Genomic DNA, 72,089 nt, shown 5'->3' on the forward strand with positions numbered 1-72,089 from the left:
TCTTTGAGATAAAGACAAAAGGTGACTAGCCATGGGATGCGGGCATCTTTTGGAAGATGGTGAAGTTGGGTAAATGGACTCTTTCCTTGAGCACACAAAAAGGAACTCAGCCCTGCTGGCATATGGATTTTGTCCAGTGGGAATCATGCCAGACTGATACACAGAACTGTAAGATAATAAAAATGTGTTATTTTAAACCTCTAAGTTTGTGGTAATTTGTTACAGAAGCAGTAAAAAACTAAGACAACACTCCTAGCTGAACTATTTCCCAGGCAATGACAATGATATAAAATTATAACACCCCTATATAAGGGGAAATGAAATGATAGAACGTGCTATGACTGTGTGTAGCTTTTGCTCATGGCATTGCAGGCAAGTTCTCATTGAGAAATTGATTATGGTCTTTAAGCATAATCACCTTGAAAAGCATGATGGGGAACACAATGCTGTATATACCTTTTTATTTTCTGTGTGTACTCACTCAACATTAAATCTGTATTCCCAGTCTAAATACGAATCAAATTCAAACTTATCCTCAGCAATTTATAGAGTACTACAATTTAGGCATTTTAAACATGAGTTAGTATGACCCTACTTCAGCATTTATCTTACTTCTTTTTAAGCCTGTTACAATATTATTAAAAACTATTAGAAGAGGAGGTGCCAAATTTAAAGGATACATATTGTAGGGTACATTTCCAGATAATGTATTATTACAACCGAGTAAATCATACTAGTATGCTCGAATTTAAAAATGTTACTGAGCTCTTACTATTTGCTAACCTTGAGAGAACGAAGATGAATAAGATAAAGTCCTAGCCATTAGATAAATCTTAGTCTCTCCTAGCAGGTGAGAGAAATATAGTCTAAATGCAATGCATTATGATCGTGTGTATAAAGCACATGCACATAGGCTGGGAATAATAAAGGGGGAGTGTAAACGGCAAGATGAAAAATGATAGGAACTAAAACAGGCAAAGTAGTCAAGTTATGAGACAAGGTTATGAATGGCCTTACAACCTGTACCACTAGGCTTGGACTTCACCTCTAAACCATATTTTTCAAATGTTATTAATTTGTATGCTATTTTTAGGATGTGTTTTCCACACATCAACTGAGGAAAAAGCTCTTATTCCATGATCTTTCTGTAGGATATATATATATATATATATATATATATATATATATATATATATATATATATATATAAATGGATCCAGTTCTGTCTCATTATCTAAAACATAAAGTATAGGCTCAGGGACACCTGGGTGGCTCAGTCAGTTAAGTCACCAACTCTTGATTTCAACTCAGGTAATGCTCTCACCGTTCCTGAGATTGAGTCCCATGTTGGCCTCTGTGCTGAGCATAGAACCTATTCGGGATTTTCTCTCTCCCTCTCTCTCCGTCCCTCCCCTGCTTGTGTGTACTCGTGCACTCTCTTTCTCTAAAAAATAAAAGTAAAAATAAATAAATAAATAAATAAATAAACAAACAAATGAATAATAAATAGATTATAGCTTCATGTATCATATACATTTATATCACACATGTCACATGTGTATATACATAAAGTAGGACTCTTATTGAGTGAAAGTTTTTACATGCTTTTATGTGTATAAATGACAATATAGACATTATTACTCTGGTTCTGTTTTGCCATTTTTCTAGATTATCATATTTTAAAAATATTATTGTATACAATATATCTAATATCTCCAAAAGTATTTTATGAAGATGGAAAAAGTGTTAGACTTAAGCCCTACTTCTTATTCTTCCCACTTACTATACTGCTTCCTAAACCCTCTGGTGAAGTAGTGAGGACTATGTAGGGCCTGAGGGTTGGGGTAACTGAAAGCCTGGGGTTGACCTTTCCTGAGCAAAGATAGCAGACAAAGACTGCCCTGAGATTACAGCTGGATGAAGGAGACAGAGTGGCCTAGACACAGAAGGCTAATAACCTATCCAGACAGAGGAGGAAGCCAATCAAATGCCTGTGTATAAGGCACAGATTGGAAAGTCCATGGTCAGGAGGAACATTCCTTTTAGGTGAATGAGAGTTCCATCACCCATAAATCCCCTTGTTCTGGCCCCTGGGAATGTTTGTAAAATTGTCTCACTGGAGTTGAATACAAAAGGAGCCTAGTCAATATTCAGGATCATGGAAATAATTTACCAATGACCAGGTCCAAGTGGCCAATTGACCTGGAAATACTAGAGGACCATGGGAGAAACATCAGTGAGGGTGGTAAGGCTGGAAAACAGAGGCAGAAATAGGAAAGCTATCTGGGAAGATGTCGGGTAAGGACTTCTCAGGAGACTGAGAGCTGACCAAAGCACCAGACAATCAACAAAGTGGTACATGCTTAGCTTCAACAATGAACAGACATAACAACTTCATAAACATAACAGCTATAAATAGATCGGAGCACAGGGTAAATATAGATCCCATGGTAGAAAGCCCTGTAACTGGTTAAAAGTATGGATATAATCTGGATTCAAATTCTTATTTTTCCACTGTGGGATCACCCATCTTGCATTGTTTAACCTCTCAAATCTCAAAATCTCATGTATTAAACTAAACCAGCATGTTAATAACATAGGTTGCAAATACAGCTGTGCAGATTCAATGAATTCGTACACTCACAGCAATTAGCAGAATGTTTGTGACATGGCAAATCCTGGATAAATGTTAAGGATGACAACTGATGATGATGATTAGAAACAACAGTCACAATGACAGGGGAAGGGGTTAATTGACTTGGGGAAAGCATGAAATATCAGAGTAATAATTATATCTAGTATATAATGAGTGTCTTCTAGATCTCAGGTATCATTCTAAGTCCTTTATGTTTTTTAATTCATTTAATCCATACAACGCCTCTGTAGTAACTGCTACTGTCTTTTATATTTTACCAGTGACAGATGGAGGGTACAGGACAGTTGGAGTAGCCAAAACGAGAGAGCAAATAGTGGAGTTGGATTTCACATGCAAATGGCCTGTTTACTCTCCATGATGGTGAGTTGGCTTCATAGAAACCGTGTTGAGCAGAAACTTAAAGAAAAAATTCTAACAATTATCACTAAAGAAACTTGAGTATGATGAAACCTGAGGAAAACAGGGATTTGAAACAGTTTCTAAAGAGAAGAGTCACTGGGGAGCCTAGATGTCTCAGTCAGTTAAGCATCTAACTTTGACTCAGGTCATGAGCTCATGGTTTGTGAGTTCCAGCCCTGTGCTGACAGCTGGAGCCTGAAGCCTGCTTCAGATTCTGTGTCTCCCTTTCTCTCTGCCCCTCCCCAGCTCATGCTTTCTCTCTCTCTATCCCTCTCTCAATCTCTCTCTCTCTCTCTCTCTCAAATAAATAAATGTTTTAAAAAAACATTTAAAAAAAGAGAAGAGTCACTGTAGAAATCTGGGCAAAGTTTTCAAAATCCGAACTTTGCCAACAGCAAAAAAAGAAAACAAGAAAAAAAAACCCAAAGAAATCCCAGAAGTTTCAAAAATTTCTCAACAATACCCAAAGGATCCAGCTAACCACACTATACTGATTAAATAATTTATTATGCTGAAACACAGAAAATGACTGTACTAAAATGGAAATTAAATGAAAATTATTTTTTAAAAAATTCATTTTTAAGGAAATAAAATGAAGAAATCTTAGCTTTATCAAAAATCCAATATGTGTGTGCATTTTCATACATCGTTCTCAGAAAGCACAGCAATATCAAAATTACGGCAGAGGGTTAATTTTAGCAACAGCCTCTTCACAAAGGAAAACAAATGAATTGGATCTCCAGAGAACATTTCCTCTCACTTTCCATGAAGTGAATTTCAAGACTTGAAAAAACTTGTAAAAATTATGAGAGAGGCTTTAATTCGAACATTCATACCAAGAAATCTTAAATCACTGTATTTCTCTACATACCATCATTCTGAAAGTAATATTGCTTTAGTACTCTAGATTTACATTGGTTTTTAGAAATAAAACCCTATTGAAATAAAACTATATGAGAGTCTCCAGTGTAAAAAACAGCTCTAAGCAGGGCTCTCCTAGACAGTTAAAGTAGTGGTGTGGATCCCAAATCTGGCCCTCTTACATTTTCTTCTCAACCAGGAAGTCATAGAAAGGAAAAACATAGATGGATTTTCTGAAACAATCCAGCCCCAATTAAAATAAATACAGTGAATTTAGATATTCTAACATGGAAAACTGTCTCCAGCATATCAAGTCAAAATGCATTTTGCAGAGCAATATGTATAATATGATCTTTAAAAAAATAAAAATCGCAAATGGAAGGGTGTGTGTGTATGTGTGAGTGCGTCTAGAAAAATGTCTGATAGAACATTTATTACAATGTTAACAGTGGTTACCTCAGGGAAGTAAGCTACAGAATTTCAATGGCACACTTTTGTGTTGTTTCGACTGTTTACAATGGAAATGTATTATTTTATAATAAATACACAGTTTTAAAAGAAAACAGTGCTCCATGCTTTCACAGTGATGACTTAGACATAGAGATTTACTTGTACTCTTGTTTAATATAAGTCAAATTCAAATAACCCAGCAGCAAGCTCTTGAAGTCCAAGTGGGGAATGTTATGTAAATCTCAGGCATATTTTTCACCAGCCAAAATACCCTGCTCTTTTGAAAAAAAAAATTTTTTTAACGTTTATTTATTTTTGAGACAGAGAGAGACAGAGCATGAATGGGGGAGGGTCAGAGAGAGGGAGACACAGAATCTGAAACAGGCTCCAGGCTCTGAGCTGTCAGCACACAGCCCCACGCGGGGCTCGAACTCACAGACCCCAAGATCATGACCGGAGCCAAAGTCAGATGCTCAACTGACTGAGCCACCCAGGCGCCCCTATCCTGCTATTTTGAATGGTAGTGTTCAAAATCTAGGTTCAGCGCTCTTTGACCCCAAAGATGAGACGTTTAGTGAAGATAACAATTCTTGAGATCAATCATCATCTCTCTGCTCATGGTTAGAGTAGCATCCTCAAGAATTATATGAATTAATAGAGAACATATTCAAGTAAGGGTAGGAACATTCTTTAAACTGTGTTTTAAATGATAATTTCACTTTATAATTATCAGCTTATTAGAACTCAGGGTAAGAAATATAGGATCTGACAAAAAATTCCCTTTATTTCTGGAGGTTCACTCCTAGCTTCAAGCCACAAAATATAGTAGAGTAACTTAAAAAAGTGTTTGAGTACAGTCATCTTGCACTTAGAAAATCATGATATTTTACTTAGGTCACAGATAGAATGCTAAATTTTTCCTTGAAATATCTCTTAATTTACTTATGAACTTGCATCCCCTTTCTAGTCAGGTATAAATGATATCCTAGCAAAAGTAATAAAAAGTAGGATGGAGGTGTCACAGCTGAATATTAAGATAGCTTTGGTATGGGGCACCTGGGTGGCTCAGTCAGTTAGGGGTCTAACTTCGCCTCAGGTCATGATCTTCTGGTATATGAGTTGGAGCCCCACGTCAGGCTTTGTGCTGACAGCTCAGAGCCTGGAGCCTCGTTCGGATTCTGTGTCTCCCTCTCTCTCTACCCCTCCCTGTCTTGCACTCTGTCTCTCTCTGAAAAAACAAATAAACATTTTTTTAAAAAAACGACAGCTGTGATATAAATCTGTGAAGGTAAAACAAATGGGCTGATACTTATTCAGAAATTCAAGTATTCATTTCTCATTATTTACCAACTAGATGTAATACACTTTGCTAGTTATTGAATTTACCTATGGTTCATGTCCAAATCTAAAAATAACCTGCCTTTTACTTTTGTCTTTGGTATCTAAACTTGAGGCCTGACATTTAGTATCTGATACAATAGCTTTTATTTGTTGTTGTTATACATAATTAAATTCAATAAAATTTATTCGAGTTAAATGCATACATTGTGGCTACCGGCCTCCAGTATCCCAAAACATAAAGATTCAAAAATATATTTAAAGTACAAATGAGAAGTCCTAAATAAGCAAGTGTGGCCACCAGATCTCAGAAAATCAGACAATGATACTGATGATGCCTATGCTGGTTAACTCTCTCCTACTCAAAATTACCAGAAGTAATTAGTCACACCTTTAACAAGGCTTCTACTTTGTTTCCCAGTCTCTAAAATTAGGTAATTATTTGAAGCCCAGTAACTGGGCTTATGAATTCATGCTTATGAACTCATAAGACTTCCTCTGTATCCAAAACCAATTCAAATTCTGTTTGCATGGCTGTACCTACCATAATTCCACTTGAAAAATTCATAGATATCATGATAGATTTGGGATTTGGAGGATGAAGGGAGAAGTTGGTAACTTTTCCATCAACATAAGAAGAAAGAATGAAGAAGGCAAATGATGAGGTTACACATTCCCAGACTTAGCCTAAGGGACCAGCTCCAAAACACACTGAAAAGGAAGGTCATGACTGGAAAGGCTAACAAACCTGAATGAATAAAAAGGTTTTTGAGACTCACTACAAGTTATGCTACCAATTCCAAATGGCTTTACCCTACAGAGTTACATTTCTACCTGACAATTTAGAGCAGAGACAGCAGTCTTTGGCATGGCTGATGAGTGGACACGAGTGGGGAAATATGAGCTGATATTTTTCTTGGCCTGGGTGATTCTGACTTCATAGATCTTCCTGGCATAACCAAAAAAGACTAAGGATTTTGGGACGGTGGGAAGGCTGAGGCCCAGCCTGAGTGGCTGAGAGCCAAATGCTAATGTGCTCTAATCCTGACAACAGGTTGGAGATGCAGATCATGAACATTTACATTACCCACAAGCTCCTGCTTTCCCTGTAGACTAGTTACTCCCTACGTCTTAGCTCATCTATCACACAGTGTTCAATTCCTGCTCATGCCTTCTGCACATTTATTTTGAGCAAAAATATCCCTCAGGGAAAATGGAATTTAGAGAGATTATTGAAAAAAAGATAAGTAAATTTTATCCCTTAATAGGTTTGAGGGTTTTTTTTTTTTAATAATTTGGGCTTTGCAATAAGGGAAAATATAGTGTCCTTGGGGTCTAGACAGACACAACTGTTTAGACCATTCCTAATAAACATCATTCTGCAGAATTTTGCAGTTGTAATAGATTGTAGCCAGATAATATCCAAATATTACAAGGGAAAGGACCATAATGAACATACAAGTAGTCTCCCAGTCCATTTATTTAGAGATTCTGTTTATTTTTATTGAAAAAGATATGTAAGTAGTCAATGAAAACAATATGGGATAAAATATATACACAAAGAAATAAGAATAAATCTTATCCTGAGAATAAAAACAGATTATCTCACCATTCTGTGAATTTGCTACATTTGGAACACTCAGATCTGCTACTATGCAACCTCTCCTGATGATTCACTCATGTATTTAAAAAAGAAAGGAAAATTGGGTGGTTATATTTCAATCATGCACCACTGTAGGAAGAACGAACAGATATTCTCCTATATGTGTGGACTTTATAATCCAAAAACAGAGCTAAACTTAAAAATTTTTTTGAACATTTATTCATTTTAGAGAGACAGAGCATGAGTAGGGGAGGGGCAGAGAGAGACACACAGAACCCAAAGCAGGCTCCAGGTTCTGAGCTGTCAGCACAGAGCCCAACACGGTCAAGCTGTGAGATCAAGACCTGAGCTGAAGTCAGATGCTTAACCAACTGAGCCACCCAGGTGCCCCAGAAACTTTAAAGAAATAACCACCCTTGAATTGTAAAATTAGAACTGTATTTGAAAAAGGTAAAATGCATAGCTCTATATTATAGTAGGGAAATTTGATTTCTTTAAAGAAATAGAGAAAGGGAAATAGAAGGAATGTAATAGTTGAGCTGAAATATGAAGGTATTGATTACTAACAGCTGAAGAAGAGAAAAGGAAATCATGCCTGGCAGAGGATCTGAATATTCAATTCCCTTATAGGTGTAATGAGCAAAACACCTGTGGATGCAACCAAGACAGCTGACAAAGAGAAGATTAGGGTGTGTCAGTGGAGACAATGATTCTAGAATCATTCTCCAGCCACTGATTGAGACTCTGGTAGCTGGTCTTGCAAAGAAGTACAGAATATCAATATAGCTCTTTGAGTCTCCTGGACACATTGTGACTTTGACAGCTTCAGTAATGCTTTTATAAACTGTCTTAATTTTACTCACAGCAAAATCTGCTTTATATTACAAACAGCAAAATAATCCAAGGAAGGAAGATGTGAAAAACATTGCCAACTTTATAAGAACTATATAAACAATGGATCTTCATTAGATTTCAGGAATTTGAGGCCATCTTCCTATATTTTTACTAGAATGATGATTAATTTTCTTACTCAGCTTGTAAACTTGCAAGCAGTGTGAGAAAGGTGACAATCAGGGCTGGTGCATCACCCGCACTGATTACATGCCATGATGGTCACCTCCACAGTAAACTGGGAAACTTTGTTTGGTGGTTACTTTCAATGCCACCAAACATGCTGTCTTGGTGAACATCTTTATGATATTGAAGCCCATGTGGTACCCAGGCGAACTTTTGCTCAGAGCTTCATGCTGCATATTTCCAGATTTAACTTCAATCTGAACATATAATGGCATGGGTGACCTGGACTATTAGTCCCCTGGGAAGAAGGGCTTCCTCTGTTCATTCACTGCAGCATCCTTAGCCACTAGGACAAGGCCAGTACACAGTGGTTCTTAAATGACATTTGTGGGATGAATGACTAGCTTCCTTCAAAGAAACTTTGGTTATGTCAGTGCCATGGGAAACTGCCATATAGGAGAAGTGACATCTTTAGTGTAAATCTGCCTTTTATATGTTATTATATAAAAATGAATATAAATAGATGGGATGATATTGTGATCCTACACTCTACTTTGAAGACAAATTTTGTCTAAAGGGAAAACTAATTGAGGCTTCTCTTCCATTTACTTACTGATTTTACTCATAATTCTGTTTTTAACATTTCCCCCTACGTTGAAATTAGTTATGTCTATCCTTTCACAAATGTCCGTTATCACTGTAGAGTTTAGTTGATACGATTACCATATAAGAACTAACATAATACACCAACATAAATCATATACATAGAGCAAATGAGAGGTTTTATTCTTATATAAATGTCCCATGGTTTTTCCTACCATTGATGACCCTTACCTTTTTTATCACCTCTCTATAACATAAGCTGATTTGGAAATTTTTTTACCTAACTGTCAATGACTGATTTAGTTTTGTGTGCATGTAAGCAGATTTAAAGCCTCAAACTAAAGGCATGTGATTCCTAACTTTGAAAATGGATTTCAAGCTTCTTTCAATCAAAGAAAAGGTATGTACAGCTTAGAAACTGTTGGCATACAAGTATCTAGATCTTCATATCTCTACATAGACCTGGTCTTGAATTGGAAAAAAAAAGAAAGAAAAGAAAGGAAACAAAGAATAACAATCATCTTCTGTAGTTAGGACAATCCTTTATTATGTTGTATTAAAGGCACTCAACAGAGAATGGCAGAGATACATGGACCTTTATAATTCAAATGTGGAAACTGAGGGACAAAAAGAAGGGACTTAACATAAAGTTTCATATCTAATGAGTAACAGCAAACAAAAAAGACTAGAACAGTTGTCTCTGGTACAGAGCCCTTGGAATTTTTCAGTATTCTTACAAAATCGAGTCTTAAATCTCAGGCTATCTTAAAACATGAAATATGAATTCAGTGGCAAGAAATATGAATCTAAAAAATAATTCAGCACTACATGATCAGAGAGGCATGGAATAGATATAGATCCAAATAAAATAAAAATCAGTATTAATAAAAATTCACATTTTAAACCTTCTCTCTGTGAAGAAATAACCATGTTTCATTATAATTATTAGTATGTCATTGCAAAAAAGGTGTCATTTATGATTCTTATAATCATATCTGTAATTTTATATGGCTCATAAAAATGTGACATCCATGAAATGGAATATCAATTATAAGATGCCTTTTATTTGCTTTACATTTTTGGAGAATCAATTCAATTAGCTTTCATGATTAGATCCAAATATTGAACCTGCAAGTTATAGCTCAATGTGTAATGGGTGACTTAATGGATATCTTAATAACTTAAACAAAATATGCCATTGACATGAAATATATTAGTAAGTAAATAGGTGATTATTTAAGTGAGTAAAAACAATAACAGAAAAGAGAGAAGAAATTAGATTATCAAGCTAGGGAGGTTTATTTTCAATATCTCTGTTCCATCTATCCCAAATTTCAAAGACCATTTTATTATCCTTTCTAGCTCCCAAGCTACCCTGGGCTCGAATATCGTCCTTAAATTCATCCTATATGATATAGCAATGAACCAAACGCATTTAATGTATTTTTTATTAATTTACAAGAGTTTTAGCAACGTCCTGAAATATCCATATTGTGTGCTCAAATTTTTTAAGAGGATAATGTTTAATCAACACAAATATATATTGGTAGAATCTCAATTTTGTGCCAGGTTTTTGGAAGGGGGAAAGGAACTAAGAATTTTGAGCATTATAGTATATATGAATGACAATCTACAAGGTAATTTATGTCTAAAATTTTATTTAAATCTCAATTCTGTAATGTAGGTGTTAATTTTAATTTTAATAATTTTCAAACTGAAACTTTTTTCGAGATAAATAGAACTTAGTAAAATTTTCATGTTTATCTTACTAGGAAATGATTTTTTTTAATTTTTCAATGTTTATTTATTTTTGAGAGAGAGAAAGAGACAGAGTGTGAGTGCAGGAGGGACAGAGAGAGGGGGAGACACAGAATCCAAAGCAGGCTCCAGTCTCTGAGCTGTCTTCACAGAGTCCCACACGGGACATGAACTCACAAACCTAGAGACCATGACCTGAGCCGAAGTCGGACGCTTAACCAACTGAGTCACCCAGGTGCCCCGGCAGGGAAATGATTTTGGACTGCTTGCATTGTTAGCATTTTACTTAGGATTTGCACTTCTAAATTCTTAATGACAGAGTTCTTATTTTGTGATTTCGTTGTCAGATTTCATGCCAGTATTTGTGTCTCTCAATAAATTTACATCAGTTTTCATAACTTGCCTAGGCTAAAATTTAACTGAAACTTTAGGAAACAATTTTCTTTATTCATTACATAGGCAATTATGCCTTACCATGATGGAACCAAAAGGTACAACTTTGAGAATTCAAAGAGTAATAAATTTTGGAAAATACAAACTAATCTATAGTGACAGAAAGGAGATCAGTTGTTGCCTAGGACCAAGGTGAGGAGGCAGAGAGGGATAGGGAGTAGAGATTATAAAGGTATTTGAGAAGGGGTGCCTGGGTGGTTCAGTCCTTAAGCACCCCACTCTTGATTTCAGCTCAGGTCACGATGTCCAGGTTCGTGATTTCAAGCCCTGCGCCAGGCTCTGAGCTGACAGTGCGGGACCCTCTTGGGATTCTCTCTCCCATTATCTCTGCCCATCCCCTGTTCATTTTCTCTTTCTAAATGAATGAATGAATGAATGAATGAATGAATGAATAAACAGATAAATAAATAGATGTATATAGACACACACACACACACACACACACACACACACACACACTAAAAGGTATTTGAGGAAACTTGGGAATCTGGATTATGTTCATTATCTTGTTTGGCTTAATGGGTTCACTGGTAAATACATATGTCAAAATGTATCAGATTATGTACTTTAAATACTTGTAGTGTTTTTTTTTGTCAAGGACTCCTCAATAAAGGTGTTAAAAAGAGAGAATTCAAAGAGCACACATAAGGGAATTAGAGTTGTACTAATTCCATTTCTACTGCTTTGATGAGCTTTAAATTTTGTTTACCATAGCAATTAGCAATACAGTTGTAAAATTGATAAAAATGTGAGCAATGTTTAAAAAGGGTTACTCAACATAATACATATTGTAGTAGAAAACGAAAGTCCCATATTCTTGACTAAATGTGAAGAAATCAGATGTAGATATACTGAACGATGCTTTAATTTTATTGCTATGTACAGAAAACTATTACAAAAGCCAACTTATTAGTAAAGTTCATGTAGGAAAAATATTGCTCCTCTAGAAAAATATCTGAATTTTAAAGCCCAGAGCCCTCTCTTTTCTCATTGAAATAGTTGTATTTAACAGCATATTTTAAAAATAAAATTAGGTATCTTAGAGATAGAATTGTACCACTATAGCATATTGCTGTGATTTTTGCTTAGGTTTTGAATAGTTTATATACAGCATGTGAATTATATTCACTTTGAAAGTTTGACAGAAAACAGAATTAACATCTCCTGGGTTTATAATTGATCATTATTGGAGATAATACTTTGATAAAGTTTTCAAACAATTCCATATTGCTTTTCCTGCAAAGCATTTTATTTCTTCCTTTGGTGATTTTTTTTTCCAGAAAATTCTGAATATTATTTTGAATATTATTTCTACTTCCTCCTATTCAGATCAAGAATGAAGTCACCATTAACATCCTTACTTCTGTTAGTCTCATTGATGGGTTCCTTGTATCATACTCATATAGACATTTTCAGAATAGTAATAGTAAAAACACTATTTTTTGTTAAACAGTAAAATGCTTTTTATTTTTGACATGATTTTTAAAACTCTGAGCCTTGTTTCTTTTCAAATCTATTTTTATTTTCTATGTTATATTCTGACTCAGCATCCATATTTATTTAGTCTTCTTCCAGTCCAAAGATGGTGACATATTCAGGCTTATTATAGGTTCTTCAAGAGAATTTATAAATGGAATAATTTGTTATGTTTTTATTGTTTCTCAAGTTTCTACTTAAATTCCAGTTAGTTAGTATACAGTGTAATATTAGTTTCAAATGTAGAATTTAATGATTCATCACTTACATAACAACAGCTAGTGCTCATCACAAGTGCCCTCCTTAATACCCATCACCCATCTAAACCATTTCCCATCTATCTCTCTCCATTAACCCTCAGTTTGTCCTCTGTAGTTGTCTTTTATGATTTGCCTCCCTCTTTTCTTCCCTTTCTGCTATCTTCATGTTTTGTTTCTTAAATTGTATTTGTGAGTGAAAGTCATATGATATTTGTCTTTCTCTGACTTATTTTGCTTAGCATAAGATTCTCTAGCTCCATGCACATCATTACAAATGGCAAGATTTCATTCTTTTTATGGATGAGTAATTTCCATTATACACACACACACACACACACACTACATTTAATTTCACTGAGTCAAAACCATTCCCAGGAAATTCTTAGGATCTCACATGAATGCTCAAGCAAAATTGAAATAAACTTATGTGTTATGCCCTTTTCTAATTACAAATTTTTGAAATCGAAAAAATGCATTTTTCTATCCTTCCTCTACCCATTTCCTTTCAATGGATCCTCTTATTTTACAGAAAGTAAAATGATACATGGTATTATATTGTCCTAAACTCAAATGACTCCCCTTCTGCCAGTCAACTTCTTGACTGCTTCTTATCCATGAGCTGTTCATATATGCATGCTCATATCCATGAGAAATATGAATAGATTTTATATATTTTAAAAAATATTTATATATGATATTTTTAATCCAAATTACTCTGTCAACTTGGGTTATATATTATACACAGAGTATCCATTATATAAAAAAAAAATAAGCCTACGATATCTGAAATTTAAAAATTATATACAAATAGAAAAGAGGAAATATAGTTAAACATTTTTCAGACACATAGACCACAAGCAGTTATTAATATGATACAATTAGTTTTGGTAGAGTAAAAAGGGAACAAAATTCAGATATAAATGTAACTTACTGAAAAACCCACACACTCATACTGAAAAATCAATATGGAAGTTCTATTTGCATAATTTATTTTCCAATCATAAGACTTACTATATTGCTGAGAATATTGTTTTAAAAATAAAAATCATTTATGCCATATTTTTATATTATACAAATATAGACATTAAACTCAATTTGATAACAACATTGCCACCAAATCTGACATTTATTTGCTGACTTAGACTCAATATTAAATGGGAAAATAATGGTTTTATTGTTTATTGTCTTTGAGGTAACATGATTATCTTGAATTCTGAAGAAATCTAGTATTCCTAAGAAAAGTGCTGACCAGCTTTCAAGCTACTCAATAAGTACTTATTCTGTACTAAACAGTTTTCTAAGTGCTTGATAAATTCTTGCTTGGTAAATTATTTCAGTTATCATTCATATGAGAGATAGGTATTATCAATGTGTTTCATAGATATCAAAGATCATATCTTTCATATTTTAATATCTCTAAAATCAGGATTTATCTCACAAGTAATGATATCTTACAAGCAATGATAGCTTGAAATTAATGTTGGCTGGGGGTTAGCTGTGATATGGTTGTTGATACCTAAGCATTAATAACCATCAAGAGTAGCAATATCAAAATTTGTAGATAGGATGTCAAGAGTTTGGAAGAATATCCAAGAGCCACTACTGAACCATTATTTTAACCTTGAGGGACCAAACCATTGTGGAAAGGGGAGGTAGTGTACCAAACATATTTATAAACATTGCTAAAACTGAAGCAAAAAATAGGCTGGGTTTACCTAATTTCAAAGTCAGTTTAAGAGCTCAGTACCATTTTTTTAAAAAATATTTTATCAATTATCTTGAGATGCTATATCACCAATGCTATTTATGGCACAAAAGATGGCACTGTATGGAAAAACAAGGAGATTAATCACTCCGAGCTGAAAATTGAATTGGGATCATTAAAGTCTGAATGTGAAAATATTTAGAAAAGTCTTAATATTTTTCTTATGTTTTCCTTATTACATACAATAGTGTTATATTTATAAAATCTCTAATAAAGATTAAAAGAATTATTCTAATCAGTATAAAATAAAAATTACTAAAAATTAAGTTGAATTGGCAGATCTTTTTTTTTTTCTTAAAGGTATATCAAAGAATGAAGTACCTTTTATAATCAAAGTTATTTCAAAATAAATAAAATATTATAATCCTGTTTTATTGAGGGGAAGCTAATGTTTAGTGAAGCTAAAACCCCTTGGAAATTCTGAGATCCGAGCACGAATAGAGAATAATATAAACAATCTGTAAAAACCTAATTCTTGATCCATACCATAACATAATAAAGCTAACTTAGCATGAATATTTAGTTACCATAGCAGACAAATTAAAGCACCTGAGGTTTGCTCCTGGGGAAGGGATTTCTGATACAGTTACACTGAAGCAGGAGGTAAAAGAACAGATCAAAACCCTGGTGTAGAAGTGCTTGCCCTGACCTTTGACCTTGGACATTAATCTCAACCTATGGCTTTGGAAAAGTGCATGAAACCACCTCCAAATCATTTCCTTCCCTATGTTCCCCCATTCCTTGTCGGCTGAAAAATGCGTATTAGATAGCCTGTATAAATGAACAAACTGACTCCACTTTGAAATACAAAATCTCATATTTAAGAAAGTTTTCAATTCCAATTATTTTCAAAGCATGCAATTCATCTTCACTGAGCCTTCACATTTTATAATCTACCTGTCAAGAACCCCTTATCTCTGATTCTCTCCCTTTTGCTCAAGCCTCAGCTCAAAAAATGTTTCTTCTTTCTTGAAGCTTTCCTTGGCATGCCCCTACTCACCTTGATAGGGTTATGTTCTCCTCTGTGTGTTTATAGAATACTAATGTAATGGTCATACAAATGTTGTATTTAAGCATGCTTTGCCCCTATGCTAACCCTGTGTACCTAGCATTTAGGCCCTCTGTAAGTTAGCAGATAATGTTAACTGAAAAGGAAATATTAAAGATAATTTGATCTCATAAACTTACTCTGAATTATTTTCCATTGCTGATCAAATTATCTAATACAAAACATAATACAAATTTTGAAACAAATTAGGAAAAATAAATCCTTGATGAAGCACTACAGAAGAGATTTTGTCTTATCTTTCCTAAAGCAAACATGCAGGGATTTAGCAGGGAGATCTGGACATGGGTTCATCCACTGAAGCAATTCCTGGTCTAAAATGAAAAGGTTTTTCCTTTCTTTAAAAATATTAGACCAAGACTGCAACTCAGTCACCTTGGTTAACTTATCTTAGCAGAGGTGCCTGAGGGTCTACAATCCACTTGAGATTCTTACTGTAGCTTCATTAAAAATATACTAGAGAGCCAAGAGTGATAAAAATGTTTCATTTTCTTCATTTGCTATATAATAAATGTTTATTGGACAGATTGAGGTATTTCCTTCAGGAGAAAAGTGATGGAAGCAATCATTTGGCTTACTATAGTCCTTCCAATGGATTTCTGGTATTTGGCTCCATATTTTGTGTTGTTCTTTGTAAACAGTTTGTAAGAAATAGTGAGATGTTCCACTAAATAAATAAAAAAAAAAAATAGAGTTAACCTCTGAGATTTAAGCTAATCAAATCTGCAGACAATGGGATAAGATAGACAGTTTGCTAAAACCACTGGAACTACTGTCCAGATTGTAGGAATTGGATGGGAAATTGAAGGAAACATAGTATTGGAGCACCTGGGTGGCTCAGTTAAGCATCTGACTCTTGATTTCAGCTCAGGTCATGATGTCATAGTTAATGAGTTCCAGCCCCACATCGGATTCTGTGCTGAGAATGCAGAGCCTGCTTGGGAGTGTCTTTCCCTCTCTCTCCACCCCTCCCCTACTTGTGTGTTCTCTCTCTCTCAAATAAATAAATTAATTAAAAAAAAAAAAAAACATAGTCTCAGAAGAAGGAAGTGACCAACTTAGAAAATTAAGTTTAGACTATCCCTGATCCCTAAATCTTTTCTAATCATTTACTCAACACAGCTATATCTTGCTATTTTGGCTTCCCAAAGGCTCCAATAAAATGTATGTGAGTGTGTGGGTGGAGAGGAGCCTTGTCATCTTTCTCCAATACAAGAATAAAGATCATCAGAGCCTTGCTAAGTCCTTCAAGTTAAAGTCCAGTATGAGGACTCCTTGAGCTGACATTTTGTGGGTCCAAACACCTCCTCTAACTTAACCAGTGCTGTCCTGCTTTACCAACATCAGTTGTTTCTTTGCTTTTCATCCTAAAAATGTATGTGATTGCATCCTGTATATTTGCCTCTTTTTCTTTCAAGGTACAAAAATCAGTAACTATCTACACGCAGTGATTACAATGATCTTCCCTCCTAAAATCCATGGTAATCATGTGATATTACTAATGGGCTGAAATTTACCTTCCAACTGTGTTTCAAAGTATAATTTACCTCATTCCCCTTATGATCTGAGAGATTATATCTAACATGTTACAAATTGCCACATCATTCAATAAATTCACTTAACAGAACCATTGGGCGCCTAGGTGGCTCAGTCAGTTGAGTGTCCTGACTCCTGATTTCGGCTGTGGTCATGTCTCACGGTTCATGGGGCTCTGCACTAAGAGCACAGAGCCTGCTTGGGATTCCCTCTTTTCTCTCTCTCTCTGCCCCTCTCCTCACTCTCCCTCTTTCTCTCTCCCAGAATGAATAAATAAATAAACTTTAAGAAAAGTTAAACAGTTCACTGAACAGAATCATAGAACCAAGAGTCAAATGGGACAATATAGTTACCTAATTTAACCTTCTCCCTGAATATTTAATCTTGTATAAATTTCTTTAAACTGTAAAGTGAGGCCTGGATCTTGAGGCACTGGTTACTGAGACACTGATCTAACCTATTGCATCAAAACCTCTGGCTGTAAAAATGTGTATATCTAAAGCTTCCAACACCTGTTACCAGGTCATGGCATAAGTTATACAGAATGTTAAATGTTTTTCTGCAAATATACTTCCCCAGGCTGAACTTTATGCTAGTTTCTTAATTTGTTCCTTAAATAGTTTTGACACGTCTCCAGACTAGCCGATTTCTTTTGAATACATTTCATTTCATCTATATGGTTCTTATAAAGAGCAGTTCTCTAATGATTGTATTATCTCAAAGATATTCTGATAACAGGTACAAAGAAGAGTGGTATCTATTTTTTAAAAAATTGTTAATGAGGGGCGCCTGGGTGGCTCAGTCGGTTGGGCGGCCGACTTCGGCTCAGGTCATGATCTCGCGGTCCGTGAGTTCGAGCCCCGCGTCAGGCTCTGGGCTGATGGCTCGGAGCCTGGAGCCTGTTTCCGATTCTGTGTCTCCCTCTCTCTCTGCCCCTCCCCCGTTCATGCTCTGTCTCTCTCTGTCCCAAAAATAAATAAAAAACGTTGAAAAAAAAATTGTTAATGAAATAAGCTCTATGCCCAACATGGGGCTTGAACTCATGACCCTGAGATCAAGAGTAGCATGCTCTACCAACTGAGACAGCCAGGCACTACCTCCACCCCTCACCCTGAGTGGTACCTATTTTTATGTAATACTCCCACTATCTATGCTGGCCTGGTTAGGGTGAGTGAGCAAGACTGGCACACTGTATCATTGACATATATTGCATTTATAGCCAGTTGAAACCCCTGAACACGATTCCTACTGTGAATTATGTGATCCCTGTCTTCTGCATCCTATTGATACATGGCACTTAGATTGAGTGAGGGACCTTGTCTTTCCCCATCCAGTTTACTTAACCATAATGTGATAAGAGAAATTATATTTCTGACTATTCTGAAAATTACCCATAGTGTCTTTTGAGCTGTGTTAATTACCTTTGGTCTTAAGAGACCATCCAAATGTAATCCACTGAGACAATTCTAATTAAGGAGTATTTTTATGCTATTTGAGTTGTAGTCCTTGTGATCTCTGGGTTAGAGTACTACAATGACCAATTTTGGAATAATTCCTTGAAAAAGCTTAGTCTAGCAGTGGCCCTATTCTCAGGCTCTGCTCCTTAATGGAAATCTAACACTGGTGAAATCTTTCAGATCCTTGTTCCTGGTCACTGTGATCACCATGTTCTTCCCTTATGTCTAGAGGTTTAATTTCTCTGCAGAGGAAATTCAGTTCGGAGTCTATTTTTCAGGGGTTCCGCAATTTATCTTGACTTATTTGGCCTTCTAAGATAACTATGGACAATTAGAGTTGCATGATCATACGAATTCAAGGATCAGATGGATGACTTCTTGGTAGGTTTTGTGGTCTCTGCATGGTGCTTGTTATTTGGAGCAAAGAGAGGCAGTGTGACAGAAAGATTAAGTGCTCAGAGTCTGGAGGTAAACCGACCGGGATTTCAAATTCTAGTTGTGTCAGTTATTAACTTTCTGACCTTGGGGAATTTACTAAACTCACTGTGCCTTGGTATCTTTACCTTTGAAATGGTTTAGAAATCTCACTGTGTCCCAGTTTGCTCATCCACAATGCACAATGTGGCTAACATTCACATTGTAGACTACGGATAGGTTTGTTTGGCAAAATAAATGAAAAAACATCCAAAAAGTGCTTAAAATTGCTTGTCACATCGTGTGAATATATATATTTTTTTTGTTTTATCCCTGCTGTTCTATTTTTAGTATGGAGGCAAAACCTATCTTCTTTTAATTGTTCCATGTGTGACTGTGTATGCACAGACACACAAAAAGGAAGGTGTTAAGTTGTGAATGGAAGCAAAGATGTCACTTGTGCAAATCAACAGAATTTTACAGCATGTTTGGGGATCTGAAAACACATATATACATATGCACAATATCGTGTATGGCTTTGGATAAAAAAAAAGAGGAAAATATAACTCCGCAACTTATTCTAAAACATTTTTGGATGTTTATCTTTAAAACAATGAGATATATATACATTTTTTTTTCCAGAAAGCAAGATCATTGTTCCTGTAATATAATCATACTGGGAAGAAAGTGTGGGCTTCATGATTTAAAAACTGAGGCAAGAATTCACTAGACAAATGTGAACAGGTAAGGAAGTCTCTGTTCAAGGGTGTTACATTGGAGGAGACAGACCAGACATGCTGACCTCATCTTCCCTGAAACAAAGAGTAGAAGTATTTCTAAGAGTTGGGGTATGAGCATTGCAGGCCATGTATGTTCACAAATTGACTTTAACCAAAGGAAAATTAAACTCTCTAGTATCTTCATGACAGGTGGTATAGTCTCACAACTTGGAGCAAGGCACCCACCCAAATTGGGCTCCTACCCTTCCATAGAGACTGGGAGATAGGGAGGAAACACTATCTTCCTGGATGATTACATTTCATTGTGATAACTTCCAGGGCCTTGAGAAAAATAGACCTGGGTTGTAAATGACAAAAGACCATAAAACAAAAATTTATATATCAAAGGCGCAAAGAAAGAATTTACAATGAAAGGTTTTTCTGAAGTAAATGCTTCAAGAAAAGGGAAATTAGAGGCCTAGAGACAGGAAGAAGCCTGCCCAAAGTTTCATCATGCTGAGGGAAATATTAAGGCACTCTTTTTCAACATTTAACTTGTAAATTGGATATAAATACACCAACAACAGGATCATCTTGGGAAAATTACTTAACCTTACTTACCTCAGCACTCTCATCTCTGAAATGGAGATTTTACTACCTGATGCACTGGATTAATTGTGAAGGTTTAAGGAAACACTGTAGGTAAAACACATAATGCATTGCCTAGAAGATTGTTACTCAACATAGCAGTTGCTATTTTATTACTGTCATTGTTTTTATTACAGAATACAATTGTATTTGCTCCATACAACATCGACCTATCACTCTGAAATGTAACACTACAGGTATTTTTAAACAAAATTAAAAAAAATTTCAACCTAGTGTTTTGGCATTAAAAGCAACACAGCTATTATCGTCTTGCTAGTTAATTGCTGACACAGTTGAGGTTCCGTTCTGAAAAAACTTTTGAACTGCTTCAATAACATTAAAATCTGACATTATAAACATACTTCTCGCATTTAAATATGCTTTTTCATTCTAATGAATAATTTTATGTTTTAATACATCATTGCTATTTTCCCTATAATTATATGTTTTAGCACTGGGAAACATAGAATATCAAATCATAAAAATGTTAAGGAAAACTAGAAGTTTCTATATCACCATCTGCTGCTTGCAAGGTTCATAGTTCCAAAGTTAATAGTCAAATTCATTAAACAAAAAACAATTCATGAAAATGTGATGTTAAATTAATGGTCCCCATCTTATGAGGTAACTAGATGAGTAAAATATGTTCTCTTTTTTAAGAATAGTTAGTACTAGCTTTTTGCTGTAAGTAACCTCTTTCAAGAAGCCAGCTGGTTAAGTGGGAAAAGTAATTGAATTATAAAAGTATAAAATTTAAACACAGAATTGGATCCAATGTGTGTGGCCCCAACGTACATATGATTGCACAATAAGGAGCTTTTACAATATTTTTAAGTGAACAATTCATTGGAAGGAATCAATCAGGAAATATAATAGGAATCATCCAAACTATATAGATCTGCCTGTTTCCCAAGTCTAGAACTAGGACCAATTTTTCCCAGAGTATAGATCTATATGGACAAGCAAAAAAATCTTACTATGTCCAATTAGAAATCTTTATTCTTTGAAAATATTTTATATGCTCATTTTTACAGACCCTTCAGGAGATATCATTTCTCAGTATGTCAAATAGGATCAAAATATTCTCCTATTGAATAGGTCATTGATGCCTACTCGTTTGATTCAAGGATTTGGTACTTAAGATTTGTCAAACATCAGTCCACTTGAGTGAATATTTTCTAAGTAGTTTCCAAGTACCCACTAGACTTTAAAGATGATCCCAATGAGCCAACAAATATATTCTGAGCACCTTATTTTCATTTAGAAGAATTTATTAATTGATTTAGGAGGAGTATGAAAGAAATTGTATACTTAGTGTGGTAGGTAGATCAACAGCCTTCAAGTATGTCCATACCCTAATCTCCTGAACATGTGAATACAGTACTGTAAATTAAAAAAGGAATTTTCCAGATGTAATTAAGGATCTTGAAATGGGAAGATAATTCTTATCTGAGTGAGCTTAGTGTAATCATAAGGGTCCTTATAATGGGGAAGTCATGTAAGTCAGAATCAGAGAAAGACATGACAATGGAAGCAGAAGACAGAGTGATACAGAGAGTCGTGAGCCAAGGAATGAAGCTGGCCTCTAGAAGGTGGAAAAGACAAGGAAAGACATTTCCATTTAGAGCATCCAGAAGGAATAAAGTCCTGCTGACACCTTGACTTTAACCCAGTGACACTTTGACAGTTTTATAACTGAAAGATAATAAATTTTCATTGTTTCAAGCTGATAAGTTTGTGGTAATTTGCTACAGCAACAATAGGATGATAATACACGTTGTATTATCACCTATGTTTATATTTAATCATATAGATAGAAATCACAACCTAAAAGAATGTATAAAATTAATTTTAATGTAAAGGGAAAAAGAAAAGAATGTGTGTGATCAGAGGTCAGCAAGGTCTTTTGTAACATACAGCATAAATGAGACAGATTTTGAGTTGGAATTTCAAAAATTAAAATTAAAAATATATAAACATAATACCTCTTCATTTCACTGAATTTCACTAAACCATTCTACCTTCCATGCTATTTCATTTCCTACTAGACTGCTGGCATCCCAGATTGCATCTTTCAGGTACTAATCAACATTCTTATCATACATTTGTTCTCAGCATCCTCTTGGGTGCCTTCTGTCCAAAAAGCCACTGGAATTCTGAGTTATATTGCTACCATAGCTGCTGATACACTGCAGGACAACCCTGATGCCATTGCTAAGTATGTTGGTTCCCAGGACTACCTAAACTAAAGCAAGCAAACAAACAAGACTCAAGTAGTAAAAGTGAAATTGTCTTCTACTGAGACCTCATCATCCCAGGGCCATATAGATACTACAAAACATCTGTTTCCTAACTTCTGAACATTGCCAGTTGTCAAAAACTGAGTGAAAATATCTCATTCAACTTTTGGCCTTGATCTATATCTGTGCATGGTTAGGTTGGGAGTTTTTGGAGCCAGAAAGAGGAGGACCTATCTAACTCAGATACTATGTTGTTCAGCCCATTCTAACACAGCTCAAAATTCAACCCCCAAAATCAAGAAAAACTCAATTCATTTTTGAACCAATATTTTTCATGTACATTAAATCCTTGAGTCTCCCATTTCTAATTATGTTAGATATCCTTGCAGAAAATCAATATTTTCTGAGAAGAAAAAAAAATGCTGAATGCAAAAGAAAGCAATACAAAAGTATTGTGGCAGCAGGGACTCTTTAAAGGAAACAGGGACTTTTGAGACCATCAGAACTTGAGCCTAGAAGATCATAGAGATTATGGAGAAAAGGAAACTGGGAGAATGGATAATGAAATTCTGAAAGTTCAGGATTTGGCTGTTCTTAGGAAGAGGAGAGATAATAAAATTTCAGTGGGTGGATTTCAGGTAAGAAGCAGAGAAGTTAGCACAGCTTTGGGTTGTCTCACAGGCTGAAGAAGGACAAATTAGAGTGTGAAGCTATCAAGAGAGCAAATCTGAAGGGCCAAGATTCCCAAGAGAGTAGTGCAAGTAAATAGGCTGAACACTGTATTATCTTCCATTTGGGCATTTGCTGATGTGTTACGCTGCATCCGGGCAAGGGGCCAAGACATTCTACAAAAGGCCACTAAAAACCAGAGGAAACTTCAATATTAGAGATGGAAGAAGTGAGATGGAGTATCCATCAAGAAAGAAAGTCCCTAGTAAATAAAATGAGTTCTAAGCTGGAGAGGGCAAAAGGAGACAATCACTGACTTTATAATAACTGTGGCCAAAAACAGCTTGTTTTGGTTTTGTTTCTTAATTGGAGTAAAGTGACTTGACTTCACTTATGTAGATGACCAGAGAACAGAATATACCTGAAAGAATAAAGTATCATACAGACCACCACAATTTTTATGAACATTTTCCATGCATAACAAGTTGAACCAAGAGAGAAAAACAAAAACAATACACACCCAGATGAAGTAGCTATCAGTTTTCAAAAATAAACATTAAAACATCTATCGTTACATGTTGCAAGAAAATAGATGACACAGATGAGGATATTTCCAAAGAAGAGCAGTTATGGTTTTGAATAATTGAAATTTTTAAAAACTGAATATCATAGTTGAAATAAAAGACTTAAAATGGGTGAGTTTAACATAAACTAGATGCAGCAGAGGAAAGGATCAGAAAACCATGGCCAGGCAAATACACAAAATGAGAAATGGGAAAAATTCAAACAGGTCTATGATCTTGTGGCAAAAGGTTTGACCAAGTGGAATTATAGTGCCATAGAGGAATGGAAAATTGAAGAAGCAACATTTGAAAAGATATTGAACAGTTTTCCCAAGAATATGTAATAATTTAAGCTAGGTATTTATAAAGCCACAACAAGCTCAAACAATGTAAAATAAACTAAATAAGTACTTAGATCCATTATAATAACTCTGCTAAAGTTAAAACCATAAAGATAAAATTTTGAATGCAGTTAAAAAAAAGACACATTACCTTCAAAGAGCAACAGAAGATTGATAAGTGACTGATGAAATGGTGGAAAACAGAAGGCATTTTCCAAATGATAAAAGCACAAACTTCTAATATATAATCTTATAATCTTCAAAACTAACCTTCAAAATAGAAATGATACTGATCTCTTTAATTCACTTTGAAATCTACTTTAATTTCCTTTGAAATACATCAAAATAAATAGGATACATTAATGACTGTGTTGTAGTTAAATGAACAGCAAGATAATGTGATACAGCCAATATAGTAAAGCATTAATGGTTATCTAGGTAGTGGTTATACTTATTTTCACCATGAAATCTGTCAACATTCATCTGTGTTTGAAAATATTCATAATAAAATACTGAGAAAAATGAAAGCATAAGTCTCTTCCAATGGATAAAAACATCAGAATAAGAAAGCATCTGAGAGGTTCCGGAAGATGGCGGCATAGGAGGACACGGGGCTCACAGCGCGTCCTGCCGATCACTTAGATTCCACCTACACCTGCCTAAAGAACCCAGAAAACCGCCAGAGGATTAGCAGAAGGGAGTCTCCGGAGTCAAGCGCAGACTAGAGGCCCACGGAAGAGGGTAGGAAGGGCGGCGAGGCGGTGCGCGCTCCACGGACTGGCGGGAGGGAGCCGGGGCGGAGGGGCGGCTCGCCGGCCAAGCAGAGCCCCCGAGTCTGGCTGGCAAAAGCGGAGGGGCCGGACGGACTGTGTTCCGACAGCAAGCGCGACTTAGCGTCTGGGAGGTCATAAGTTAACAGCTCTGCTCAGAAAGCGGGAAGGCTGGAGGACAAAGGGAGGGAGAGCTGCTGAGCCACCTGACGGCAGAGCTCAGCTTGGCGGGGAACAAAGGCGCCAGCGCCATCTCCCCCGCCCATCCCCCAGCCAAAATCCCAAAGGGAACCAGTTCCTGCCAGGGAACTTGCTCGCTCCGCGCAAACACCCAACTCTGTGCTTCTGCGGAGCCAAACCTCCGGCAGCGGATCTGACTCCCTCCCGCTGCCACAGGGCTCCTCCTGAAGTGGATCACCTAAGGAGAAGCGAGCTAAGCCTGCCCCTCCAGCCCCCGTGCACCTTGCCTACCCACCCCAGATAATACGCCAGATCCCCAGCAACACGAGCCTGGCAGTGTGCAAGTAGCCCAGACGGGACACACCACCCCACAGTGAATCCCGCCCCTAGGAGAGGGGAAGAGAAGGCACACACCAGTCTGACTGTGGCCCCAGCAGTGGGCTGGGGGCAGACATCAGGTCGGACTGCGGCCCCGCCCACTAACTCCAGTTATACACCACAGCACAGGGGAAGTGCACTGCAGGTCCTCACCACGCCAGGGACTCTCCAAAATGACCAAACGGAAGAATTCCCCTCAGAAGAATCTCCAGGAAATAACAACAGCTAATGAACTGATCAAAAAGGATTTAAATAATATAACAGAAAGTGAATTTAGAATAATAGTCATAAAATTAATCGCTGGGCTTGAAAACAGTATACAGGACAGCAGAGAATCTCTTGCCACAAAGATCGAGGGACTAAGGAACAGTCACGAGGAGTTGAAAAACGCTTTAAACGAAATGCAAAACAAAATGGAATCCACGATGGCTCGGCTTGAAGAGGCAGAGGAGAGAATAGGTGAACTAGAAGATAAAGTTATGGAGAAAGAGGAAGCTGAAAGAAAGAGAGATAAAAAAATCCAGGAGTATGAGGGGAAAATTAGAGAACTAAGTGATACACTAAAAAAAAATAATATACGCATAATTGGTATCCCAGAGGAGGAAGAGAGAGGGAAAGGTGCTGAAGGGGTACTTGAACAAATTATAGCTGAGAACTTCCCTGAACTGGGGAAGGAAAAAGGCATTGAAATCCAAGAGGCACAGAGAACTCCCTTCAGACGTAACTTGAATCGATCTTCTGCACGACATATCATAGTGAAACTGGCAAAATACAAGGATAAAGAGAAAATTCTGAAAGCAGCAAGGGATAAACGTGCCCTCACATATAAAGGGAGACCTATAAGACTCGTGACTGATCTCTCCTTTGAAACTTGGCAGGCCAGAAAGGCTTGGCACGATATCTACAGTGTGCTAAACAGAAAAAATATGCAGCCGAGAATCCTTTATCCAGCAAGTCTGTCATTTAGAATAGAAGGAGAGATAAAGGTCTTCCCAAACAAACAAAAACTGAAGGAATTTGTCACCACGAAACCAGCCCTACAAGAGATCCTAAGGGGGATCCTGTGAGACAAAGTACCAGAGACATCACTACAAGCATAAAACATACAGACATCACAATGACTCTAAACCCATATCTTTCTATAATAACACTGAATGTAAATGGATTAAATGCGCCAACTAAAAGACATAGGGTATCAGAATGGATAAAAAAACAAGACCCATCTATTTGCTGTCTACAAGAGACTCATTTTAGATCTGAGGACACCTTTAGATTGAGAGTGAGGGGATGGAGAACTATTTATCATGCTCCTGGAAGCCAAAAGAAAGCTGGAGTAGCCATACTTATATCAGACAAACTAGACTTTAAATTAAAGGCTGTAACAAGAGATGAAGAAGGGCATTATATAATAATCACAGGGTCTATCCACCAGGAAGAGCTAACTATTATAAATGTCTATGCGCCAAATACCCGAGCCCCCAGATATATAAAACAATTACTCATAAACATAAGCAACCTTATTGATAAGAATGTGGTCATTGTAGGGGACTTTAACACCCCACTTACAGAAATGGATAGATCATCTAGACACACAGTCAATAAAGAAACAAGGGCCCTGAATGATACATTGGATCAGATGGACTTGACAGATATATTTAGAACTCTGCATCCCAAAGCAACAGAATATACTTTCTTCTCGAGTGCACATGGAACATTCTCCAAGATAGATCATATACTGGGTCACAAAACAGCCCTTCATAAGTTTACAAGAATTGAAATTATACCATGCATACTTTCAGACCACAATGCTATGAAGCTTGAAATCAACCACAGGAAAAAGTCTGGAAAACCTCCAAAAGCATGGAGGTTAAAGAACACCCTACTAACGAATGAGTGGGTCAACCAGGCAATTAGAGAAGAAATTAAAATATACATGGAAACAAACGAAAATGAAAATACAACAATCCAAACGCTTTGGGATGCAGCGAAGGCAGTCCGGAGAGGAAAATACATTGCAATCCAGGCCTATCTCAAGAATCAAGAAAAATCCCAAATACAAAATCTAACAGCACACCTAAAGGAAATAGAAGCAGAACAGCAAAGGCAGCCTAAACCCAGCAGAAGAAGAGAAATAATAAAGATCAGAGCAGAAATAAACAATATAGAATCTAAAAAAACTGTAGAGCAGATCAACGAAACCAAGAGTTGGTTTTTTGAAAAAATAAACAAAATTGACAAACCTCTAGCCAGGCTTCTCAAAAAGAAAAGGGAGATGACCCAAATAGATAAAATCATGAATGAAAATGGACTTATTACAACCAATCCCTCAGAGATACAAACAATTATCAGGGAATACTATGAAAAATTATATGCCAGCAAATTGGACAACCTGGAAGAAATGGACAAATTTCTAAACACCCACACTCTTCCAAAACTCAATCAGGAGGAAATAGAAAGCTTGAACAGACCCATAACCAGCGAAGAAATTGAATCGGTTATCAAAAATCTCCCAACAAATAAGAGTCCAGGACCAGATGGCTTCCCAGGGGAGTTCTACCAGACGTTTAAAGCAGAGATAATACCTATCCTTCTCAAGCTATTCCAAGAAATAGAAAGGGAAGGAAAACTTCCAGACTCATTCTATGAAGCCAGTATTACTTTGATTCCTAAACCAGACAGAGACCCAGTAAAAAAAGAGAACTACAGGCCAATATCCCTGATGAATATGGATGCAAAAATTCTTAATAAGATACTAGCAAATCGAATTCAACAGCATATAAAAAGAATTATTCACCATGATCAAGTGGGATTCATTCCTGGGATGCAGGGCTGGTTCAACATTCGCAAATCGATCAACGTGATACATCACATTAACAAAAAAAAAGAGAAGAACCATATGATCCTGTCAATCGATGCAGAAAAGGCCTTTGACAAAATCCAGCACCCTTTCTTAATAAAAACCCTTGAGAAAGTCGGGATAGAAGGAACATACTTAAAGATCATAAAGGCCATTTATGAAAAGCCCACAGCTAACATCATCCTCAACGGGGAAAAACTGAGAGCTTTTTCCCTGAGATCAGGAACACGACAGGGATGCCCACTGTCACCGCTGTTGTTTAATATAGTGCTGGAAGTTCTAGCATCAGCAATCAGACAACAAAAGGAAATCAAAGGCATCAAAATTGGCAAAGATGAAGTCAAGCTTTCGCTTTTTGCAGATGACATGATATTATACATGGAAAATCCGATAGACTCCACCAAAAGTCTGCTAGAACTGATACATGAATTCAGCAAAGTTGCAGGATACAAAATCAATGTGCAGAAATCAGTTGCATTCTTATACACTAACAATGAAGCAACAGAAAGACAAATGAAGAAACTGACCCCATTCACAATTGCACCAAGAAGCATAAAATACCTAGGAATAAATCTAACCAAAGATGTACAAGATCTGTATGCTGAAAACTATAGAAAGCTTATGCAGGTAATTGAAGAAGATATAAAGAAATGGAAAGACATTCCCTGCTCATGGATTGGAAGAATAAATATTGTCAAAATGTCAATACTACCCAAAGCTATCTACACATTCAATGCAATCCCAATCAAAATTGCACCAGCATTCTTCTCAAAACTAGAACAAGCAATCCTAAAATTCATATGGAACCACAAAAGGCCCCGAATAGCCAAAGTAATTTTGAAGAAGAAGACCAAAGCAGGAGGCATCACAATCCCAGACTTTAGCCTCTACTACAAAGCTGTCATCATCAAGTCAGCATGGTATTGGCATAAAAACAGACACATAGACCAATGGAATAGAATAGAAACCCCAGAACTAGACCCACAAACGTATGGCCAACTCATCTTTGACAAAGCAGGAAAGAACATCCAATGGAAAAAAGACAGTCTCTTTAACAAATGGTGCTGGGAGAACTGGACAGCAACATGCAGAAGGTTGAAACTAGACCACTTTCTCACACCATTCACAAAAATAAACTCAAAATGGATAAAGGACCTGAATGTGAGACAGGAAACCATCAAAACCTTAGAGGAGAAAGCAGGAAAAGACCTCTCTGACCTCAGCCGTAGCAATCTCTTACTCGGCACATCCCCAAAGGCAAGGGAATTAAAAGCAAAAGTGAATTACTGGGACCTTATGAAGATAAAAAGCTTCTGCACAGCAAAGGAAACAACCAACAAAACTAAAAGGCAACCAACGGAATGGGAAAAGATATTTGCAAATGACACATCGGACAAAGGGCTAGTATCCAAAATCTATAAAGAGCTCATCAAACTCCACACCCGAAAAACAAATAACCCAGTGAAGAAATGGGCAGAAAACATGAATAGACACTTCTCTAAAGAAGACATCCGGATGGCCAACAGGCACATGAAAAGATGTTCAACGTCGCTCCTTATCAGGGAAATACAAATCAAAACCACACTCAGATATCACCTCACGCCAGTCAGAGTGGCCAAAATGAAGAAATCAGGAGACTATAGATGCTGGAGAGGATGTGGAGAAACGGGAACCCTCTTGCACTGTTGGTGGGAATGCAAATTGGTGCAGCCGCTCTGGAAAGCAGTGTGGAGGTTCCTCAGAAAATTAAAAATAGACCTACCCTATGACCCAGCAATAGCACTGCTAGGAATTTATCCAAGGGATACAGGAGTACTGATGCATAGGGGCACCTGTACCCCAATGTTTATAGCGGCACTCTCAACAATAGCCAAATTATGGAAAGAGCCTAAATGTCCATCAACTGATGAATGGATAAAGAAATTGTGGTTTATATACACAATGGAATACTACGTGGCAATGAGAAAAAATGAAATATGGCCTTTTGTAGCAACATGGATGGAACTGGAGAGTGTGATGCTAAGTGAAATAAGCCATACAGAGAAAGACAGATACCATATGGTTTCACTCTTATGTGGATCCTGAGAAACATAACAGAAACCCATGGGGGAGGGGAAGGAAAAAAAAAAAAAAAAAAAAAAAAAGAGGTTAGAGTGGGAGAGAGCCAAAGCATAAGAGACTGTTAAAAACTGAGAACAAACTGAGGGTTGATGGGGGGTGGGAGGGAGGGCAGGGTGGGTGATGGGTATTGAGGAGGGCACCTTTTGGGATGAGCACTGGGTGTTGTATGGAAACCAATTTGACAGTAAATTTCATATATTAAAAAATAAAAAAAAATAAAATAAAATAAAAAAAAAAAAAGAAAACCCCTTTACAATCACAAAAAAAAAAAAAAAAAAAAAAAAAAAAAAAAAGAAAGCATCTGATATGAAAAGATGTTCAGTATACTAAGTCATCAAGGAAATATTATTTAAAATTCCAGGGAGCTACCATCGTAATTCCCGAAGAATGGCTAAAAATTAAAAAAAAGAAAAAGGAAACTGATAACACCAAGTGTTGGCAAGAATGTTCAGCAACAGAAATACTCATATTACCAGTGGGAGTTTAAATTAATACATCCAGCGGGGCGCCTGGGTGGCTCAGTCGGTTAAGCATCCGACTTCGGCTCAGGTCATGATCTCACGGTCCGTGAGTTCGAGCCCCACGTCGGGCTCTGTGCTGAACGCTCAGAGCCTGGAGCCTGCTTCGGATTCTGTGTCTCCCTCTCTTTCTGACCCTCCCCTGTTCATGCTCTGTCTCTCTCTGTCTCAAAAATAAATAAACATTAAAAAAAAATTAAAAAAATAAATTAATACATCCAGCAATAACAGCTACTAAAGTCAGAGTTCTGTCTGCTTTAACACCCAGTACTTCCATTTCTATGTGTTACATATGTACAACATATGAAATACACACAGTTGTTTTTTTTTTTAATTTTTTAATGTTTATTTTGTTTTTGAGAGAGAGAGAGAGAGACAGTGTGAGCAGGGGAAGGGCAGAGAGAGAAGGAGAGACAGAATTTGAAGCAGGCTCCAGGTTCCCAGTGTCAGCACAGAGCTTAACACAGGGCTTAAACCGACCAATTGTGAGATCATGGCCTGAGCCAAAATTGGACGCTTCACCAACTGAGCCACCCAGGTGCCCCAACACTCAGCTGTTAAGAGGAGTAGAACTTATTATTAGCCCAAACCATAAACTAACCAAATTCAAGGGATGTGTATTTCACCATTGGTTGAGAGCCAACAGTCTAGAGGTGTAATCTTGTTTCAGCTTTATCAAGGTATAATTGACAAAACCATAAAATATTTAAAGTATATATCAAAAAATGGCAAGTAAAGACAAGTTTATTTCTGACCCAAGTTGCAAAGATAAAAACATAAGAAGCTTCTCCTTCATGTGTCTAACAGGTCCATGAATTTAGCAGGACATCTACCCTGATACCCAAGGCCACAGTAACCAATGGGCATTGATAAGCAAGGTGGACAGCTATACACAGGTCATTTAGGAAGCTGAAAACAGAGGCACAGGAAGCAAAGGACTTTATTTTCATTTATAAGAGAGACTGGAACATGGAAAATAAAATTACCTATTTCCCTGAAATGAATTCTCAAAAGGTCAGTGTAGTTGTCACAAACGGAAAGATATGTAAAAAGAGAAGCATGAGGACAGGTGATATGTGAAAATATAGAATTAAATTAAGATGTTGACAAGATGGTATTCTTGCCTGTGGGGGAATTTTTCCCAGAGAAGACCATGCCAAGAGAATAATTAATTTAGTAAACATTTATAAAATTGATTCAATTCATATTCCTGTTCTTTCAGAACAGATGACATCAGGAAGGTCAATAGGTTACTACAAAAATTCTAAAACCGGGAAGACCAAGAAGAGAATGGTAGGCCTTACCCTAGAAGAATTCATGCAATCTCCATTAAAAAGTATATTTCAGTATGCACGTGCATTTGAGAAATGTTTGTTGGCCTTGTCTACTGTAATAAATGAAACAGAATCTCTGTCTTCATGGAGGTTGATTTATAAATAAAGCTTATAAATAAGTAATAATAATAATAAATAAAGCTTACTTTCTGGGGCACCCAAGTGGCTCAGTCACTTAAGAGTCTTACTTTCTTTTAGGTCATGATCTTGAGGTTCGTGAATTCGAGCCCCACACTGGGCTCTGTGCTGACAGCTTGGAGCCTGGAGCCTGCTTCAGATTCTGTGTCTCCCTCTCTCTCTGTCCCTCCCCCACTCACACACTCTCTTTTTCTCTGTCTCTCAAAAATAAAATAAACATTAAAAAATTCTATAATAATACTTTTTTATGAATATAATTTATTGCCAAATTGGCTTACATACAACACCCAGTGCTCATCCCAACATGTACCCTCCTCAGTGCCCATCACCCATTTTCCCCTCTCCCCACCACACATTTCATATATATATATATATATACACACACACACACACATATATGTATGTAATATATACATATTACATACACATAATATACATAATATTATGTATTATGTACATATTACATATACATATGTATATGGCAAATATTGCATTGAAGGCACATAAAGAACCTCTCAAAATTATACATGTCTTAGAGATCAAGGGAGCCTTCTTATAGAAGGTAGCTTGTTAATATTTACATGCAGGGGTTTAACAAAGAGTCCTAGAATGATAGAGTGTTTTTTATATTAATACTAATGATAATAATTGCCATCCAGTGCTATTTGTCATAGGCATCATGCAAGGAACATTTCACTCATTATTTCTTTATATCTTATATTATTAATGAGGAAATAAAGTATCAATATGGCCATAGCACTTCACATTTGCTGTAGAATATAACATAATCAAAGGACTAATATCCCATCATGTTCACAGTTACTCAAGGGAAGGGGATTACAGAGGGCCATGGGTTATTGGGAATCAGCTTAGTATTCTGCCTAGCACACCACTCAAATCCTTTTGGCGTTAAAGTCACACACTATCTTTCCTATCATCGCTATGCTAAGGTTTATAAATCTGTCAGGATGTTTCCTTTGGTGGCACAAGGATCAGAAAGCTAAGAAGCAAGGGTCCCAGTTGTCTCCTAGAGTGATATTCTGCAAATGATCCTCTATTGGTAATGTAGTATATTATACTTACCATCCCTATTCCAGAACCATGTTTCTAGGCTCTGCTGTCTCTCTGGTCTCTAGCTGAAAATTTCATCAGCAGTTAGTTCTTGGAATGCTTTTATACATTAGTAGTGAAGACAATCTGGGGGAGTTTCTTATTGATATGGCTAAAGTTACATTGCTTTCAAATAGTATTTCACTAAGCTTGTCATTGGTTGTAGTTCTTTTCACCCATAAAAACAAATGAAAAAAAGCACAAACAGAATAGAAGAAAAGTAATCACTGCACATTAATGTGAAAATTCCAAAGATCCCTTGAACATACATACACCTCTTCTCTGTAAAGGTCAATTTTTGTTGCAAAACAGGATGCAACTTGAAGGGTGAAAAAGAAAAAAAAAATACACATACTTAACTCCAACCATGACAAAATTTGGTATTTTAAATAATTCAACATTTCTAAAATTCTATAAGGAAATTAGTCTAAGGAAATAATCTGTTTTCTAAATAAGGACCGAGAAAGAGAGAGAGAGAGGTCCCTTTTCATGAATGAAATGTTATTTTCTAGTTTCATCCCAGGCACCAATCGGTAACATGAGTTGCTCTTGGGCTTCAAAGTAGAAAATAATCAGCTGCACATATGTTCAGAAAACAAAACAAAACAAAACAAACAAAACAAAACAAAACCAACAGCACTCTTCAGGTTAATTTAAAGTCCTAGTAATATGGCAAGAAACATGTCCTTTGAAATGTATACAAAAACAATGCCTTATACTAGAACTTTTCATTTTTTTGAGTTAGAAACCATCAGACTCATGAGGTCTTCTAGTCCATTATTTCCATCATTTGAACGTGTTGTGGCACCTGGATGAGCATGAACTGATATTCGTACTCTCCAAAGATAGATCCCTTCATATACAGGAACTATGCACATTAAATATCCCAGTGTTATTTGAGAGTTACTTCCTCATACACAATTAGTGCAGCTGTCACATATAAAATGTATATGTAAATGCACATGTATGTAGTTCTAGGACCCACTTAATTTAGAGGAAAAAGCAATTTTGTAAGTATTTTTGAATGTTAAAAATCTCTGCAACATTATAAATTAGTGAATTAATCAATGTCTAAGCATATGGAATGGAAATTTACCTATGAAGTTGATGTAAAACTTTGACATTGAACTGTTTTATACTTCCCAAACTGGTCATTTTAAATGGTTTAAACTAATATAACACCTTATTATAGCATCAAGCTAATATTATTAATAGTATTTGCTACTTTTACTTCATCTTGAATAAAGGAAAATCTATTTCTCTTTGTGCATCCTGTGATTATTTATTAGGAAAAAATTAGCTTAACTTTCGTATAGAATGATTTGAAACACTGGTGTAAAATACGCAAAAGTGAATATTTATCTACCTTTCCAGTTGTATCTCCTGCCACTCTGTTTACACCTACTCTGAATTCATAGGAGACTTTCTGTCTTTCTTTAGCAACTCTGGCTAAAGCACGTCCATGGTTTATTTCACTCTTGTAGTTTTCTCTGTGTCTAGTGCCCTTCCCCTATAACCTTTCCATGAGAGGCACAAGAGAGGTCGCCTAGAATTTCATCTCCTATTTGAAGCCTTCCTAGAATTGTTCACTCAGATCCCACACACAATGAGACTTGGTTTAACTGTGATTGAATATATGTTATTTGTACCAATAGAGTGCAAGTTGCTTGAGGTGAGAGATCACATCCATTTGTTTGTATGTGATTTGCAGTCAGCGTAAGGTCTGTATGCACACAAAATGTGTTCATTGAATTGAAGATTGCTACTAAATGCAGTGCATTCCAAACACTGGAAGTACTGTAGCAAATCTCCCAAAGGCATTTTCTTATACATGGAATGTTCAGTTATCTGCTGGTGTTTTCTAATTGCCTTACCACACATTTCCTACTACATTACCAGGAGTCCTGCTGAGATAGTACTGCCAGCAGCTACATATCTTGCCAATTTGTGTCAGAAAATGTTGAAATGTTGCCTTTTCAGTGATGAACTAAACAGTAGGGGCTCTGAACAGTTACCATGGCAACAGAGACCAGGGAAAGTAAAAAGGGACTGACAAATTCCATTGGAGGGATGAGAGGGCTGGATCTCCCAACAAAGATGAACTGACAAAGTCCCCAAGGCCAAATACTTCTCTCTTCCAGTTTTGAATCCTCAGGGTCTTTGTAATCAGAAGACTATCCTGACTCTGCCCCAAAAGATGAGGCCAACCCTCAGCTCTAGCTGACTCAACCTGTGCTGACTCAATGTGTGACACATGTGGCTCCTTCCCAGACTACTCCCCTTGCTCCAGAAGATGAGATACTAAGACTTTGAATCATTTAAAATTTACTCTGAAATCAGTGACCTTTTCACCAACTGCAGGGTGCTTTCAATTCCTCTTGAATTAATAAACAATTCAGGTAGCCAAGGTGACAAGATTTGAACCTATACTTCGTAGGAATTTCAATTCTAATACTTCCAAGATCAATAACAGTTCAGATCTCCTCATGTAGAACTGAACTGGAGTTCTCTGTCAGAATGCTTACAATATGGTGAAAAGAGGCACGACAATATTGGGTCCCTGAGAAAATGCTTAAGGAAACTTAAAGATAGGAGTAAATATATTATTTTTTATTACATTATTATATTTCCCTGAAAGCTTGTTCTTCTCTTTACAAGATAACAACAACAAAGACATTTTATAAATGCTTGTCATGACTTCTGTTTTAGGTTTTTGAACTGGAGTTAATTCCAAAGGTTCAGTTATTTTGTGATAACATTGATCTGTACATTTATGATAGGTAAATTTTTGTGTACCCAGGGTATAAAATTTTTAGAGGCACTTGGGTAGCTCAGTCAGTTGAGTGTCTGACTTCGGTTCAGGTCATGATCTCACAGTTTGTGGTATCGAGCCCTGTGTTGAGTTCTGTGCTGACACTGGGAACCTGGAGCCTCATTCAGATTCTGTGTCTCCCTCTCTCTTTGCCCTTCCCCTGCTTGCACTCTGTCTCTACCTCAAACAAAAATAAATAAACATTAAAAAAAAATAAGTAAAATAAAAAGAAATTAAAAAATAAAAATTTTAAAGGTAATATGTCATTTTAGGTATCAGTACATTTTTATATAGGTATAGACATGTAAATAGGTCATTTATGCTGACAAGGAATGCATATTATCTATAATAAATAGAAAGTAAGTTTGGTAATAAATATAAAATAATACATTCTTGAAAATAATATGTCATAATATCATATCATATATTCACCTGTATATACTCTTATCTACAAGGAAACACAGGAGCATTTAACAGTCACTTCTTGGAGTGGAATTGAGAGAATTCAGGTAGAAGAGGTCTTTATCTATTAAATTAATTAGATTAAGGGTGGATCTGAAATTATTACAAAATAAGCCCATGTTATTTTCTATGAAACATACATTTTTAAAGCAAAATTCTAAAACAAATTACATTGCACATCTTCTCTGTTCGACGTTTATGTAATTATTTTCTGTTCTTATTTTCATTATTTCTTTCATTCTTATATGTTGAGTTTGCTGTTGCCTTTTCTCGCTTTTTAGATGGCTACTTAGATCATTGATTTTTAGTCTTCTTTTATAAAGGAGGCATTTATAGCCATATGAATTTTAGTAAAGGATGGTGACAGCTGCATTATATAATTGTTTGTTTGCTTTGTTTTGTACATTTTACTTAAGCTTGTATACCAAAAAGTTCAGAAATCATCATGTTAGGGTCAAATATCTTTATCATAGTGAACACATCCATGTAGACAGCACCAATAGGAGGAAACATTATAAATAGGACACCAGAAGTCTCTGTGCTTCTTTTAGCAACATTTGCTCACCCCAAGGGCAATGCTATCATAATTTTTAAGTACTTGTATTAGTTTTGCCTAATGAAATTTTTTTACAAATAGAGTAATACAGCATGACCTGTTCATGTCTGCCTACTTTTGCTTAATATTATAGTTGTGAGTCCTCCATTTTGTTCTATGTATTTGAAGTTCATTCATTCTTGTTGATGTGTAGTATATCATTGCATGAATATGCCACAGTTTTTCATTCATTCTTTTCTAGATAAGCATTTGAGTATTTCCAGTTTGGACTATTACAAACAATTCTTCTGAGAGCATCTGTGTGTGTGCACATTTAAGACCATATGTATACATACATTTAGTGAATACATGTAGAAGTGGATCATACAGAGTTCGTAGATACTAAGAAACAACTTTTCAAAATATCTGTACCAATTTATAGTTCTACAATTAATTTAGGAGAGTTCCAGTTATTCTATATCCTTATTGAAATTTGGTAGTATTTTTAAATTTTTAGATTTTACCATTTTAGTAAGTGTATAGTGATATTCAATTGTAACTTTAAATTGCATATTCCAAAGGCTAATGTGCTTGAGCAACATTTTCTATTTTTATTACACTTTCATATACCCTATTTTGTGAAATGCCAATTCATGTTTCTTGTACCTTTTCCTTTTAGTTTTTGCTATTTTCTTTTTTTTTGTAGGAATTTTTAATGGATTTGAATATAATTCCCTTGTTCAGTACGTGCATTGGAAATTTTTATTCTATTATGCAACTTGATTATAACTCACTTAATGATGCCATTTGATGTTCTGAAGTTTTTTATCTTAAAACTGTACAAGTTATTTTTTTTTCATTTATGGTTAGTTCTATTAGAAGATTCTTTCAAAAAAAAAATATCCACTCCAAGGATATTCTACTAGGCAATTTTCTAAACTTTGCTGTATTACTTTTTGATAAACAATTCTGGGAGTAGTTTTGTGAATTGTGTAAAATAGTAGTGCACATATATTTTTTTCCTCTGTGAATGTCCAATCCTTCCATTTATGCAAAAGTCATCCTTTCCTCACTGCACTATCACCTAGACATCAAACAGGGGAGCATATGTGAATGGAAACATTTTCAGTGATTCTAAATGCTTCCACCAGATACCTATTCTACACCATCTTTATTACTGGATATTTATAATGCGTCTTATATCTGGAGTGTAGAGCTAACAAATTTTGTTTAACTCAGAATTTTGTCTGAACATTGCCCTTTGCATTTACATATAAATTCCTGAAGTCAATTTGTTCATTGCCACAAAAACTAACAAACAAATCTGTTGGGATTTTAATTGAGATTGCTTGCAATCTCTAGATCAACTTAAAGGGTATTGCTATTATTTTAAAAATTAAGTCTTTCAACTCACAGTGGTATATTGCTTCATCTATTAAATCTTCCTTTAATTTTTGGACTTTTTAGTATTAATGCCTTGTTCATTTTTTGTTAAATTAGTTTTTGGTTAATTGCTGAAGTTACTGTTACCATATGATAACTTTTACATTTTTTTCGGCCTATTCTTTTTCCTCACGTAAAAATAAAATTAGTTATTAAAAAGAGAACTTGAGGGGCACCTGGGTGGCTCAGTTGGTTGAGTGGCTGACTTTGGCTCAGGTCATGATCTTGCTGCCCATGAATTCGAGCCCCGCATGGGGCTCTGTGCTGACAGCTCAGAGCCTGGAGCTTGCTTTGGATTCTGTGTCTCTGCCTCTCTCTGCCCTCTCCCCTGCTCATGCTCTGTGTCTCTCTGTCTCTCAGTAATAAATAAACGTTAAAAAAAAATTAAGAAAAAAAAGAGAACTTGTAACAAGTGATCTTGATAAGTAAACTTATTCATTTAAATATTTGTTTTCAGAATAATCTCCAAGATTTATAACTTTATTATATGGGAATTTCTTTTATTATTCTTATTCCAGTTCTTATTCTTTGTATTTTTTTCTCCCTGTTTTAACACTGACTTAACAGAGCGGGAGCTAGAGGGCATTTGTGTTTTGCTTCCAGTTTTAGAGAGTATATTGAATACTTCCATTTATTTCACTGAGTTTTTATTTAGTTTTGTGTGTGAATTTGTGTGTGTGTGTGTGTAAAAGAAAGATGTTTGCCTTAATTCCAATTTTGCTGAATTTTATCATAAGAATTTTTTTCGCATGCTTGGTCCATATTTATTGCAATAATCATACAATTTTTTTTCAATTGTGGTGAATTATATTGTTTGATTTTTTAATTATAAATTGTCCTTGCTTACCTAAAATAAATCCTGTTTGTTAATAATGTTCATTTCTATCATTATATTAGATTTGCTATTGTTTTATTAAGGAATTTTTCATCTACATTCAAGAGAAAATTTTATTTTGTCTCATATTTTCTTTACTTGCTGTATCTTTTCAAAGCTTTAGAAGCAAGTTTTTATTGGTCTTATAAAAAAGAGTTGGGAATTTCTGCCTCTTGCATGTTCTAGAATGGTTTATTAAAGAGTTGCATTCCTCTGTTAAAATATTTGGAAAAAATAACTGGTAAAACCATCTGGTCTGTCTTTATGGAAAAGTTTTTCAATGATGATTTAATTTACTCAATTAACACCAGATTCTTCAGATTTTTTTTCTGATGTCATCTTTGTAAAGCATTTATCAAGAAATCAATTTGCTTTCTCCAAATTGTCAAATAATGCATGATGAAATAAAATGTTCGTAATACCTATTTAACTTTACTTCTATACATATTTTCTTCCACTTATGATGGAGTTACATCCCAATAAAGCGGATGTAAGTTGAAAATATAAGTCAGAAATGCATTTAACACATCTAACCTACTGAATATCTTAAGTTTAGCCTAGCCTAACTTTAACATTCTCAGAACACTTACATTATCTTACAGCTGGGCAAAACAATCTAACACAAAATCTATTTTGTAATAAAGTGTTGAATATATCAAGAGAATGGTTGTATGAGTATGGAACAGTTATATCAGTTGTTATCCTTGTGATGGTGGGGCTGACTAGGAGCTGGGGTCACTGCCTCTGCCCAGAATCAAGACAGAGGATCTTATCATATCTTCAGTTTGGGAAAAGATCAAAATTCAAAATTCAAAATATGATTTATACCAAATGAGTATCACTTTTAAACTATCATCAAGTTGAAATATTATAAGTTGAGCCACTGTAAGTCAAGGACCATTTACATATTTTTTAATGATTCTATAATTTTAATTTTTGCTACTGATATTTTTTCTTTTATTACTGTTAACTGCTCTTTCAAGTACTTGATTTTTATATTTTTTTCAAAGAACCCATTAATTTTTGCTGATTTTCTGTTATTTCTTTAACATCTTATTGATTTTTTGTTGTTGTTCCTTCTAATTTATTTCATTTTTACTTGCTGATTTTCCTAGCCTTGGATATAAAGATTTAAGTAATTTCTTTTCTTTTTTTAAGTTTTTATTTATATTCCAGTTAGTCAACATACAGTGTAATATTAGTTCCAGGTGTAGAATTTAGTGCTTTGTCACTTACATACACTCTTTTTCCCTTTATACTGTATCCCTAAGTCTATGCATTAAGTCTATACATTACCTGAGTCACACATTTTTATCTGTACTTAATTACATTCATTTAAAATATTTGCTAATATCTTCTTTGACACACGTTCTTTATAAATATGTAGCTTAATTCCCGTTTAGTTGATATTTTTCTATTTATTATTTTTATTGATTTTTATTTAGCTTAGATCCATTGTGGTTAGAGATTTACCAAGAATATCCCCAAATGTTAAAATTTATTGAACTTTTCTTTATGGTATGTGTCTGGCCAATTTGGTGAATATTCAGTATAAACTTCATACTATGGTTATTTGTCATTTACTGTTTACACTATTTTTATATGATAATTAGGTTAAATCTGTTACTTAGATTTTTTAAGCATTTAACCTTATAGAAATTTTGTTTGTTTTTTTCTCCCAGTTTATTAGATGTTTGCTAAAAATATGTCAACATTATTATGAGCCTATTTTCCTTTTTCTGCACTTAATTTTTTCTTTATATGTGTTATTTAGAGTATAGACTTAGAATTAAGACATCTTTTTCTTAAATTAAATTCCTTAATAATTATGAAATCCCTTTTATCTCTAAGGATGTTTTCTGCATTAAAATCTACTTTATGTGATATTAATGAGTTGTACCAAATTGCTTTTGATTTTCTATACAGCATTTTTTTTTAAAAGTTCTCATCCTTGGATTTAAAGTGTAACTCATTTAGGCAGTATATAAGAGGAATTTGTACTTTTATTCAGTCCCCAAATGGAGTCATTTACTTGGAGTATAATATATATTTACATTTATTATCATCATTGATATGGTTCTGTTTTCTTTTACCTTCCTGTTATTCATTCCCGTATGTGTGATTCAGTTTTATGTTCCATTTTTCCCCTTCTCTTTTGAATTAATCATGCATTTATATCTTTGTAAACTCTATTAAATTATCATTTACACATTGTTTAATTCTTCTTTAAATTATTACTCAGAGGGTTGTAACATCAACCATTATCTTATTACAGTCCAATAAAAACAATATTTACATTTTCCCAATTCTACTGGAGCCCTAAATCTATTAAATTATATCCACAATATGTATCTTTTATTTCCATCATTTCAGTTCTACATAGGGTTAACCTCATTAGACCAGTATAAATACTGTTCATTTTTATTTATTTAAGTTATTCATTTTTTGTAATGTTTATTTTTGAGAGGGAGAGAGAGAGCGAGCGCAAGCAGGGGAGGGACAGAGATAGAGGGAGACACAGAATCCAAAGCAGGCTCCAGGCTCTGAGCTCAGCACAGAGCCCAAGGTGGGTCTTGAATCTACGAACAATGAGATTATGACCTGAGCCAAAGTGAAACGCTTAACCAACTGAGCCACCCAGGTGCCCTTAAGTTATTCATTTTTAATCAACACTTATTTATATTTGCCCACTTATTTGCTCTTTTTAGTCTGCTTCATTTTCTCCTACACATCCATGTTTCCATTGCTATCTCTTGACTATAATCTGCAATATTCCTTTCTTTACATGTCAGCCTGCTTGCTTCCAATTTCCGTCTTCTATTTCTTGTCTTTATTTTTAAGGATTTTCTTTCTGAGTATATATTACTAGGTTGGTTGCTATTTGTTCTTAGTACACTAATGCCATACCATTGCCACTAGTTTCCATTGTTTCTATTAAGAGGTCAACAAATATATCTTTCTTTGATAGTAATGTATTTTTTTTCTTCCCTGTATATTTTCAAGATTTTCACTTTGTGTCACTTTTTAGCAGTTTTACTACTATGTATAGAAGAGAGTTGGTTATGTGTGTGTGTCTGTGCCTGTCTGTGTGTAGTTATACTGCTCTTCTTTGCTGCCCCTTTGAGTCTGCGTATTCATGTCTTCCACTCATTTTTGAAAACCGCTCATTGTATTTTCATGTACTACTTTTCCTCCATTTTCTCTCTCTTTTCTCCATGGAACTTGAATTGCCTGTATGCTAACACATTTGACTGTGTTGCATATGTCTCTCATACTTTTAAAATTTTTTAGTTTTCTTTTTATGTTCCAAGTTGAGTGTTTATATCTGTATTTCTATATCCAGTTCATTGGTAGGTTTGTCTTTATTGCTTTATTTTCCTTTTACAGTTAGTCATATTTTATTATCTCAATCATATGATTTATCTAAATCATAAAAATTATCTATAAATGTTTAGAAAGATTCAGTCAGCAGCCAGTTTATCCCTATTTTACCTGATGATTCTTTCAAGGCTAAGGTTTCTTGTCTCTCAGTCCTATATTCTTGGGTTCCCAAATCTCAGCTATTCTTGGGTTCCCAAGTTAGCTCTTCAGCTTCCCAGCCCATGCAATTTTAAATTTTATAAATATCTCTAGGAGAGACTATATTTATCTTAAAGCAGGACCTCACCCCATGAATATCTTTTTCCCCCTAAACATTGAAGATAGTGAACTCTTATATATATATATATATGTTTTTGGCTTAGTTTTCCAGCCCTGTATCCAATCCCAGAGCTAAGAATTAGCTTCAAATTTGAGACCACTGAAAGGTTCATGTGTTACTCTAGCCCTGAGTTTCTGCAAAATGCATTACTGGATTATCTTTCTGTCTTTGGAAAGTATCTTGTCTGGAACAAGCTTGATTTTAACCGATAGGCAGAAGCAGACAATGTCACAAGTAGAGCAAAAGTAGCTGGTCATCCTCAACTCATCACAATTCTTTTTTTTTTATGTTTACTTATTTATTTTGCATGAGCAGAGAAGGGGGAAAGATTGGGAGAAAGAGGGAATCCCAAGCAGGGTCCATGTTGTCAGCACAGAGCCGGACAGAGGGCTCGATCTCACAAATTGCCAGATCATGACCTGAGCCAAAAGCAAGAGTGGGTCACTTAACCAACTGAGCCACCCAGGCACCCCCCAACACAGTTTTTTTTCTCTGAATTTTAGCTCATGCAGGCCTTATTGCCTCCAAAGTCCCTTCCCTCAATGCCTTTAAAAGTATGGTTTTGTTATTTATTTGGCTAGGTGTGACAGGAGCATTACTCTGCTGCAAACTGCTGCATCTTACCTGGAAATGTTTCTGTGGAGTTGTTTGAGCAAATTGTAGATAAAAACTATATAGTTTATTTGGTATCTGTGTACATAACTTCTAGATAGGGTTTAATTTTCTTCTGGCAGGCAGCTTGGTTAGGAGTAGATTACCTTAATCTTCTCAGAAATTAGGTGCTTCAAATTTGTTTTCAGTGACAACTGGTTTATCTCCAGTCTAGTTTATCTCCTTGGATAGAGTCTTTTGGAGTCTAGTAGAAAATTCTGGGTGTTTACAGAGCCTCTAATGTGACAGGAGCTCAACTCTAATTTTTATTCTACCAATCTCCTGATATGATGAGGGTACAGTTTGGACTCTCAGATGTTCAGCCTCAGATTTCTGCTTAACTTCTCAGCTCAATACCCATTCCCACCTCCAACAATCCACCTACTCCTCCCCCTGGCAAATTCGAAAACTACTTCAATAGGAAAAGTGTTTCCAAATGTCTGGTTCATTTTGCTTAGGTTATTTTCTCTCTCAGAATTATAACTTAATAAGTCTTTGCTGTGGTATGCTCTCAAATATAATTTTTGTCTTTTTTTTTTACCCCAGCTTGGCTAGTTGTTCTCAGTGAATGGATTGGTCCACAACAAATTATGGTGCTGCTTCCAAATTAATTATCATGTATTTTAATTCTATTTCTACTTTTAACCACACAAGATGTTATAAGTATAGTCACTATGTATTTTTGGCCTATTCTACATATTTATTTTTTTTTCTTTTTCCCCATTCCTTCTTTTAATCTCTTTTATTTGTTTCCTTAATAAACTTCTAAAATTCCCTTTAGTATAGCTATGCTGTTGACCTATTCTCTGCAAATAAAAGAGAACACATTTATAATTCTCTTCAATTATTCATAATAACCTATGGGAAAAAAATAGGTGCTGCTCAACTTAACATAACATGAAATTATATTTTTAATCAATAAAGCAACGTACTAAACTTTTATTCACGGATAATGTCAGATATTTATAATTATTAATTTATATAATTGTTACATTTTAGGGTAATGAAATAAATTTATAATTCATTTGATTAACGGGACTTCTAGGGGGCCTGTGAAACTGACTATACGATTTCTTTGACCCAAATAGGAAAAAAAATTAAAATACATAAACCCAAAAAGAAATTGACTTACTTGAAAAGAAAAACACTGCATTCTGAGCATGGTGGATTTTACTATATATATATATATATATATATATATATATATATATATTCTTTTTTTATGAAATTTATTTTGAAGCCTAGCTCCATTATTCATGAGAAAGAAATCACTTCAAAATTTGCCCCACAAGGAGGAATTCTGACCCTTCTCATTAACCTTCTTTTTCCTCTACCCCAATCTCAGCCTTCACACATTTCAACAGATCTCTGATGTTATTGATGCATCTTAGTCCTCAAATTGAAATGTCATAATCCACTTAAAATTCTCCTCGATTCACATCAAACTCAGTCATCATCCCTGTGCAACAGAACTCTAAAAGAGTTAAAAATAGAATTTTGTAGTGCTCTATGCATTTTTAAAACAATCTAGTAAGTACAAGAAATATATAATACTTATATAGGACATAAAAATAAATTAAAATCAGTTGTCAAAAGTCCTCTTTAACCTAGTAATTTTCTGGAAACTTTTGTGGTTGCTATAGATATAATTAATTGGCACTCTGTGCCTTCACAAAACAAGAGGAGATTTTTCGAGTCATGTGCATAACTAATTTCCTTCTAAATCAAGCATAATTTCCTTACATTAATGGTAGCGAAATAAGCCTGAATTTCCAGGTTATTTGTGACTGACTTTATAAGAGAATCTTATTTTCCTATTTCTTATTTCTTATTTCTAAACCACAGAACACAGAAGAAAAAGGTATTCCAAATGACTTTGGATCAAGCTGAGTCTTATGGACAAATAATTATCACTACTTAGTGGACCGTCGACTCTGCAGGGCTGCCATGCATTTCATTTCAATGACCATGCAATTTTGGCATCAAAATGTATTTATCAATTAGTAAAGGATGAATAGTTTTTGATAATCTTTGATTTGTCAATGACAAGAGAGAGGTGACTTAAAAAATGTAACACATGTAACAAAAGTCACTTAAAAGAGAAATAAGTATATATCTGATAAAAACAATTTAGCGCTGGCGGTGTCAGCATGCTTCTTTACTCCTCAAAAATGTTACATAAGACATGAATAGACACTTTTCCAAAGAAGACATCCAGATGGCTAACAGACACATGGAAAGATGCTCAGCGTTACTCATCATAAGAGAGATGCAAATCAAAACCACAATAGGTAACATCTCACACCTGTCAGAATGGCAAAAATTAACAACTCAAGAAACAACAGATGTTGATGGGGATGAGGAGAAATAGAGTCCCACTACTGGTGAGACTGCAAACTGGTGCAGCCACTCTGGAGAACAGTATGGAAGTTCCTCAAAAAATTAAAAATAGAACTACCCTACTACCCAGCAACTGCACAACTAGGTATTTATCCAAAAGATACAAAAATGCTGATTCAAAGGGGCACATGATCCCCAATGTTTATAGCGGCACTATCAACATTGCCAAATTATGGATAGAGCCCAAATGTCCATCAACTGATAAATGCATAAAGATGTGTGTGTGTGTGTGTGTGTGTACACTCTGGAACCAATACTACACTGTATGTTAACTAAATGGAATTTAAATAAATACATTAAAAAATATTACATAGCTGTGGTAGAATGGGGATGAATTGCAAGGCCACAATTTGTACTGGAAAGCCACTGTAGGGTGGAGCAGGCTCTAGAGGACCACACCCACTTGGAGTATTGAAAGGAACTTTTGATAGCATGGGAGATAAAAGACTAGACATAAGGCAGACCCAAACCAGCTTAATCCTGAAAAAAGAACACAGAGTGAAATCATAGATAATTGTCAGCAGTCAGTACATAAGAAGACAGTAATCTGGAAATATGAGACAGAAATAAAATCTCAGGGGAAAATATAAGGGACGTGGTATTGGCAGGACTGGAAAACATTACTAGTTCTAGAAAACCAAGTACTAGACCATGTTTGATAAGATGTATCTCAGACACAAGGTGATAAAAAGGAAACCTCAGTCTGAGACCTGGAATAAGAAGTTCAAGACTGGAGTAGCCACAAGCCTGATTTAAAGTTGAGAGTGAAGATTTTCTGAGCTTTCCGGGGAGAGTCCATAGGGCATTCTTCTGTATTCTCATCATAAACTGAAGGGAAACTTTCACAGTGTCCAAAGCCCTTGATATCTTGCAAATGAAGGAGGAAGATGTCCTCAAATTCCTTACAGCAGGAACTCACTCATGTTGCACCAACCTGACTTTCGAATGGAACAGTACATCTACAAAAGGATAAGTGCTGGTATTACATCATAAATCTGAAGAGAACCTGGGAGAATCTTCTGGCAGCTCATGCCATTGTTGCCATATAAAACCCAGATGATATCAGCATCATATCATCCAGGAGTACTGACCAGCGAGCTGTGATGAAGTTTGCTGTTGCTATTGGAGACACTCCTATTGTTGGCTGTTTGATTCCTGGAACCTTCACTAATCAGATTCAGGCAGCCTTCCAGGAGCCAAGACTTCTGGTGGTTACCGATCCCGGGGCTGACTACCAGCCTCTCACAGAGGCATCTTATGTTAACCTGCCTACCATCATTCTGTGTAACACAGACTCTCCTCTGCATTATGTGGACGTTGCTAAACCTTGCAACAACAAGGGAGCTCACACAGTGTATCTGATGTGGTGATTGCTGGCCCAGAATTTCTGAGCAGCATGGCACCATTTCCCGTGAACACCCATGGGAGGTCATGATTGATCTGTACTTCTATAGAGATCCTGAAGAGACCAAAAAGGAAGGGCAGGTGAAAAGGCTGTGACCAGGGAGGAACTTCAGAGTGAATAGACTGCTCCAGCTCCTGAGTTCACTGCTACTCAACCTGAAGTCTCAGACTGGTCTGAACGCATGCGGGTGCCCTCTGTGCCTATTCAGGAGTTCCCTACTAAAGACTGAAGTGCTCAGCCTGTCACTGAAGACTGGTCCACGGTTCCCACTGCTCAGGTCACTGAATGGGTAGAAACAACCTTAAGCTACTCTTCCACAAAGGCAAACAAAATGGAAATAAGTTTGATGGGAAACAAATGGTTTCTTACCAAAAAAAAAAAAAAAAGACCATAAAAAGAAAACAAAAACATAAGATCACATGATGGAAGAAATCCTAATTTTCCAAGAATATCACTTTAATCACCTTAGATTCTTTTCATAAATGAAGAAATATCAATGAGCAGAACTAGTTTTAACAAATTAGAATAAGGGATAGTTATGTTTTTAATTATCTTGGTTTTTGCTTTTATTTTTAGGCATATAAATTTAGATGGGTTACTGATATAGAGAGATTATAAGGAGGACACATTATTCTCTAAGGACTTGAACAGACTGTGAAAATACATTCAAGAGTATATTGCAACAGAACAAAGAAAAGCGTAGACTTTTATCTCATATTCCAAAGAATACAAATGAATAAAATATCATCAGGAAGAGAATGATTGGCAGGAAGAATTTTTTGCTAGGGAGGCATGAGTCTGAACTCTATTTATAAAAATCTAAATGTAGAGCTGTTTTCAAAAGCAGTCATAGTGCCTGAGGCACAAAAGAGTTAAATATTTCAGTAACTGGAAGAGCTTTTATCCATAATCATACATACCTACTCACTTACCTGTCTGGTATATTGATTGTTTTTAAATGGACATGGACAGGCAATTTTCCAAGGAACAAATGGAAGTGACCAATGCGCGCACACACACACACACACACACACACACACTTTAACCTGTTCAGTAATTACATTATACTGAAATATTATTTTTTCATCTATGGAGATAACAGACTAAATGAATGGCAATATAAAATTGTAAGATGTGCACACCGAGGCATATTCTTTTTTTTTATTTTTTTTATTTTTTTATTTTTTAATATATGAAATTTACTGTCAAATTGGTTTCCATACAACACCCAGTGCTCATCCCAAAAGGTGCCCTCCTCAATACCCATCACCCACCCTGCCCTCCCTCCCACCCCCCATCAACCCCGAGGCATATTCTTGACAGTAGATATATAAATTGCTACAATCCCAAAGAAATCAAGTTGACAATTAAAGAACTGTCAGATGTTGCTGTTTTTTACTCAGCAATTCCTCAAAAAAAAAAAAAAATAGATATACTGGCAAATATAAATTCATACAGATACTTACTGCAGCATATTTTAAACTGAAAAATACATACATATATACATATGTACCCCCAAATAGTATTGGAGAAATATTTAAGTTAATCATGATATACTCATCTAAAGTAACAGGGTATCTGTTTTATGTAGGCCTAGCATTCTTTAACATCTTAGGAATTTACGGATGTCGACAAAATGGCACCTATTGTCAAAGGATGCAAAATAAAGTTAATTACTGGCAAAATAAATAGCAAAAGAATACCTAAAATTGAATGAATCAGGTCTGAACTGGACTGAAACAAGAGAAAAAGAGATGTTTCGGCTATACTGTGTATATATCCTAGGATAGATAGATGATAGATGGATAGGTAGATAGATAGATAGACAGATCGATAGATCTAGCAAAGAAGAAAAAAAGTCCAAGTTTTTGCCTCATTAAATTTATACTCTAGTGGGGGAGAGAAACAAGTAAACAAATAAATATATAATGCAATTTCAATTGCGTCAAGCATGAAAGATAATAAAGCATAGTAATAATTACAGCAGATTTTCTAGTTTTATATTTAAAAAATCAGACCTGGAATGTGTCAGTGACATTTGAGGAGGGATCTGAGTTAAGCTGGATAACCATGTAAAGGAAGGAGACCAAGGGAGTATCAAGCATCAAATTCTGAGGAAGAGATTTTCTTCTGGGAAGAACAGGAAACAGGAATGACAGGACCAGTGATGGAGGTAAGATGCCTACAAAAGTAGATCTAGGAGGTAGCATGGACCAGGATGGTATGAAAGGATTCAGTGAATAATTTCCCTAGCCAATTAAAAGGAAAAATAAAAGGAGCAGTGGACACAGGAGTCATACAGATGGGGGATATTTGCACTAGTAAATGGTAGATTAGTAGAAATACTAAGCCTTGTAGCAAAAAGGGCTTGATAACTTCACCTTAGTGCTAAATTCGTACTAACTACCCCATAGTTGGTGCAGGCCTCTGTTACCGCACGGCAAAGAGCCAAATAAAATGCATTTTACCTGCAGTCAGGTAGAACTCAGCAGGAGGAAGAGAAAAGAAGACTTTCGAACTGCAAATTCACCAATCAGGGGGTAGGTAAGTCACTGCTTCCTGAATGGGAAAAAATAAGGGGAAAAATTAAGTCCTTTCCCTGGGCATGGAGAGAGAAGCAAGCAATATTACTTCATCAAATCCAGAGAGTCATGATGGTTGGTGGCTAAATGTTCTAACTGCAAAGTTTTTTAGTCCATAACAATAAAATTAAAAAACAAAAACAAAAACAAAAAATACCCTGGCTTACTCAGAGCTCTTGCATTTTCCTGACAGGTAGTGTCCACTTCTGATGGTAAAGATTAGCATTTATGAAAGTTTTCCTCAGCACAATCTGCCATGAACTACAGAGTTTGGAAGAGGAACTGCTCTTTAATTTTCATTCTTGTTGCAATGTGTATTTAAGACGAAAAACTAATATGATGTAGTTAGAAATAAAATAGTTTTCCAGGCACCTGGGTGGCTTCACCAGTTGGTTAAGCATCCAACTCAATTTCAGCTCAAGTCATGATCTCAGGGTTCATGATATTGAGCCCCACATGGGGCTCCATGCTGATATCGTGGAGCCTGCTTGGGATTCTCTCTCTCTCTTTCCCTCTCTCTCTGCCCCTCACCCTGCTTGCATGCAAGCTCTCTCAAAATAAATAAATAAAACTTAAAAAAAAGAAAGAAAGAAAATAGGTTTCAAGGAAGTTTGGGTTTAAAATTCAAGTTTGCTGGTCACTAGATTCAGGTTTACACAAATTATATAATTTGATATAATTTGATATCATAGATCCTGTGTTTTTTCATTTGAAAAGTCAGAATGTTACTATCTATCTCATAGAGCTGCTGTTGAAATGGAAAGCCAAGTATTGTAAAGGAGCTTGGAAGATTTCTTTAACCTCTTTCTGCACCTATATTTAAAAACAAAACAAATAATTTCCAGATATTTTATATAAAAATCTATTGAGTGTACACACAAAGATAGGGGAAACACAAATTTAATTTTGTCTTTGAGTTTCCAAATGTCATGTTTTCCATCCTGAGGAAATGTCTTTAAAGGTGGAGCCAGAAGCCTTACAACACACCAGTGAGAGACACTCCAATTTCCATGATTTATCATGAGCAGGGAAAACAAGTCCATGATCAAATTAATCCTAGTGGAAAGAAAAAACTCAGAGCAGAAATAATTTCCCAAAATAATTGACTATCAAGGAAAGAGTGAGACCGTCAAGGGGGTGATGTGGAATGAGAGTGAATACTCGACTAGCTTTCCATCTAGTATTGCAGGTACAATCTGAACTTGACATAATGATTAACACCAGGCACTATCAGCTCAGGGAAATATGCAAAAGGAAACATCTAGCACTAATGAAATGGAGGGTAATTTTATGTTTTTTTTTCCAGGACAATTTTTTAAATGAGCCACTTACCATTAATGAGCCACTTACTCAGCAAGAAAAGTTGGAGTTTAAATTAGACTTATATTTGCACTGGAACTCACTGCTGTGCATAACTTCAGCTGCATTAATGCTATACCTTAACTGTGCACAGAGGAATATGGCTTCTTTCTGTATTTTTCTTATAAACATAGCATCTAGAAAACATTTTCTAAAAACCCTATGCAAGATAGATAAATGACTATATAAATATATATTAGATATGTTGCAAACACTCATAAGGGAAATCATTAATATCTTCTTTCAATTATTTCTGTTATCTATCATCTATCTATCTATCTATCTATCTATCTATCTATCTATCATGTATCCTCTTTCTATCTATCTATCCTCTTTACTTATACATATACACACATCTACAAAATGATTACTATTTATTACTTAATGATTTGGGGCTAATCCTGTAAGGACTAGATAGAAAACCTAATCAATAAAAGTCACTCAATTCTTTCATTTAATGAAATTTATTTGAAATCTTCTTTGTCAGGCATTAATATTTACATTTGCTTTCTTTTGGTTTGAATTTACACTTATCCTGTACATTTTTTCCAGCCTTAAAATTATTTTCAGTAAAATATATTATAAGAGTTTATCACTCTTGTATATTGTACCCTCCATTTCATTGGTAACCAGCTGTGACAATATTGCCCCTCTGTCTTCTGCCTTCTCTACTTGGGGGTAGCCTAAGCTCTAGATCACTCAGCCCTTATTTATCCATGAGGATGAATACAATTGGTTCTATCTTTAAGAATCATTGAACACTTTCTCAATCATTCATCAATCTATTCCCCTTTGTAGTCATTTCCCTTTATCATCATTTCCAATGTTCTTATGCGTGAGGTTAAGCCTTTTATCCTAAAGTAGAAGCCTCTCAATCTTTTTATTTCAGTGCTGTTATATCTGGCATATCTCTCATAAAGTGCATATTTTTAAATTGTAGATTTATCCCATTTTACTTCACGTCATAACAGATTGGTTGATGTTGTTTTATTCTACATTTTATAGTTTTTACTACTGCATTTTCTATGTATGTTTATATGTATATATACGCTATTAGACATGTATAATTTTCTTTAGTTTTTTGATCTATATGATCGATACCTTATAACTATTTTAAGTGCTTGTAATGGTATATATTTAAATAAGTATAACCTCTGACTTTAATTCAGAACATTCAGAAATAATATATCTTTTCTTATTCAAGATGGAAAATAAATAATATTTTTCATTTTCTCTACCTTATTACCCACCTCCACTTCAGTTTTAACTGATATGCAATAAAATTTTTAATTCTAGTAGGTTAAAGTTAAATTTTTATCTTTTACTTATGTATAATTTTTTATTTAGATTACTTGATTATTTAAATATAATTGACTAGGTTTTCTTTCTTTTTTTTTTACTTTTTTTAATGCTTATTATTTATTTTTGAGAGAGATAGAGAGACAGAATGCAAGCAGGAGAGGGGCAGAGAAAGGGGGAGACACAGAGTCCGAAGCAGGCTCCAGGCTCTGAGCTGTCAACACAGAGCCCAATGTGGGGCTCGAACCCATGAAACGTGAGATCATGACCTGAGTTGAAGTCTTACGCTTACCCAACTGAGCCACCCAGGTGCCCCAACTAGGTTTTCTTTTTAAAAATGTTTCCTCACACTTAATATTTTATTCTAATTTATCTTTTATTAAAGTAAGATTTTCAGGAAAAATTAGTTGGACAGTGAAATTCATGAGACTTTGGATATTAAAAAATTATTTTTGTATTTGTTGCATAACTATGAATATATGTAACACTACAGAACTGTATTCTTCAAAATGATTAAGATTGTAAAATTTGTGTTATATGAACTATACCACAATTAAAAAAAATTTTTGTGGCTTTAAATGTAGATAATATCTTGGGAGTTATATTTAGAACTCTAGTGTCACAAACTCTTTTTCCCCCCCTCAACATTTTATATATATGACTGATATATATATATATATATATATATATATATTATATGAATGGTAAAATGCTCATGTAATTTTTTTCACACCCACAAAAGCCTTGGGTAGATATACCACCTATAAGATTGTGAAAACATGAAGACAAATATATATTATATAAATATATATTTATATATTTATGTATATAGTGGCTTGCCCACTTCTATCAATGTTTATTGTATTTTTTAAAATTTAAATTTGTTACTTTCACAATGTTTATCTTTGTTTCACTTATCATTGGATTAGCTCTGTCAACCTATAGACTAATACATATATCAGTACAATTTTCTTCTGGTATATCTAAGAGTATTGTTTTTGTCTCTTTTTTGTCTATGTTTTGGTTCTCTATTTCTAGCCATATATATCAATATGTGTCCTTCTCTAACAATATTATTTTTGGTCTCTTTTTGAATTTTGGATGATTTCTCTAACCTGCTGTCAACATCATTAGTTTCATTTTCTTTAGTTTTTACTGTACTTTTTAGTTTCTAATGTCATTTCAAGCTCTGTGATGATACAATTTTTTTCTACCATATATCTTTCAATTTCCTTTGCCCTCAGATTATAATTTTATCAATCATCTTTTGTTTCATAATGCACATGGTCAAACACTTAAATAATTTGAGAATATCAAAATAACTTATGTTCCCTTAGGAGGACATATATATAAAATTTTCACATACAAAGCTTTGTTTTTAATATTTACATTATTTTTGTTTCTGAATTTGTTTTCTTAATATTTGTCTTCATGATTTCACAATCTTATAGGTGGTATATCTACCCAAGGCTTTTGTGGGTGTGAAAAAAATTACATGAGCATTTTACCTATTCATGCACGCAAAATTCCCTTGTTGGAATTTAAATTGAGACAGTGATTGATAAATGGATATCCATCCTTTTCTTTTTTCTTTTTTTTCAACAGTGGCAGTCTTATGAGATATAAGTGGGATTGTTGGGGTTCTTAGCATTTGTAGTCAGAAAACTTGGCTTCTAATATGTTTGTTTTATGTCTCTCTTGTCCTCTTTGTTTAACTGTCTTATAACAGTAATCTGAAGTCCATCTAGCTCTGTGGAATTCAAAGAGTGAACTGAGCTAATTGGGGTTTACCCATTCTAAACTGCTTAACAGATTAATAATAAGACATACCTAATGGAAATAAATTAAGTTAAAGACCCACAGACTACATAAAAGTTTTTTGTTTTTTGTTTTTTGTTTTTCGTTTTTTTAATTTGTCAAGCCAAATGCAATTTCTTTCAAGTTTTTCATGACGTTTTGAATAACATGTTCAACATGTTCAACACGATGTTTCCTGTTTTGATCAGGAAGTGAGCTCTTAACTTGTGTACTAGCTTCCCTACCCTCCAAAATGTACTAGTCCCAATTAGGGAAAGTACTTCTATATAAGAATGATGTCGTAACAATTGTAAAGTGGGATTTAAAAATGATATTGAATTATAATGTAATTTTCTTTCTTACCCAGGAAGTCAAGGCTTGTAATGCTCTTTATTTGAAAGAGAGAAAAGTGTTCTACATATAGTGATCCACATCAACCACATGAAGTGCCAACATCTCTAGCCTTTGTTTCCCAAAAATAGAATACTAGTATTTTCAAAATGTCTTCCCACTTGCTAACCATTATTCTAAATAAAAGAAAATATGTAAGTAAATTTTTGGTGCTCCCCAACTGGACTATATCCCTCAGGTATCACTTGAAGCTTACGTGATACAGTTGTCACCATGACTACCAGTAGGTTAAATAGTGTCCCATCCCTTCCCAAAAATACTGTCTATCTAGAACCTCAGAATGTGACCTTATTTGGAAATAGTGTCTTTGTAGATGTAATTAAGGTAAAGATCTATGTGAGATTATACTGAATTAGGATGGACTTTAAACCCAGTGAGCATGTCTTGATAAGATATAGAAAAGAACACACAGAGAAATAGGGGAGAAAGCAATGTGAACATCTCTATGAAAACTTAGGCAAAGATTAGAGTCTAAGGCAAGAAACACCTTGAACTATCAGAAGCTTAAAGAGGCAAGGAAGGATTCTCTCTTAGAGCCTTCTGAGGGAGTGTGACTCTACTGATGCCTTGATTTTGGACTTCTGACCTCAGAGTTATGAGAGCATAAATGCCTGTTGTTTTCAGTCAACAAGCTTGTGATAAGTTGCCTGATATCCCTAGGAAACTAAGACAATTCACTGATTTAAAATGTGCTGTTTTGGTCATTTCTATTTCTTTCTGAGAAGAGTTTGTAAGCTCATTCTTATGCTACCACCCTTCTCAAAAATTCTATTTTAATTTTAAAAAGTATTTAACTAAAGGTTCTGTTTTCAGGTCATATAATCAATGACAAAACTCATAAGTTGCTTTAACTAATGTAGATTTGCATAAAGTTTAATTTGTTTTGTTCTTTGTGTGGGGTTTGATAGAAGGATATTATCTAAGTTAATGATTTTTTTTAATTTAAATGTTTAATTATTATTTTTGAGAAAGAGACAGAGCACAAGCAGGGGAGGGACAGAGAGAGAGGGAGACACAGAATCTTGAAACATGCTCCAGGCTCTGAGGTGTCAGCACAGAGCCCAATGCGGGGCTCAAACTCATGAACAGCGAAATCATGACCTGAGCTGAAGTTAGATGTTTAACCAACGTTAGCTACCCAGGCGCACCAACTAAGTTAATGACTCTAATTTCTGTTTATAATTATAAACACACTTCTATCTATCAACAAAAGTAGTCTGCTCAAATGATGATTTTTCAACTCTGTTTAGAGGTCTTAAGACAGATATGGTGCTAAGATGGATATTGTACAATTTTAAAAATAAAATACCAACAGTCATTTTGATAGGATACCAGAAAAAGGATTTATTCTCCCCTATTTGATAATCCCTGGTCTATAATTAACTTCAGTTCTTTACTGATTGAACCATCCTTGGATGGTTCATATATGTGTGTGTGTGTGTGTGTGTGTGTGTGTGTGTGTGTGTGTTTTAATCAGAGAAGAACAAGGATGTGTATATGTGTGTGTGTGGGTGGGTGGGTGGGTGTGTGTGTTTTAATCAGAGAAGACAAAACTCAGGAAGACCAAATACACATATGCAAACTTTGGAAAGTGACTCAGCCTCCTTATGTGTTGACTTTCTGATATAATGAAATGATTAGGAAGTAAAATCTTAAAAACAAAACAAAGAATTAGCATAAAGTTAATAAAAAAGGTTTTCTAGTGGTCAGAATTTTTTGATAATGGAAAGAATAGGGGCACCTGGGTGGCTCAGTTGGTTGAACATCTGACTTCGTCTCAGGTCATGATCTCGTGGTTCATGAGTTCGAGACCTGCATCAGGCTCACTGCTGTCAGCACAGAGCCCGCTTTGGATCATCTGTCTCCCCCTCTTTCTGCCCCTTCCCTGCTTGTGCTCTCTCAAAAATAAAACATTTTTAAAAATGGAAAGACCAGGGAGTTGCAATAGGAAATCTGGTACTGGATTAACTCACTCCAACAGTGAGCTACTAGAATTCCATTCTGCGACTTAAAACAAGCCAAATGTACATCCTGGTAAGAGTTTAAAGATATGCTTGACTGTAACCTCAATAAATAAAAGAAAATAATAGAAGCAGAGACTAAGATGTATATAGTGCTTGGGGTATAGAAAATCTTGAATGGGAGATTAAAGAGTCCTGATTTATCTCTGAACAAGGGGGATGTGGAGTAATAGGAGAAGTATTTCTTAAAATTTCTGCATAATTACACAAAGTACATTTCATAAAAATAAACACGATGATGGAAATAAAACATAGTTTGAAACAAACCCCAAGTTTCTTATATTTAAAAGTTTTGGGGCTTTTTGTTTTTTGTTTTTTGTTTTTTACATATTTGTTTTTATCAGAAAGATACATTCCCTCTCTAAAATTTTGTTATAGAACATTCTCACAGGAACTGAAAGAAGTGCAGATAAAGTTAAGAAAAACATCAGGGTTAAGAAAGAGAGACACAGAAGGAGAATAATAAACAGGCAAACTAAAATATGTAGAAATGCAATCAAATGCACTAAGAAAAATTTCCATAGGAACTCAGTAGAATCTCATTTTCTTGATTCGCATATTCTATTGCTAAATCCTTTGAAGCATCAAGGAATAAGAATTTCTATTTCTCAGGGAGGTTAGAAATTTCCTTAGAAGTCTACAGAAACTCCCACGAGCATAGAATATAGCAATAAAGTACTGTATATGGCGGAATATGATGGCCCAGTTTGTGAGTTTACAACTATTAGTTTTAATTCATAACTTAATGAGAAAACTTGCTCACACAGTATAGGATAATTGCTGGGAGAAATACAGGGACTTAGACTCAATTTTCTATGCATGTTGAAGCTGATTTTGGCTGGGCTGTAAGACTTTTTACCTGGAGGTTAGAGGATTGTGGAACATTCTGGCATAACCAGGCCTCATTTGGCTTTCTTATGCAGCATTGTCCTATTTCAGCCTCAGCTGGTCAAGACTAAGTTTGCAATTTATTTTATTTTATTTTTCAAATATCACCTGGCACTTTTCCTTCTTTCATTTTGAAATCAAGGAGTTTTTTAACACAGAATGGAAAAACATAGAATAATCCTTCTGTGTTATGGCTTCTTGGTGTTTTAACACAGCCTAGTTAAGCAGCTGGGACTAGGGGTAAAGACAAGACTTCCTGGAAGATTGCAAAGGTTGAGAATATATCAGAGAAAATAGGCAGCACACGTGCCTTTGATACTCTGAAGAATAATTTATAAATTAATTAAATCAACTCTCCAAAGATTTTGTTTATTCAACATTACTAGGTGCCAAGAACTATGTTATTTAGATGCTAGAAATAAGAATTGTACAGCCTAACTGCACAGAGTTAATAGCTGACAAAAAAGTGCAAAAATGGAAATAAACATCAAAATATTAAAATAATATTAAAAATATTAAAAAACCAAGTGGTAATATTAAAAATATTAAAACTCTAAATATTAAAATGGTAATGATAATATCACAAAAGGAAGGTCACTTCCACTAAGGGTTGGGATCATAGAAGGATTCGGTGATGTTCGAAAAAAAACTGGTGAGTCTTTGAAGAAGGACATTGAAATAGAGGGAAAGACATTCTGGAGAGTAAAAAAACATGCATTAAGGCACACAGGTAGGAATTACCAGACTGGATGAATAACACTGAAGAAAGTCAGATTAGCTGGAGAGTAGGAACCATAGTAACAGAAAATATTATCTCAACTTGAAGCCTGGATTAAGTCATGAAATTGTGTCAATAAGTATTTCATTACAACTCCAGTGAACTTTTAAAAGGAAACTCACACACCAGCTCAAGATTTGCTTCTCTACAGAAGCAAGCCTAAGAGCTCTATAGCCTACATTCCTAGTGTCCATGTCTGAGTGCTTAGTTCTTTCACAGATGCTATTTGGCTCCTTTGCATTCAGTATTGTTCATGTCACTCAACCTCATTTCCTCACTGAGCATCTGAGATCCTTGAGGATAAGGATATCTTCTTTTGTTAATATTCATATATTGATCATGACACTTATTACAAAATAGTTAGTAACTCCCTAATAATGGGATTTGAACAACTAAGCTAGTTTCCTTCAGTAAGGAATGTATTCCTTACATGTATTCAAATGTGCTGGTTAAAGATAATAAAATTTTACATTGTATTTTGATGTAATTTTTTTATCTTTAAATGCTTCCTGAAAGGCATATCTTGCAGAGATCCTTTTTACAATTTTATAGAAAATATTATAATATAAATCCATATCAATGGTTGGTTCATTCCCTAATTTTGGAGCTCTAGACATTTCGCCAATCAACTTAACTGATGTGCCCAGATTTTTTATCTTCTCAAAATTGAGCTTTAATAATGGTAGCAGAAATACATGACTAAAATGTCAATATTAAGGTTTGATAAAACATAAGAAAACTGAAGTGACCAGGGAATCTGAGATCTGAAAAGTTTAACACTCTCAGTGTAAAGATAACCCAAGAGAATGTCTGTTTCCTATGCAAGACTCCTTTTTGAAATTACCTCCAGCATTACATGTCAGCCAAAGTGAGTCTCCTCATGTTATTGGTGGTTGGAAAAAGCACAGTTGTAACCATGATAAATTACAACCACAGCATTCTTTTACTAAAAAAAATGAAAAACAAAAACGAAAAACGGAAACACTTGGTCCTTCTGTGAGACAGACTACTGGTTTATTGCCAGTCATTTAAAAAAAAATTTTTTTTAATGTTTATTTCTGAGACAGAGGAGAGAGAGAGAGAGAGAGAGGGAGGGAGAGAGAGAGAGAATGAGTGGGGAAGGGGCAGAGAGAGAGGGAAACGCAGAATCCAAAGCGGGCTCCAGGCTCTGAGCTGTCAGCACAGAGCCTGACGGGGGGGGGGGGGGGGGGGGGGGGGGGGGGGGGGGGCTCAAACTCACAAACCGTGAGATCATGACCTGAGCCAAAGTCGGAGGCTCAACTGACTGAGCCACCAAGGCATCCTGCTAGTCATTTTTTATTTCTAAAATTTTAATTTCTTGAAATGTGCTTCTAATTTCTTAAAATGTGATTCTAATCTAGAAGAGATGATCTGTTATTTATATGTACATTTCCCAAAAATACTGCCCAAAGAACTGATAGTAAGTAGCAGAGATTTGCAGATAGATTATTTTGGATTTAAATCTTAGTCCTATCCATATGATCTTGGTAATATTACGTAGTGTCTATGAGCTTTAGTTTCTCCACCTAATACCTATCTGAGGCTCTTGTGAGAATTAAGTAAGATTATATAAGTAAAAAACCTGCTAAACTTTTAGCTAACCATTTTATTGAATAAGATGGCACAACATAGTTTTAATAATTTCACCCTTATTTACATGAATATATCAAAAGCCTTTTTTACTGTAAAAAGGATACATATATATATATATATATATATATATATATATATATATATAAATTTTTACTAATTTGTGAGAAAGAGAGAGAGGGGGGGGGGGGGGGGGGGGGGTGGTGGTGTGTGAGGGGCAGGGAAAGAAGGAGACAGAATTGGAAGCAGGCTCCAGGCTCTGAACTGTCAGCACAGAGCTGGACGTTGGGCTCGAACCCATGAACTCCAAGATCATGACCTGAGCCGAAGTGGGACACTTAACCCACTGAGCCACCCAAGCGCCCCAAGGATATACATTTTTAATGCCAGAATTTGTTATATGATATTGCACAGACAACACACAGCCTGGTTATAAACCCCAAATAAAGTTTTAGAGTTATCTTGGGACTTGAAAAACTCCAATTTTGTTCCTGTCATGTAATTTCTATTTCTCCATTCAAAGGAATCAGGCACATAACGTATTTAAAGCTTTGCATTTTTGGTCCTTTATTCTAAATTTTTTTTTAATGTTTATTTTTTGAGAGACAGAGACAGAGAATGAGCGGGGGAGGGGACAGAGAGAGAGAGACTGAGAATCACAGATTCTGAAGCAGGCTCCAGGCTCTAAGCTGTCAGCACAGAGCACGACGTAGGGCTTGAACTCATGAACTGCGAGGTCATGACCTGAGCCCAAGACAGATTCTCAAACAACTGAGCCACCCAGGCGCCTCTGGATATATTAACTTTTAATTTCAGTAAATATCCAAGCATGGGTAGAAGATAGGTGTATATTTAACTTTATAAGAGACTTTCAAGTGGTTTTCCATGTAACTATTCCATTTTACATATCCAGCAACACATTATGAGAGCCTACAGTTGCTTTTTATGCATGCCAAAATTTGTTGCTCTTTATCTTTTAAAATTTAACTATTCTAGAACATGTGAAATGATATTCTATTGTGATTTCTATTGTGATACAAATAAAATTTGCATTTTATTGATTAACTTAAGTAAATTTTTATGCACTTTTTGGCCATGGACATTATTTTATCTAGTAAAATGATTATCCATGTACTCTGTACATATTTTTAACTGGTTATTGGCCTTTTGTTAATTTTTGAGTCAGGGTTCCCTATATATCCTAAATATTAGTCATCTATCAGATATATTTTGATGTCTAATAAATTGCATTACCTAGATCTTTTGTATTTCTGGTTTTATTGTCTGTATTTCTTTTTCTTTTTTTCAGGTTATTGTCTTACCTATTTGTGTATCTGTTATTTATATTGGGTAATATATCATTTATATGATAAGGAAAGATAAAATGGAACTTTTGATGATGCTCTTCCTTTAGAGATGATTTACTTCTGATTCTGGAAGGCAGATATTCTTGGGAAATTACCTTAATTTAATAATATGCTTAGGCTGGGCACCAGTATACACATCTGACTCTCTTTTTCTGACCTAGCCTCAGAAGTCACAGAAGGTCATAGCTATTGGATTCAAACAAGCCATAAAGTCACCCAGATGCATAGCAGAGATCTCAGTTCTCAACTTAGTAGCAAAGTTCTATAAAACCACGTGAGGCAGATGATATTGTTGGAACTTGTAAGCTATCACAGCACATCCTCTGGCCTCATCAAATTTTGTCCATTCCATATGCAAAATATACTCATCACCTCGCAAAGCACATGGCAGTGGGACAGACATAAGAAGATTTCAATAGGTAATTCCAAAGAAGAGAAAAATAAGAAGGCATATCATAAACTGATGCATACCATTTCTATATCCCAAATCCACATATATTGCTAGTTCCAATTATAGACCATTCCAACTCCCAATGAATTGTTTTCTATAGCTCTTGGCCTCACCTTGTAGACTCTAGTTGGTTTCCCTACAGGCCATCCTTCATGTAAGGAGTGAATTTGGGGCCCATGGGGGGGTCAGTCTGTTAAGCATCCAACTCTGATTTCAGCTCAGGTCAAGATCTCACAGTTTGTGAGATGAAGCCTTGCACTGAGCTCTGTGGAGACAGCACAGAGCCTGCTTGGGATTCTCTCTCTCCCTCTCTCTCTGTCCTTCCCCCGCTCTCTCTCTCTCAAAATAAATAAATTTAAAAAAATTAAAAAAAAAGAAGTGGCTTCAAAAAATAAATAAATATAATTTGTAAAAAATAAAAAGAAGCAGCTTCTCTGGAAAAACTTCTGCCAACTTCCACTCATAAAATATTTGGAGTTCAAAGGGCCCATTTCATTTGACCCTCTGTCTCATTCAGTTCAAGCTGTTATGATTTCTTTCCAACTGTTTTTTGTGTCGGGTATAATTTATTCCATTAGATAAAAGCTGTGCCTACAAATGTATTTGAGAGAAATCCATTACCCTAGGGTCCTAATAAAGTTGTTGTGGGATGGTTTCCTTAAATATATTAGAATCCTTACTGTTTAACAGACAAGATCTATAAGGCACAACTTTAAGATTCTTAGAAGGCCACTTGCCTCTCTGAAATGTTTTATGTGTCATTGCCTTGGATATTCTGCATTCTTAATAAAGGATACTATAGTCCAACCCTGGACTGGTTCTTAAATCTCAGATACTTTCTTACTTCAAAAGTGCTTTTCTGGCTGAAAAGATGGTGTACCTTGTACCTATTCTTCAGGCCCATTCAAAAACCAGGTATTTTATTATTTTGTTTATCTCCCTCCTCTATCATTGTATAAGAGGCAGCCAGGCAATACCTTCACATTTGCATGGAAATCTCCTTATATAAGTCAAGTGTCATCAAGTTATGATTTTTAGGCTGAATCCAGTCCACTGTTAGCCAGATTTGGCAATGTCTATTTATTTTTATATTGTCTATGATTTATTTTATAATACAATACTTAAGTAGACGTGGCAGAGAAGATACGGCACTCAAAACCTTAAATATTTACTATCTCATCCTTTACAGAAACGAAAAAAAAATGCCAATCTTTAATTGAGGTCATAGTTACTTAGATACATTTTCTATTTTCAGGGTTACCACAAGTGGTACTTTCATTGAACTTTTGCCACTATGTCACAAGTGTTTCCTTCCCTCCAGCTTCCAGCAACATTTTTCAGACTCTTCATTAAACATGATTGTCAGCCATCTCCAGGCCTATCATGTTTTAGGAATAGTCTTTTCAACATCCTTCCTGCTTCTATCTACTGTTCCATCCCAAAGTCAATGAGACATGTGTCCGGAGTTCTGTTATCCACTCCCAGTACCAAATTTCATCCGAGTCATCTGTGTTGCATAAGTATTTACACCACCACTTAGTAACGTAAAGCAGCAACAATTATTTCAACTCCCCTGATTTTTCTAAATCAGAAATTCAGGAACAGGAATGGCTGGCTGGGTTATTCTGCCTTTGGGGTCCCTCTCGTGGTAGCATGAGTCAGGCCAGGGGATGTGGCCTCATATATTTCTAGGGCTTCTCCTTCTAGCCTCTTCACATGGACAGGACTAGATCTTCTCAGACCCTGGGAGTCTCAAGGCATCTGAAATGTATACTTAAGGCTGAGGGCTTCTAGAATAACTATTGTGGTAAATGAGTTAGAAGTGGTCTTAGTTTTTTTCCTAGCTAGCTCAGAAATCACACATCATGACTTCTACTATACTCTGTTGGTTACAAACAAATCACAAAGTTGCCAGATTCAAAGGGAGAAAAAGTAAATACCACCTCTTAATGGGGAGTGGCAAGATGGGAGGTGTTATTGTGGCTCCATTTGGCTAGTAAATCTACCATATTTGGCATGCCCATCAATTCTAAAAAGAAAATAAGTATTTTCATCTAAAAACAAAGTCCCCTAACCCCTCTAATTTTACATTTAAAGTTGTTTTTTTTGTTTTGTTTTGGTTTGGTTTTTTTTTTGGCACAAAGAGTGCCTACTTCATTAAGTTGCAAAGTATAAGTATTGTCTAATATTATTTACTGGTATAATATTAGATTTGCTTTCAAGGCTTACATCCCACTATTAAAGTTCTCAAAATTGGAATATCAGACCCCAATTTGGGGCACAAAAAGAAAGTAGCAGATTATGTGGAATCTCTCACATTAAATTATAGCTTTTACATCCCTGGTGGCAAAACATGACTTTTTTGGGAAAGGCTAATCTATTTGATGAAAACAATTGTAGAACTACAAATGTATTGGTGTTAAATGATGGAAACACCAGCCTAAGAACTTAGATCAGCTAAATTAATAGCATCAATGGTGATGGCTATCACCACTTGCTTACCTTGAAATCCCATATATCATAACAAAAAGGTATATAGTAAACATTTAAGTGACATATGCATGTAAATTATTTAATATAGTACCAAGGATATAAAAATCCATTAAATACATGTTGGATAGGGTTATGATTATTAGTATGATAATGTTAGATGCAGTATCAGTAATAACACTAGTAGTGGATGTAATAATTCCATGCCATTTGAGTAGATTAATATACAGTCAATCTAAATAAAGTCAGCTAATTTTAGATCATACTACCACAAACATCAATTATAGCTTATGAAATGTTAATTTTTAGAAAGTGTTTTGAACATTTTAATGTGTCCCACTAAAAATAAATCCTAAACAAAAATAAAAACAAACAAAAGAAACTGCAGAACTTTTCCATTTTGATTTGTAGTTATAATTTTTTGCATACCCTTTGTTTTATGCACACAAATACACACATACATTCAATGTGTAATGAATTGTTTTGGGTATGACATTCTTTTGGGGACCTTCATGACCGATGAAGGCTATGTTAAAAATTTTGTAATCACAGAATACTACTATTTTTCACAATATCTAGGATAAAGATTTACACTGAAATTTTATTTATCCAGGAACACAATCTGGTACAGTTTTATGTTTCCTTTTTTATTGTCAATATGTATGGTTTAATTCAAGCTATATTAAATGTCTTTATTAATAATCTTTATTGTCTGCACACAACATAGATTTTAATATCTCCATAGAGCAAAGATTTTTAGTGTTCTTAAACAGAAAGTCTATTGGAATTTTCTGAATGAACTCAATTGTTGAAGTTTCAAAGTATGTGTGTATTTCACAAGAAAAATTATAGCTGAAAATGGAATATTTTTATAGTTTTCCAACAAAAGAACTAAATGATTTAAATTTGCATTTCTAAGAGGCAATCCACTGATCATTTCTCTAAAGTAAGACAGAAATCTGTGTAGAATACTTTTTAAAAAGCACTAAAGGGCTAACTACAGAGAATTAAATCAAATCATGTCTTAAAATAAAATCCATACTAGTAGCTAAAGAAATTTACAGGAGTTATTAAATTTAAAAAACCTGTGGGAAAGAGACAACAAAATCAAGATAAAACTAATTAAAATGATCTCACCGTGCATCCAGCTCCTATAAAGCTAAGCCAAGTTTGTAATTATAATGCAAAGCTCTATTATCAAAAGTGATTTCTCCTTAAATGTTCTGAGTAGATGTCATTTAAAAGTCATCAAAGCAGAGAATTTTCAACTAGATTCCCCAATAATAATAATAGCAACAATAATTAAAATAAATCTAATAAAAATGATAGGGTGAGATTTCTTCGGGTAAACTTATTTTTGATTTTAATTTGTTTCAGGATGTTTTTTTTTTAAATTCCAGTTAGTTAACATATAGTGTAATTTTGGTTTCAGGAGTAGAATTTAGTGATTCATCGCTTACATGTAAGAATGAAACTGGACCACCTTCTTACACCATACACAAAAACAAATTCAAAATCGATGAAAGACTAAGTGTGAGACAGGAAAGTATCAGAATCCTAGAGGGGAACACACACAGCCACCTCTTTGACATCAGCCATTGCCACTTCTTACTAGACACATCTCTGGAGGCAGGTGAACTTATTTTTGTTTGTTTTTTTGCTTATTTATTGATTTGACAAATGTGTGAAAGTTAAATGTCTGCCAAGGTTAGAAAGGCAGCAACTATTTACTCATATCACCTACAGCCATAATTGTAACAGACTTTTAGACATACAGATATGAAAGACCAATCCGTAGAGTTTTATGATAAACCTCTTTAATTGCAAACGTCTTTAAATTGTATCTTTTTTTTGCAAGCCTATTTTGGTTTATCTAATAAATTTTTGTTGCACTTCTACTCTGGACCAAGTACTGTGCCAGACTCTTGTGCTAAATTAAAAATCGAATATAGTTCAACCTCTCGGAAAGCTCATAATTCAAGGACTTAGGACATGTTTTCCAAATTTTTATGGGCACTAGACAGAACTATAATAACATGGCTTTCATCCAGAGTCTAGGCCAAATACACAGCCAGAAGTTGGGAAGGTGTATAAAAGCTGTCACGTTGTTTAATTACAATTGTAATTTCTACAGTATTTTAAAAAATAGACTTTTAATTGAAGCACCAACTTCCTGATTGGAAGCACAGTAAGATTATTACTCCCAAACACATTGGTACTTAGTGCACAGAGAAAGCAGAATAATGCTCAATGCCTTTTTTCTCTGGAAACATCTGCCTGCACATTTGTAGTTCTTATAGACTCCTTTTTTTACTCCTCTCTCTTTCCATTATAGATTATCTTCAGGGAATGTAAATTAAAGGAATGAAATTTCATTACAAATCCACACTGTTCTTACTTATTCTGATGAGAGCATTGTCAGGCTAAGGGGTCTCTGGCCAATTGCACAGGGCTGCTAATATAGTGTGCATGAATGTTGTTTTGCCACAAATAATGTGAAGTGTGGCATTCACCCAAAAATTCTTTCCAGTAAATATATTATGGTGAGGTCGGAGCCCCCCAGTTCACCAATTATGGGGACAATTGACACAATATAAAGGCTCTCTCAAAAGTAGAGGTTTTTTTTTTACCACTACTGATATTTTTTTAAATGTCTATTTATTTTTGAGAGAGAGAGTGAGAGAGAGAGAGGGAGAGAAAGAGAGACTGCAAGTGAGGCAATGGCAGAGAGAGAGAGAGAGAGAGAGAGACATACGAAGTGAGATCTGCACTGACAACACAGAGCCAGATGCACGGCTCCAACTCATGAACTGCGAGATCATGACCTGAGCTGAAATTGGACACTTAACGGATTGAGACATCCAGGTCCCCCTCCACTACAAAGATTTTTAGCATATTTTTGGAATGAAGAGACTTACTTGCATGTAAATTATACTTTCTGATTCTGTGCTTCAGAGTGTTTTGAGAGACACAAGTATTAAAAAGCATTTCTCTGAAACTGTAGCCTTTTTTTAGTTAAAAAAAATTAAGCATCTTCTTAGATAACATTTTTTCTTTATGTCACTTTTGTCATACAATATAGATATCTGTAGTGATAGCAAAATTTCAAGTTATTCACTTGATTGTAAAAATAACTCCATTTTTGATCAGACCTTCTGTCTGCAGGACAACTGCCATAGCAGGTAAAATAAGACTTCAAATTATTTTGTCTGTATACTAAAGCTCATTCCAGTGCATTTCAGAAAGTTCCCGTTTTTCTTATTTCTGTTGAGATTTTAAATGAAAAAAAAATCTCTGAAATGAATACTCTCTTAATGAATACATCTGTTTGCCATTCAGAGCATGAAATGCATCCCTAATAGTTGATGGTGGCACTTACTCCAGATAGCCAAGGGGTGCGAAGAACCATGAGCCATAGGAAAGAAAAGTCAGATAGTGTTGACCAAACTACTAGATACACCTAGTAGAGCTCAAGAAGGTCAAGTATTGAGCTGTAGTTCTCTTGGTACTGATTCCTTTTGATGAACAAAATTAGTACTTCACTTTTATACGCAAGGTCCTCATTTTTATGCAAATGAATTGGTACCATCTGCTCTGTTTACTCCTAAACACATGAGAACAGGTTTTACTCTGTCACATAATGTGCTAGGGGTAACACAGAGCTGCTCTAACAACTAGACTGGTCAATAATAACCTAAAACATGTATTTGAATACTTTGTTTCTCACATACACACACAGAACTCAATTTGAATCATGGCATCATTGGATATATAAAGGATAAATGCCTTTTTATTTTATTTTTTTCATTAAAAAAGTGTTAATGTTTATTTGTTTTTGAGAGAGACACAGAGCATGAGCAGGGGAGGGGCAGAGAGAGAGGGAGACACAGAATCTGAAGCAGGCTCTAGGCTCTGAGCTGTCAGCACAAAGTCCAAAGCGGGGTTTGAACCCAAGAACTGTGAGATCGTGAACTGAGCCAGAGTCGGACGCTTAACCCACTGAGCCACCTACACGCCCCATTAAATGCCCTTTTTAGATCATTAGACTGTGATTCCCTGAGTGATGGTTGGAATGGCTGAAAAGCAAGAGAGTCAATACGTGGGGAGCCCCCACACAGCAGGAGTGATGAAAGAAGACAGACCTGGGTTAGTAGTCCTTGGAAATATCATGTGATGCCCAAAACACAAGAAAGGGAACAGTGATCGTGATGATTCTGAACAACCAACAACATCCTAGCATTGTGAACACACAAGGAACACACAAAGCTCCTGGAAAGAATTATAAAAGGGCCTCTGTTGGACAGCTGGAGTGAAGAGAGAGAAGAAATCTGTGCCAAGGTAAGCACCAGGAGCAGAAATTTCAAAACTACCAGAAGGTAAGGGTAAACCCTTGAATGAGAATGAAAACACATAATGTCAGGAAGAGAATTTAAGCAGGAAGAGTGGCATGATTCGCAAAAACAGCAAGGGGACAAATGGAAACACAATGACATTCTTCTCAAGCCTTCTTACTTGAAGTTAAGGAGTTAAATTACCTTGAGCAGTGACAGTGAGATTCAGTGGCCTCTAAATAAAATTGTCCATGGTTTTTAGCTGACCAGAAACCACATTGGGCCAGATAAAATGAGGAAGCTGTGTTGATTTCTCATGTAAATTAAATTTGTGCTCATTCATTTATTCAATATATCTTTTTGAAAGCCTACCAATATATCACTGAGATTCCGGTATTTGCATAGCACATCAGCCAGAATTATCATGATTAATGCAACCTTGAATGTACAGCCTCACCTCCTCATCTTCAATGTGGAACATCTAACTTTCCTTTCCTATAACACAGTTGCACTGAGAGTTCAAGTATTAAACCACAGGTTGAGTTGCAGCTAAAGGACCAAACCCTAATCACTTGAAACCTATCTTTCATTGGAGAAAAATAATTCAGTCATCAAATCACGATGGTAGAAATCATCACCCCCCAAAATTCATTAATTCCTAAATATTAATCATATGGCTTTCAATTGCACAGAATACAATATATCTTACCATTCGATAGATGACAGAAAACTAAGTTGTTATGGCTTTGCAGAGGGCTGTAACAATTAAAATGTAATTTTTAAAAACTTACAGTGAAAGAAGAATGAAGTTTAATGTGCATAATTTAAACTAGCCCAAGCTTTATGACACCAAATGCAATGACTTGTAAATATTTAGCTGGAGACGTGACAACGCTACAATATGGTAAAATTAGATTTATGAAGTTTTTCCTACTATGTGGATATAAAACAAAAGGTGCCTAATTACTTAGCTCATTAAAAATCTCATAAACCATATTGTAGTGTACAAAGAGATCAATGGCATATGAGCAAGTGCAGGTAAAATAAAATAAAGAGTTGTGTTAACAATTCTTTGCAATGAGACTAAATGAGTGTACAGTGAAGGTGAAGTTAGGGAAACAAATACTCATGGGCATTTGCATGGAAAAAAATATATATGGGATTGGTTATCTAGTTGAGAGAAATTTGATTCTTGGGATACAGAACACAGTTGGGTAAGGAAGGGTGCAGATGGCTGTGAAAACAGTTGACCAGCACAATTGGCGTCTTTGAATAGAGTTCTATGCACGACACCGCCGTGCATTAAGTAAAGACAGGATGAAAAGAAACTGGGAATTACTCTAATGCTGTGTTCCTATGATTCAATAAAATAAATCATCAAATAATAAACTAATATCATTTTCTCAGGATGTATTATTGCATCCGGGTTAACGTGTGTACCCTAAATTTATAACATTTCCTCTATTCTATCTATAATGAAGATAATCTGAAAAAAGGCATAGTATCAGACATTTAAAAGATATAATTTCTTACTTGACTTTTCCAGATAAATACATTTTGCATTTTTCTGCCCTTACTCAAATTTGCGAGTATCTTTTAAAAAGATATGCAGATATATAGGATATCAACTGTCAGAAATTAACACTCATTGAATATTTTGGTCTTTGTATTTTGCATTTTTCTGCCCTTACTCAAATTTGCGAGTATCTTTTAAAAGGATATGCAGATATATAGGATATCAACTGTCAGAAATTAACACTCATTGAATATTTTGGTCTTTGTAAAGTAGAGGTTTTGTTCATCAGGCTGATAGCAAAAGATGATGCTTCATTAAAGAGAGGAATATATCAGGATACTAAAAGGGCACTAAATTTTTATCTGGTTCTTTGGGACTTTGAATCCAATAGTCTTTTTTAATTATCTTCCAAAGAGAAATAAGAGATTTCAATAAAGTTACAGGCCTAGAATATTCTGAGTCTCTACTTTTTTTAGAAGACTTTTTTCAAAAACTGTGAGGCACCTAGGTGACTCAGTTGGTTAGGCATCTGACTTTTGATTTCAGTTCAGGTCATGATTTCATAGATCTTAGGTTCAAGCTCTGCACTGGGCTACAAGCTGACAGTGCAGAGCCTGCTTGAGATTCTCTCTCTTCCTCTCTCTCTCTGCCCCTCCCTGCTTTCTCTCTCAAAAAAATAAACTTTAAAAATAAACAAAAAGACACAAAAAACAAAAATGAAAACTATGCAAACATAGAGTTTCTTGGGGAGCTTTCTGGGTGATATTTACCACATACAGAAAACAGAAACCCATCTTTCAAGTGTAGCCCATCTCTGATTTTTTCCCTCTTTAACTACATTATCATCGTTGTGAATATCTAAGTCACTACACTTCCCAATTTTTATAAGTTATTCAAGAAAAATGTAGTCATTGACCAGGTAGAAACATAATTACTTAGCTATGCAAATAACGGGGTATTGATAAAAAAATAAAATGAGTTGTTTTTTAAGGTCCATGGTAACATGGTGGAAGTTCAGGATTTGATCCCAAAAGAAGGGCTTGCCTTGATCTACCATAATCTTCATGTTTTGTTTTGTTTTTTAATGCTTTAATAGTAGCATTGGGAAAATCACATTTTCTCTTGCTAGATAAATTCTGACATATCAATACCATAAATATCTTTTGAATCTTATTGTAACATCCTTCATGTTTGAGTTTTCTTCTTTA

General features: G+C 35.2%; 1 pseudogene; it reads left to right on the plus strand.

Moving 5' to 3' along the window:
- The first annotated feature begins 2,291 nt into the window (after positions 1-2,291).
- LOC122201265 lies at positions 2,292-48,598 on the plus strand (annotated as a pseudogene).
- Positions 48,599-72,089: the final 23,491 nt, after the last annotated feature.

Source organism: Panthera leo, chromosome D1 (assembly GCF_018350215.1).
Source record: "Panthera leo isolate Ple1 chromosome D1, P.leo_Ple1_pat1.1, whole genome shotgun sequence".
Classification (NCBI taxonomy): Eukaryota; Metazoa; Chordata; class Mammalia; order Carnivora; family Felidae; genus Panthera; species Panthera leo.